This window comes from Oreochromis niloticus, linkage group LG3 (assembly GCF_001858045.2).
Source record: "Oreochromis niloticus isolate F11D_XX linkage group LG3, O_niloticus_UMD_NMBU, whole genome shotgun sequence".
Taxonomy (NCBI): Eukaryota; Metazoa; Chordata; class Actinopteri; order Cichliformes; family Cichlidae; genus Oreochromis; species Oreochromis niloticus.
Window position 1 is genome coordinate 73,469,113 of NC_031967.2, and position 72,089 is coordinate 73,541,201.

The 72,089-nt window shown below is 43.0% G+C and overlaps 2 protein-coding genes and 2 long non-coding RNA genes across 4 annotated transcripts; 3 read left to right on the top strand and 1 right to left on the bottom strand.

Moving 5' to 3' along the window:
- The first annotated feature begins 518 nt into the window (after window positions 1–518).
- On the top strand, window positions 519–21,672 carry LOC109199017 (CD209 antigen-like protein E). Its single transcript, XM_019354350.2, has 6 exons — window positions 519–638; window positions 737–838; window positions 1,142–1,339; window positions 8,862–9,004; window positions 15,745–15,848; window positions 21,424–21,672. The coding sequence occupies exons 1-6, from the start codon at window positions 566–568 to the stop codon at window positions 21,464–21,466; spliced, it is 663 nt and encodes a 220-aa protein (XP_019209895.2). The 5' UTR covers window positions 519–565; the 3' UTR covers window positions 21,467–21,672.
- Window positions 21,673–30,513: 8,841 nt separating this feature from the next.
- Window positions 30,514–33,513, top strand: LOC109199030 (uncharacterized). The gene is made up of 6 exons (XR_002059537.2): window positions 30,514–30,613; window positions 30,712–31,185; window positions 31,882–32,030; window positions 32,283–32,407; window positions 32,513–32,634; window positions 32,777–33,513. It is a non-coding gene; the product is annotated as an uncharacterized LOC109199030 (long non-coding RNA).
- Window positions 33,514–37,292: 3,779 nt separating this feature from the next.
- On the bottom strand, window positions 37,293–39,219 carry LOC112846548 (uncharacterized). The gene is made up of 3 exons (XR_003219555.1): window positions 38,853–39,219; window positions 37,956–38,113; window positions 37,293–37,461 (listed from the first exon to the last, which is right to left on the bottom strand). It is a non-coding gene; the product is annotated as an uncharacterized LOC112846548 (long non-coding RNA).
- A 5,122-nt stretch (window positions 39,220–44,341) lies between these two features.
- Window positions 44,342–52,091, top strand: LOC106097406 (CD209 antigen-like protein E). Its single transcript, XM_019354363.2, has 6 exons — window positions 44,342–44,463; window positions 44,562–44,663; window positions 44,967–45,164; window positions 47,422–47,564; window positions 49,955–50,061; window positions 51,642–52,091. The coding sequence occupies exons 1-6, from the start codon at window positions 44,391–44,393 to the stop codon at window positions 51,790–51,792; spliced, it is 774 nt and encodes a 257-aa protein (XP_019209908.1). The 5' UTR covers window positions 44,342–44,390; the 3' UTR covers window positions 51,793–52,091.
- Window positions 52,092–72,089: the final 19,998 nt, after the last annotated feature.

The window sequence follows — 72,089 nt, forward strand, 5'->3', positions numbered from 1 at the left end:
GTTGATTCTATTCATCTGGACTTTTTCAGTGGGAGAAATGTTTCGTCACTCATCCAAGTGACTTCCTCAGTCTCAGCTTTCTCCAATCTTATAAACACTACATTTCAGTAATGACTGAAACTAGCACCACCAAAAATATATGTTGCCATTTTAAATTAAGTATTTTGTTTAAATTATTAGTTAATCATTGATTTTATTTTATTTTTTTAGATCCAGGTCACAACACAGCAACACTTCAGTATTTTGAAGCCAAAACACTGGATTTGGGTCTTTTTGGTAAATTTTTGTCACATATCCAACAAATGTTCCCCAGTATTCCAAATAATTCTAGTTTTAGCATACCTTATAGATGGGATTTATAAAAGGTCACTTAGTCAGTGAGATTCTTTTTTTTTTTCTTTTAGTAGAGAGCTTTAGACACGTGATCTTTTTTTGTTTTATCTCCCATATCTATTATTGCGCAAAGTGACTTCCTCTTTAGTTTTAAAGAACAGCTTTGAAACAGTGACACTCTGACACTTCACAGGTCCTGTGCTGCAGAGCTGACTGTCACTGAAAACAAGCAATGGAGGAAATTTATGTCAATGGGGAATTTTCCAAATCTCACAACCCAGTAGCTTCAACTAATAATTACATCGGTGAGAATGAAGTGACAAAAAAATGACCAGATATATTTGTAACATCTGTCAGGACTGTTGTATACACTGTTATTTTCACTGTTTATTTTTCATTTCAGGTCCAAGGAGCTCTAAGAGGAGTTTCTCTTCAGCTGTTATTCTTACTCTGGGCCTTCTGAACATTTTCCTGCTGGTTGGACTCATCACCCTCAGTGTCTACTGTGAGTCTGGTTCTCATAAATATATCTAACATTCTTCAGCCCACATATGAACAGACTGAAAATTCTTCCACTGTAGATTTTGGTTATGATCTGCCCATGTCAAATCGAATAAAACTAAGCAACATTTAAATGTACAAAGACCAACAAATGAAAAAATGTAAAATCAATTCAAAGCTGATAAGAATTCAGCAAAAATAGCTCCATCTTTCATTACCTATGTTACCTATGGGCAAAATGTTGAAATGGATTTTATAAATGCATAAAGTTTAGTGTTTCAGACGAATGGATCTTAATATATTTCAGTGCACGGTGCAGCTACAAGTGTCTCTGCTATTAGCAGCAACATTTCCTCCATGACTGAAGACGAAAACCATCTGAAGGCAAATCTTTCCACTGTCATAAACAAACTTTCCTCCATGACTGAGGAGAGAGACCTTCTGCATACCCGTCTCACTGAAAAGACCAGAGAGCTGGAAAGACTTCAGAGTTTGTCCAAACAAAGTGAGTCCTTGTATTTCCTGTTGAGATTGATTTGTTTTGTGTCTTTGTAAATGGATTTACTCTGAAATGCAGTTATTCAGTTTTCCAATATTGTGATAAGATCTTTGACTCCTTATACCTCAGTGATAAATCAATTAAAGATAAAAACTTTTGTTTATAATCAGGAACCCCAAAATGTGTATTTTTGCATACAGAGCTGCATTGCAGCAGTATCTTATGTTCTTCACAAATTCAGTTTGGCTCTAAATAACTCCTTATTATCTTTCTGCTTTTGGTTGCTCACAGCAGCCAGTGGTGCTTACATTGCTTTTTTTATTATTGTTTTTCAAATCTACAACAGCTAAGTGATTCACCCACTATTCTAATATGATCACTTACTAACTGAAAGAAACAAAATTTCATTCTACAAATGTTTGATAATGTCTGATACAAATATGCCAAAATGTATTACTTTATAGCAGGGGTAGGCAACCTTTTTGATGGCGAGTGCCATTTAAAATTTCCTCAGAAGTCAGTGTGTCATATGATTGCATTAGCAATAAATTTAATAACGCTCTATATGAACAGTTAAACATTATATAGAACCACTTTATAGAATTATATGTTTGCAAATGTTGGCAGCTATCAGCGAATAGTTATCAGCTATTTTGAAACAAAAAAAAGACACTTTTTATTCATAACAGAACTCCATAACAGCAAATGAACTGTACAACAGAAAATACAAATGCTATTTATGGTCTCCTCACAACAATGATAAGAAAAATAAACTGGGCCAATATGGCATGTTTGTTAATACAGAGACACACATGTTAATGTGATCTCTGGTCTCCCACTCAGAGACACAGGTCTCCGAGTGTCCAGCATTCAGACGGCTACCTGAGGACACTCATGTGAGAGAAAATCTGCTCACACAGATATGTAGAGCCAAATACTGTCAATAAGCCCTGTGCAATGTTCTGAAGACAGTTAAACTTGTCAGGTAGTGATGTCCAGCAGGTGAAAATGCAAGCTCCATGAACACGCACAGCTGTGGATTCCAGCTGCTTCGATGTCGCATTAATTGGCATTAACTCAGCCAGTTAATGTGAGACCAATTTAGCTGCTCATTAAAGATTTCTGGTTTGATCAGAAAATAAAACATTGGTCCATACACCTGAAAGTCCCAAAAATGCATTGTGTCTCGAGTCTATGGATGCATTTTGACTAAAGACCGGCCCCCCAGATATTAAAGCCATAAAGCCTTTGAATGAAAATAAACGCTGTTGTGACAGTGATGTACACTGTCTTGTTGGTAAATGTATGATTTCTATTCATTTTACGTCAGATAAAAACTTTGGTTGTAAGCTTTAGATAATTATTTAATAACAGCCAGACATTTTAAATGAGAATAAGAAAGTATTTCTTTGTGCCCCCCTTTCCCTGTTAATGCCCCACCTGCCCCCCTGGCATCACTTTCCTAGACCCGCCCCTGCACAGTTACCAGCTGTCAGCTACATAGAAAAGGATCCTGGTGTTATTTGTCTCTCAGAAACAGTTTATAACTTCCCTTCAACTCATTCATGTCACCTAAAAGGTAAACCTGTTTCTCCATCACCTGTTCAGGTCTGATGATTCAGTAAGGACATCTCCTGGTTTCATCTGCATGTTTCCCTCTCACCAGATATACAAACCGATATCATGACCAGCAGTTTTTACAGCTGTGGCTCCAGCAAACATCAGCTGATACTAGAAATTAATATTAAATAAATTCTAACAAGAGCTGTTTTCTGCTGTTTTCAGAAAAAAACTCTTTTCAGCAGAAATTCTGCTCATTCACCTCTTTTCAGCGCAATGTTCTGCTTCTTTCCGTCTTTTCTGCAGAAATTCTGCTGATTGACCTCTTTTCAGCAGAATTTTCACCTCTTTTCAGCCAAAATTCTGCTGATTCACCTCTTCTGCAAAATTTTCAGCCTTTTCACCTCTTATCAGCACAAAACTCAGTGGTTTTCAGAAAAAAAACCTCTTTTCAGCAGAAATTCTGCTGATTCATCTCTTTTCAGCACAACTTTCTGCTTCTTTACCTCTTTTCAGCAGAAATTCTGCTGATTCACCTCTTTTCTGCAGAATCTTTAGCCTTTTCACCTCTTATCAGCACAATTCTCAGGAGCTTCTGCTCATTTCAGCAAAATTGTCAGTCTCTCCACCTCTTCATTGGGAGAATCAGTTTGGCTCAGTGAGATGAGTAGCTGCCTTGAGATGAGGAGGGCTGGGTTTGATTCCTGCTCAGGGCAACATTGTTGTTGTTTTTTTCACCACTTTTTTAGCAAAATTTCGCCGTCTTTGCCCCTTTTCAGTAGAATTTTTTGCTTTTCACCATTTTTAAGCAAAAATCTCTCCTTCTTCACTTGTTTTCAGCAGAATTTTCAGTTTCTTCACCACCATACAACTTTTTTCAACTTTTCATCTTTTCAGCAGACAGCTTCAGCGTTAAGGCATCCACACAGCATTTTCGCAGGAAATGCAAATTTTTCTAGTTAATATTAAAATCTGTAACATAATGTATTGTTTGGAGTTTAGTCTGTTACTGTTACTATTTTTACCATTTCTTCTTGGAGCAACTGTAACCCACATTATTTCCTTAGGGATTAATAAAGTATTCTGATTCTGATTCTTTCAGGATACATGACCTGCCATTATCCAATGACACATCTGCTTACCTGTATCTTTTGCTCATTTCTCTTTCTCTTCTTTTCTATTTTTTTCTAAACTAAGCACCTGATGGCTTTGAACTTTTCTTGTCCATCTTCCATTGGTTTTAATGTTACACTCCAGTATGAACACCCATCCCCCAACTCGAGGATCACCACAACATAACCTAACAGACCTACACCTTAGTTCACAGATTCACTTTGTCTAAGGTGTATTTCTGGGATTTCGTACAACCCAGGATTCAAATCATGAATACATAATAGACTTGGATTTACAACATTATGAATGAAATGTGCTCTATTTGGAAGCAGCCCCCCCTCCCCTTTCGACAGATTGTGTGTGAGACTTTAAATCATCAAACTGTAAATTATAAATTTTAAATTGTTATTGATCCCTTTACCGCTAATCCTAAAATGTATATTTATTTTCTTACTCTTCTTATATTTATTGTTTGTTTTCTTGCTCTGCTGTAACTGGAGCCTCGTCGTCTCGTCTCTCTATATACTGGACTGTATATAGCGGAGATGACAATAAACTTTACTTTGACTTCAGCAGCGAGCAGGCGCACCGAGGGCTCTCGCACTCACTTTTCGCGTATAGAATTTCGAAAAAACATCGGTGCAAATTATAAGTCTGTATCATGATGTCTGGTGTTTTCGTGTTTGTTGGTTTGTTTTTATTTTGTTTTACTTTGCGAGTTGGTTATTAGATGCTGCGCCAGCCGGTCAGAGAATCCCCCGCCGCCCCGCCCTCTCCTCCCTGTGCCGCAAGCAGCAGGCGCACCTCGCAAATGAGGGCGCCTTTACTCCCAGCAAATGGGCAATAGAAAACCGATCGGTGCCTACGACTTTCCCAATATGCGCTGGCTGATGTTGGGGCAATATGAATACGAGCAATTTTTTGTTTTGGTTTGGTTTTTTTTTTGCCGATGCCCGTGATGCCGCCCCCACCACGATGCCGCCCCGGGCAACCGCCTGTGTCGCCCGTATCAAAAACCGCTACTGGCACCCGCCCAGCAGTATATAAACTCCGTCATGCTAGCTAGTACGCAGTACGAGTTATTGTAACTGACTGTAAAAAGTCAGCACAATGAAAATAAACTCCACCTAAACTTGGTTTATATCTGACCCAGATAGACTGCAGGGGTCCGTTCTTCGTACCTCGCTAAGTAAGTTAGCTGGATTTGATTGTTGACGATTTCGCGTGATCTTGGATCATTCGGTTCTACGAAGCTCATCCGGGACTTGCTGTCATAGCAACAGATCCGTAAGCGTAAACCTGCTTGGGAGCAGGCTTACTTTATGTAAACAGGATTAGATCGCGGCCACTCAGGTATGTCCGCTTCATTTATACGAAAGCAACAGCGATATTTCTCCACTGTTTTTCCATAAATAAATAGTATCAATGTAACTAAAGATAATGCAGTATTTGATTCTTTTATTGATTTCATACAGATACATACAGGTCATTTCCTAAAAAAAGGGAAATGTACTATTAATCATTCTATTTCATGTATTTGATTATTTCAGATGTAATTCATATTTTAGAGTAGTAATAGTAAATTACTTTGTGTAATCAAGATGAGAGACCACGGCTATAAAAGCGATAAATAATTGAAAAAAAGATTATATATATATATATATATATATATATATATATATCCCAACTTACTGTGCATGCTTCAGTCACCCCTTGCATGGGAACAGGTAAAAGTGATGGAGTGTTATGTGAAACTACACACAAAAAAACCCACAATGTCAATAAATGTCACAGTACAAAAAGCATTTTAATTAAGGCAACAACCAAATATTTTACATTGTACAAATAGAATTATGAGCTCATTTACCAGTTATGAAGGTGCTGCTGTTACTGCACCCCGGCTGCTCGTCTAAGGAAGAGCTGCCCCCAGGGATGCCCTCAACAGTGGGTCTGGTGGCATTCAACCCTAGGGCCAGCTCCTCTGCCGGGGTGTGACGAGGGGGTGCAGGACCACCACCTGTCTTTATTTGCTCTGCCCTTTTCTTGGTTGCTGTTATAAACAAACAAACAGATTATTTCAGGGTCTCTTTTCAAGAGACTAAAAGCAATATAAATGATAAATATTACCATTCTGTAGAATATTCTTATATTTCACTTTTACTTGTTCCCATGTTCTAGTGGGTCCTGTTGTGGCTCTAATGTGAAAGAGGATATAATGTAATATAATAAATTACTTACGAGTTTAATTTGTCAGCAACTTTCTGCCAGCCCTCTCTCCTTGCTTTTGCAGCCTTTGCAGTGTTCCCTTGCGTTTTAATTAAACTCTGAAACTCCTGAAATCCCTCAATCAAGAGTTCTTGCTCTGCTGCCGAAAAATACTGAGCGCGCTCCTTCGACATTTTCGCCGACCAATCAAAGGGTTGCCGATCAATGTTTCTACTATCGATGCGTAGCCCCTTTTAAGCCACCCAGTGATCTCACATTACTTCATCCAGCTATACTAATCGTCAACAACAGGTGTGTTCGGAGAACCGGAATAGCGAGCTCAAAGTTGGCGCGATGATTTGATCTTGGATGTGTCATTTGATCTTGGATGTAGTAAATGAGGTACGAAGAACGGACCCCAGGTCATAATTCTTACCTGAAGTTTAGTTCACCTGACGCTCCGACCGGCGGCTGCCTCGGGTCTCTCCTCCTCCTGCCTCCCCTTCCCTCATCCACCTGCTGGCCTCCACCACTTGTTAATTTTACTGAATCTGTGGAAGCTCTGCCATAGCCACCACCAAACAACTGAGTTATTTTTACACACCGACCAGCGTCTGGTCAGTCCACCACCAAAAAAAAAAAAATAAAAAAAAATAATCGGGCCACCGAGCAAATGTCCTTATGCCTGATGTCCAGTCCAGCTATGGTCATGCGTGCCATCAGTTAACCCGTTGGCACGCGTGCCTAGGGTTGCCGACCCCTGCTTTATAGATATGTAAAACTTTATTAGGAGTTACTAAAATTCATAAATCCTCAGCATGTAGACCTAAATGTAAAATTTAACTTCAGAATTTTGATACATTCAGCTTTCTGTTTATATTACTGTCATCAGGGAAAGGGACAAGCTACACCCTGGGCATGTTCATATTTACATTTAAACTGTCACGCATGTCTTTGGACTGCACCTTTTTGCTGCAAGGCGACAGTGCTAATGCTGCACCACGTGGAACATTTATGACTTGTTTTTGTTGTTTGTTTTTTTAATACAATCTTATTGTTTAGTTGAAGGTCACAAAGGATTATTATGTGTAGATGTCTTGTAGAAGGGAGGGAAGCAGGACAAAAGACAACCTGTGAAAGAGAGCCAGAGATTATTAATAAATATTGAGTAAACGCATAGTGGTGTATAAGACCGAAAAAAGAAGCTGATTGAAGAAGCAATGGTCCCACGCTGCATCACAGGAAACCCTGAACAGCCTGGGCCTGTTGCAGCACAACTGAGGGAAGATTCAGGGTCACCTAAAATGAAACTTTGAAGCCTAATCTTGAAAGTATAGAGGCTGTTTATCTCCTGAATCCAGAAGCTGGTTCCACAAAAGAAGGCCTAAAGAGCTGAAGGCTCTTGGAATGACAAGTAAGCCTGCAGTCTGAGAGTAAAATGCTCTAATGGTGTGACATAGTATAAGGCTTTTAAGATAAGATCGGGCCTGATTATTCAAGGCCTAATATAAGATGTTGCTTTTTTTAGAGATACTGTGCAAACACAAGAAAACATTCCTACATATTTCTTATTACACACACTGAAGGACATACTGTGGTCATACAGTAAATATCTGGTTAGACACGATGTTTAGAAGATTGTTGTGTTCTTTTCTGAATGGGTATAAAAATTAAAACACGTTCTGATCTGCAAAGTTATATTTATGCAGTCATGAAGAGTACAGGTAGTTCTGGTACTGTCTGCAGTATCACTGCAATGCATGCATTGCAGTATTTGATCAACAGTTTTTAAATTAGAAAATGAATCACAACCCTTTTTAGGAAGCAGACGGGGCGACCGTGACTCAGGGGGTTGGGAAGCGCACCTGTAACCGGAAGGTCGCCGGTTCGATCCCCGGCCTTTCTGTCCTGGTCGTTGTGTCCTTGGGCAAGACACTTTACCCTACCGCCTACTGGTGTTGGCCAGAGGGGCTGATGGCGCGATATGGCAGCCTCGCCTCTGTCAGTCTGCCCCAGGGCAGCTGTGGCTACAACTGTAGCTTGCCTCCACCAGTGTATGAATGTGAGCGTGAATGAATAATGGCGTTGTAAAGCGCCTTGGGTGCCTTGAAAAGCGCTATATAAATCCAATCATTTATTATAAAGAGTGTGGTTTCTTGAGTGCTACATATAAAAGGGCATGCATCACTTTAGTCTTTGCTCAGTGTACCATTACGTCAGTCATTTTATGTCACTGGTGTCTAATAGGGCAACAGTATCAAAACACAAACACTGTTAGACTGTAAGGGAAACATTACATGTTGACATAGTTGTGAGCAACAGATGCTTCCCCCCCCCCCCAAAATCTTCATAACTTATATTGGTTTGCTTATTTAATATGATCATTCACAAAAACAAAGAAACAGAAAGAAAATGTGTGATTATTTACCCCCTGAACCCTTTTGTAATGTTAGCACTGTTTCCTCTCAGTTCCTACTCACTGAAATAACTGGAAATCCTAAACAATTTCAACATTAGACTGTTACTAGAGCACAATACAAAACGTTTTTACTTTTCTGGCAAAAATCATCTTTACATTGCAAATCAAGTTAACAAAAATGGTTCCACACCCAGGAGTAAAGGATTAATATTTCTTGTCTGTTTCTACCAGAGAAAACTTGTGCTTCAGGATGGAGAATGTTCAGCTGTAGTTGTTATCTCCTGTCTGAGAAGACTGGTTCCTGGGATGAAGGCAGAAGTGACTGCAGAGACAACGGAGCAGATCTGGTGGTCATAGACAGCTCTGAAGAACAGGTACAGTTCATGTGTATGGGTTTTATTGTGTTTATGAATGAATATTTCATATCTGTCATTTCATTTTGGACTTCTTAGAAAAATACAGATGGTGCAGCATACATTAGGTTCCTCTATTATTACAACTTAAGAAAGAGAATTAGGTATGAAGTTGATGAGAGTCTGCAGACAAGAGGCCGGAAGTGATAGAAACCCTGCACAGTTCTATTACTTCTATTACTTACTAGTTGTATTACTTTACTATACTATTGCATATGGTAATCCGATGTTTTGTTTTCTCTGCAACCCTGTGGACTTATCCTTAGAAAAAGGTCAAGTTATTTACTATTCTCTATCTGCGTACCTAAAAATATATAGACATAGTACATTGTTACACGTTTGTAAACAGTCCCACACAACTTTTGCTAGGTGCACTGCATTACAGTGAGTGGCCTGTTTACTCCCACTAGAGCTGCTCATTTTGGGAGATACTCCCTCTTGTGGTGCAATGGAGGAATAACTACTCTTCCAGTACTATGCCTCATTGGAGACTGAAGCACACATTATTTTAAAAACTAAAACTAACAAACTAACAAAAATAACATATTTGAAACACCAGAACATTTAAAAAAAAAAAAATAAAAAATACAATATTGTAAATGAAGATTGTAAATGAAGATTATGGGGGGTGTCTTGTTTTGGCAATAATGCATTTCTTGTCCTTGCACTTTCTTCACATTCAAAATCTTTGATGTCCACCAGCAACTTAACTCTGCAGGAGCTGTGGACTTTGAAGCTGATTCCCTACCCTTTCTGTTTACCAAAGGAGTAAACCAAAGGAGACTACGATGACCTGGATTACTGAGAACCTTCACAGACATATCTTTCTGTTTACCATTCAGTCATTTTCAAGTTTCACTCTCCTCTCAGTATGTTATATATCAATAATGATTCAAAAGTCTAAATCATCCACCTGTGAGCTCAACATTCTTCCCATTGTCATAGTTAAAGCCTGTCTTTCCTTATGGGCCCCTCTTATCATGTTCACACTGCAGGCGAACGCGCATCAAATCCGATTTTTTTGACCCTATGCGACCCATATCCGATCATGGTATGACAGTGTGGACGGCACAAATCCAATATTTTCAAATCCGATCTGGGTCACTTTCGTATGTGGTACTGAATCCGATACATATCCGATGTTTTAGAAAGCGACTGCTGTTTGAACGGTCATGTTGCATTAAATCCGTCTTTTACGTCACTGACACAAGACAGACGGCAATTATCAGCTCCAGAGACGCGCCCACAGAAGACATCGCGAACGCTTCCTGGCCATCCAGTGTAGATGTCAGTGAAACTGTTGGGAAGACAACGTTGGAGAAATGTGAACATTTTATTTGTACTGTATAATCTGCAGATTCTGACAGAAATCTGCAACTATCCTTTGAAGCACCGCTCCTCTCTAAAACAGCAACAAGGATAATTATTAGGTTATTTACATTATTATGTAAATAACAAAATAACTTAAAACAAAAACTGGGAAAGGGCCATCAGTCAAACAAAACTGTTTGCACTGTCATTCACAAACACTGTCAGTCCCCCTCCTTTCCTCTTACCGCTCTCTCTCGTCCTGTCCGCTCGCAGCAGCTGGAATCCCGGTAGTGTCACGCTCGTGTCCGGAGTTAGCGGTGTTAGCCACGACTCCGTTAGCATCATGATGCTACATTGCCGGTACTCCCTCTGTGACCAGGTTAGCGACGTGAGCTCATCCATCTTATTGGGCAAAGATCGTACCTTTCCAATAATTACAGAAGGAAGAGATGGTCGATAACGTCTCCTTCTCGGGCGACGGCGCTCCTTCCCAGCACGACACCCCCGTCTTTTCCTCCTCAGCTCGCTGGGAATGTCGGGTCTGTCCACCGGCAGTACAGCTGCGGGACGCAGCGCTAACAGCTGATCCTTACTGTAAACAAAGGATCCCTGCTCTGGGTCCCCAGACACGGGTGAAAAAAGTAGAAAAAAAACTAAGAAAAACGACCAGAACTAGCACAAAACGGTAGAACATGGTTGCAGAGACTAATTACTAATATGTTAGTTATAAAAAATTACGAGAAGAAAGAGATAAGAAAGAAAGAAACTCAGAATGAGCAGAGCTGCTGTAACAGGCTGCCGCACACGGGGGGGGGGGGGGGGGGGGGGGGCCGCCGGAAGTAAAAAAATATAGTGTATATATACACTATCGGTCAAACATATTAGAACACTCACATTTTTTCTAGTTGTTTATTAAAAATTATGCTATTTAATGTCTCATTGTAGTCTGAAATGAAAGCATAGTACAAATAAGCAATTGAGTGAAAAAAGAAATCACGGAATCAATTTATAGACCAAAATGTATTCTAAACTCCAGACTAGGGATGGGTACCGGTGTCCGGTGCCATCTGACATAAACGGTAGTAACCAGACCGAAAAGCAGCGCACATTTCGGTGCTTTATTTCGGTGCTTTTTTTTTTTTCCTGAGCCAATTCTAGCCAATCATTTTACGTTTCCGAGGATAGTAGGCGGGGCCAGGTACGTACGTTCTTTTACGGTGTGTTCACACCGAACGCGATAAAGGCGGCCAGAGCGTCAGGTTTACATGTAAAGTCAATGGAAAGAGCGCGATGACACGCGATAGCGCGTCCGGCGAAAATTCGGAGGCAGATTTTCGTCGCCAAAACGCCTGAAACGCGCGTCAGTGCAGCGCGTGGGGCGCGTTTGACGCGCGAAAAAAACCACGCGCGTGAGTTTTTGTGTTGCATTTTGTGCATACGCGTTTTTCGCCTCTACCGCTCGAGTTGGAAAATCTGAACTCTAGCGTCAAATCGCGCCGCGACAACCAATCAGGAGCCTGGTGACGTGGCTGTGACCTAGGTCAAAGGGGCAGATCACACTGTATATAGGAACATAGTGAAGACAAGTTATTTGAGAGTAAAAAGAGGTTAGTTTATTTTGGAGTAGAGCTCCATTTATTAAGAAAAATTTAAAAAGACAGGAACACTCTTTAGAGGTTTGTGGGTGGCTCTTAAAAGAGCCGTTGTGGGGAAGTCACTCGGATTTCAAACAGGCTACTCCTTTGGTTGCCAAGACACAGCTCCCTCCGCCGAGAAGTGGGCCATGAACTTCTCCCTCACCAGGACAGCCTCTCTGGAGGAGTTGTTTGCTGCTACACGACCCAGGCCTTGCAACCCATGCTATCATTGCAAACACTGATAACAGCATAAATCGAATTAAATCGAGACTTGATGAGACCTTTCGAGTATCACTAGAAATATTATAAACAGTCGTCTCCGTAACACAGTTTGCTTTCAGTAAACACCGACGGCATTCACTGTTAGCATAGCACATCCATGTTAGCAGTGTATAAATGGATAGTTTAGCATATATTAGCACAGGTATCAATAAAGGACTACCGTATTAAACACTTTTACTAACCTCAGGCAGATGGACAACCGCTCTGCAGGTGGGATTGAGCGCCTGTAGTTGGTGTCTAGGCGGGCGATTCTGGGACCGACGCGGGAAAGCAGGTCCTCAAACTGGCCGAATGAAACACGGTGGTACCGCTGGAATCGGCCGTCATCCAAGCGCAGCTCTTGGAGCAAATGGTGAAACTCACCAAACTGCTCACGCCTCTGGAGGAGCTGATGGACCCAGGTACGGCGAGGACGTCCTTTATGCCGCTGCTCTGCTCTCCACAGTAAATAGAGAAGGGAGACTCTCTCTTCACGCTCTAGCTCGACAGCTGCCATCTTGCAAAGATACCGTCTGGCACAACTTCCTCCCACATCCCTCCCACATTTCCGGTTCACGCGCGTGAGACGATGCAATTTTGACACGCGATGGATTTCTGTTGGACACGCGTTGAGGTGCGAATGTGCACGCGTCAAATTAGGGGCGTTTGGGGCGTTTTCACTCGCGCCTATCGCGTTCGGTGTGAACACACCGTTAGAGCAGAGGTACAGATTAAAAACGCCCAAGGCGAAGCGATCAAAAGTCTGGCTGTACTTCACAGCAAAAGATGCAAACTCAGCAGCCTGCAACAAGTGCTTTAAGCTGATACTGTGATACTGTCAAAGGAGGTAACACCTCTCCGATGAAACACCTGGCGACGCATAGCGGTTTTTTAAAAGCCGAGAAATGCGCCGTGTTTGATAGCTTGCTGCTAGACCTCACACCGAGCACATCTACTGCGGGTGTGGTGCCTGTTATCGGACCTGGAGTTAACATCTCCCAAAAACCCGAAGAGTAGAGTGCTGGCCCCTAGCCCTGTTAGCATAGCAGAAATGATGACTGATGATGATGGCAGCAGCAGCCGTTCTCCTCTGCATGAGTAGCTTCATGTTGTTCGTGTGTAATTTATGTTGAGTAGGCTAACCACATTATTACATTAATGCATGTAAGGTGAACTAGCAAACACCGTCGTAGTTACATGCGGCTGTCTTCTTGTTTGATGGCAGATACTCCCTTCACCCTGGCCAAAAAGGCTAAAATGACCAAAGAAAAAGTGGAAAACAGTTAAACATGAGAGGTTTTTGGACAAAGTTTGTGTTTTTTCCATTGTTTAAGCACTGCTTCCAGCCAAGAGTGAGACCATATATGCCCTATAGCTGAAGAAAAGGCTAACATTGTTATATTTTTACAAAAAAAACAGCTGAACATGAGAGGTTTTTGGACCAATTTTGTGTTCTCCATTCTTTAAGCACCGGTTTGAGCACCGTTTAAGCACCGGCACCGTTTCAAAAGTACCGGTTTGGCACCGGTATCGGATAAAACCTAAACGATACCCATCCCTACTCCAGACTGATCAAAGTAGCCACATTTGGCAGATACAACAGTTGAACACACCCATGTAGGGCTGTATGATATGACCAAAATCTCATATCCCGATATAAGACATTTATCGTCCCGACAACGATATATGTCACAAAAATTTAACATTTTTTGTAAATTCTGGGAAACTCGGGCAACTCGACTTGGGTGAAGTGTTTTCAGCTGGGCTGAGTGTTGCATAAGTTGAAATGGCCACAATTTTCTTTGTATTTATTACACGGTGTGCTGCGGGGAAGAGCCTGTTCTAAGGTTTTTGGGGTTTTTTTTTACACCTGACGGCTTTTTTTAGCTTCTCGTCTGTAAACACTCTGCATACTATTTCATGTGATTCAGTTTATTTTGAAAAATCTCAATAGGATCTTCAGCTTTACTGTGAAAGGTTTATGTGGAAAATAAACAAGCAGACGGCAGAGGCACGCGACGGTTTTACCCATGTTGTTGCTAACGACAACGCATAAAAACAGTCGGTTCTCCGTCCGTAGTGTGGTTATATTAAATATAAATGAAAGAGAGAACTTTAAGAAACCATCAAAATGATGACAAAATATTGCCATAAACAGTTTATTTTGCAACACCACAAAACAAACGATAGCGTAATATGAAACGATAGACATTTTCATATTGTCATCCGATATATATCGTTATATCAAACAGCCCTACACCCATTGCATTATTTCTACAATAGAAATTTAAAAATTCTTCAGAAAGTTATTCCCGTATTTGTTGCAGAAGTTCTCATAAATGTGTGGCACTTGTAGGTTGCTTTGCTTTCACTCTTCTGTCCAGTTCATCCCCAACCAGCTTGATGGGGTTTAAGTCTGCAGACTGTGCTGGCCGCTCCATGTTTTCAAGTTTACCATCTTGTTCTTTTTTATTGAGGTAGTTCTGGGATAGCTTGGACTTATGTTTTGGGTCATTATCTTGCTTTAGGATGAACCTGTTTGGGATCATTGCCATTCTTGTCATTGTTTATCTGTTGTGTTTTAAGCCTGACATTTCTTCTTTTTCCTTTCAGTTTTCCAGTTTCCTCAAATTTTGTTAAGGACACTCTGCACAGCATGCTGAGATGTGTAAAACTGTGTTTTTAATAGATTCAACTACACACATGGGAACAAATGATTTGTTTTCTGACCAACTAGGCTCATACCAGAGGGTATTGCATGGCACTGCAGAATGGTGCGGTACCCGTTTTGATTCAGGGTGCCTCTCACTCTGTACAAGTCACTGACCATGGATCCAGCAAAACAGCCCCAGACCTTCACACTTCCTCGTCTGACTGACTGAACTGTCAGTCAACTACTTTCAAAACCTTCTGTGTTTTTATTGTAATAGCTGTACAAAAAATGTAATAGCTGTACAATAAAAAAAAATAAAAAAAATACTAACTAAACTAAAACTAAAACAAAAAACTAAAACAAAAAAAAATCCACTTTGGAAACTGAAACTAAACTGAATTAACAAAACAAGTTAACATGAAATAAAAATACAAATTAATTAGAAAAAAACAAAATTAGCTAACACCAGGGCCTTTCTGTGAATGTACATATGACTTATTGAAACCTCAAGTCTGCTTAGATAAATATTTTATGTAGTCAGCCAGCTAACGATGGAACAACCAGAAACGTAATGTGTGGAGGCAGAAAAACACAACAGAATGTAAAAAAACAGAAGGGAGCAGAAGATGAATGTGATGTACACACTGGTTCTCCACCTTGATGTGACGTGTGTTAGTTTTCAGGTTCCTGTTAGCTCATTCTACTGAAGGAAAAAATATTTACTTAATTGTGAGAAATGTGTCAAAGAAATTAAGAATTTTCTTCAAAACTAGTAAAAACAGCACATCCTAAATTCTGTTTAAAACATAAATAAAATGGTTTTTTTGCATGTTAAACAGAACTTTCTCGCTACAATCATCAATGATAACACTTGGATTGGTTTGACTGACCATGGAACGGAAGGACTGTGGAAATGGGTAGATGGAACTCCACTGACTCTGGCGTAAGTCTTTACTGTGGTTCAGTTTATTACTTTTACTGAATTTCTAGCAGATGTTTTCTCATGAACATAGAGCTTACATGTCAGTAGGTCTGTGAAGGTTCTCAGTTATCCAGGTCACCCTAGCTGGTGTTATGGTAAAACATGTGTTTATCCTAACTGGGCGTTTATAAAGTCAGCAAAGATGCACAGAAAAGAAGACCAGACACACGCTAGGGAGGATAAGAAAGACAGACGCAACAACATTGTCATCCCCTATGTAGCCGGTGTATCAGAGAAACTCAGGAGAGTTTTCGCCAAGCACGACATCCCAGTGTACTTCAGACCCAGCAACACACTCAGACAAAAACTGGTTCACCCAAAAAAACCCCTCCAAAACACAAACTTAACAATGTAGTATATGCTGTACAGTGTAGCGAGGAATGCCCAGACCTCTACATTGGCGAGACCAAACAGCCACTTCACAAGCGCATGGCACAACATAGAAGAGCCACCTCCACGGGACAAGACTCAGCAGTCCATCTGCATCTAAAGGACAAAGGTCACTCTTTGGAGGATGCCAATGTTCACATTTTGGACAGAGAGGACAGATGGTTTGAAAGAGGAGTGAAAGAGGCCATCTATGTCCACTGTGAGCGACCATCTTTGAACAGAGGCGGTGGTTTACGACACCAACTGTCTGCCATCTATAATCCAGTTTTGAGATCCCTTCCCAGACGCCTTAACGCCCACTCACACCCTGGGCCATCTGACCTCAGGAAATCACATGATAGGGTGGGGCCAGGTTTCACAATGAGCTCACCCGAAACCCTGGCTGATTGTGACCCACACCCGTTTTCACACCTTGGCTCATGTGATTAGGTAGAGGATCATCAGGGAGTACTTTTGTCCCTCTCTGGGGGGGAAACTCCCACGGGGTTTAAATTTGGGACTCTCCGCCATTTGACCCTAGAACTGAAGAAGCTTCTCGGATGAGAGGTGAAACGTCTTCAAGCAACTTAAAGAAGTCCAGACGCTTTTCTTTCCAAGCTCCTTAGACTACATGTCAGTAGGATGAGCCAAAATAAGAGCAGAACTTTAAAGATGGATTCTACTGACTTCTTTTGGGCACATGCTTACAGAAGAACTCAGTTATAATGTTTTAAATATTTCATGACAAATACATCGATCTATCCTTTTTCTCCTCTATTAAGATAGCACACGTCTTTGGACTGTGGGAGGAAGTGACAGAGAACTCACATAGGCAGAGAAAATGCAAACTGCACACAGAGAGGACTCTGGTAGCCAATAGATTTAAACCTAGGCAACAGTGCTAACCACCACATTAATGCACTGCATTATTTTTATCTGGAATGGTGTGTTTGAATTCGCTGTACTCTGTGTAGGCTTATTTCAACCATGACTATCTCCTAAGAAAAGCATTTATTTACCTAAATTTTTCCTACAGCTAAAGAGCTCTACAGTCAGGAGTGTCATATATAATTTTTCATCCTCATTAAACACCTTTATTGTTAATTGTCCTATCAGGAACTGGGCAAAAAATGAACCCAACAATGGAGGCTCACGGCATGGTGAAGAAGACTGTGTGCATATAAGAGATGCAGACCAGAGGACTTGGAATGATATTTCATGTACAGTTGCTATGAAATGGATCTGTAAAAAAATACCATAACACCATTTTACATCGAGACCATATATTTTTACATGCTTTGAAATTTTAGCTATGATTGTTATTCTATTCTGCATTTCATTTTAATGATGAATTCTGTTCTCACTGTGTATAAATAAGTGCAAATTTTTAAATCTGCAATATTACATTAATGGAAAAAAGAGCCAATGTTTGTATTTCTTGTTACAACATTTAATCAGCAGCCAGTTTTTAATTCAGAGAATCAAACACGTTTATAAGAAAACAAACAAAGATTGTAGTTTCTTAAGTGCTGGGGAAAAAAGCCTGCAGACTACTTCAGTTACTTCAGTTTACTTCACTGGTGTCTGTCAAAAAGGCAACAGTTTCAACAGAGAACATAAAAGAGTATGAGAGAATATATTTTAAAATAATGTTGATGAACTGCTGTTTTGCTTTTAAACTGAAAATCTTTAAATCTGATGTTGTTTATTTTTGTTGTTGTTTATTTTTGGTATAACATTGTCCACAATCTAGCGCCTCTTGAACAGTTTGAAATGACAAGAGCTTCCACTAGAGGGTGCTGTTGTGTTAAATGTTAGTGAACACCATTTGGAAGAATGTTTTTTTTTTACTTTTCATATGGGGAACATCATTCTCAAGTCTCTACTATCAAAAAAGTTAAGGCTTTTCACATGACATAACACAGACTCACTTGTGCAAGAGATGATAAAATAATCAAACTCATCTCAATCACATGTCAGGATATAAAGTGAGTCAGCAGTCAATTTGACTCTGTGTTTAAAGAATTAAAACCCTTCCACCATTGTTTTAAGACTTAGACACAAATGCTTTTATAGTTTAACCAAAACACTACTGACTGGTAAGCATACTGCAAAAAATGTAGGTTTAATGTAGAGCAAAAAAAAAAAAAAAAAAAAAATCAGACACAAAAATGTAATGTGCATTTATTTTTCATTTAATTTCTGAAACAAAAAGTAAAATGATATATGGTTTGCCTCATACGTTTTTACGCACAATAAAAACCCAATAGCATGTGCAAGGACTCACTCTGAAGTAGGCAGCTCACATAATGAGTAATAGAATTAAAAGAAACATTTCTGAAAACATATGAAACATAGAAGATGTTAAAAAATCAAATTAGCTTCAAGCCTGTCATTCTAGACTAGGATCCTGGGCCTTTTCTGGAGTCTTGGATGTGGGGAAGGGGAACATTTCTTATGTTTAGAAAAACATGTTGATAATGACACTTTTTTCCTTTTTCTTTGTGGGGGCCTCAGAAAAGAATTAAAGGGTGACTTGTGCTACTAGGCTCATATGTCATGGCTCATGTCTCACTATCATCTACAGGTTGAGGCATCTGACAATTAATATTATTCTAAACCATCATTTTCAGCACCCTTGTTTGTGTATGTGTGCACATTTGTGAAGTTGTGACAGCAATCTTCATAATAACCACACCCCTGAACGTGCACCCTGATGAGACAAGGAAACCAAACATTCAAGCAAAGGAGTACGCTAGTGTACATAACACCAGGTAGAGTGATCACTTGTGCTGTGAGAACATCTCCACCTCTATCGAGATCGCCAAAATCACTGGAACACAAACATCATAACAAAGAGTTCAGAAGCCCCAGTTTGGTTGCAACCAGTAGCAAAGACCAAGAAGCCGAGAACAATCTGCGGTGTGAAAAACATGCATGAAAGTCTGCACCAGTGTCCAAAGCTCCTACGGAGGTCTAGTATAAGTCAACCAGCATATCCCGACCCCACCGATGTATTAAGGGCACCCTGAGAGAAAGGCCCAGAATGCTGCAGAAACTAAGAGACAGCAAACACACCCAAAACCCATGCGGGGCACCAGCCAGCCCAACCTGGGCACCAAGGCCCACCCCCACAGGCGCAAGACAACCAGTCCAACACCCCTGGACCCCCACCAATCCCACAAGCAAGAGCCATGCAACCCAGTGATTGGGAACACAGATTTTCCAACTGCCTGATTGGAATTTATTTTATCCCCCGAATCACTGGAACTTTTCACTTCAGCCAGGACGTCAGACAGGCAGTCAGCTAGGATGCTAGATTTTTTTTTCTACTTACTGTGGTCATGCTATCTTACAATGGGTTTTACTGTTTAAATATCAGGGTTTTTTTGTGTCAGTTCAAATTGTTAGTTTGTCACAGTTGAATCGTAATGGGCTGATTCAAGTAAAATAGAAAAAGACATGATACGATTTCAACACAGGTCATAAAACTAGATAAAAGAAAAGAAAAAACATGGATATGTAATGTATATGTTTATTTCAGAAAATGATCCAGTGATTCATATCAGAGAATGACAGAAACTTGTGAACCTGCTTTATTTACAGTTAACTGGAAGGTGAAATAAGAAGGGCTTTGTTTTTATTCAAAGAACATTAGTTCATGGAAGGCACGAACTAAATTTCTAAAGACAAGAAAAGACTTGTGATGCTTATCAGGCTAGAAAACGTTATATGTATTCAATCCAGTTCAATTTAATTGATTTATAGTTATATGACTAAATCAAAAACAACAGTTGCATCAAGGAACTTCATATTGTAAGGTACCCTTTTAATCCCCAACAATAAAACAAACTGCTATGAGCAAGGATGAGCAAGCATTTGGTGACAGTGAGAAGGAAGAACTCCCTTTTAGCAAGAAGAAACCTCCGGCAGAACCAGGCTCAGGGAGGGGCGGCCATCTGCTGACTGGTTGAAGATGAGGAGAGGAAGACAAGAAAAAGGACACACTGTGAAAGAGAGCGAGATATGAATAATAACTATTGATTAAATGCAAAAAGGAGTGAAGAAGATACACTTCAGCAGCCTAGGCCAATTGTAGGGTAACTAAAGGAGGATTAAGGGTCACCTGATCCAGCTAAAATCCTTTATCAAAAAGAAAAGTTTTAAGTCTAATCTTGAAAGTAGAAAGGGTCTCCCAAATCTAATCTGGGAGCTGGTTCCAAAGAAGGCTTGGAAGCTGTAGGCTCTGCCTCCCATTCTACTTTTAAATACCCTGGGCAAGTCTGCAGTCTGAGAGTGAAGTGCTGTATTGGAGTGAACCAATATGTTCTCTTTTTCTAGTCCCCTCTCTCTCTCTTGCACATACCTGAGGTAAGCTTGGCTAGTATGAGGGGTCTAGTCTAGGGACTCTTACTGGACACAGACATCCTGGTCAGGAGTCAAAGCCCCTGACCTGAAGTTCCAGGGACTGTAGTGATTCTAATGGAGTCATTCGCCCAATAGTCAAAAATTTGGACACACTCTCTCTATTTAATGGTTTTTCTTTATTTTTACTATTTTATAGATTATAGGTACATACTGAAGACATCAAATATATGAAGCAAGATATATGGAATTATATAGCAAAGAACAAAAATGATAAAAAACCTAAATGTGTCTTACATTTTAGATTCCTCAAAGTAGCCACCCTTTACTTTGTTGACAGTGCTGCAAACTCTGAATGTTCTCTCAGTGAGCTTCATATTGTATTCGCCTGAAATGGTTTTCACTTCACAGGTGTGCCTTGTCGGGGTTCATTTGTGGAATTTCTTGCCTTCTTAATGGGGTTGGGACCATCAGTTGTTATGCAGATGTCAGGTTGGTACACAGTGTCATGGTCCCCAGGCTCATGACGGCCACAGGTTTTGTTTTGTTTGTATCCCTCTCCCTCTCTCCTGCTTGCCTGGGTGGAGCTCATTGCAGGCTCTCACTCTTGGCCCACGCACCTGCGGTGATTGCCACCACCTGTTGCTGATCTGCTGGTGTTCTCTGTGACTATTTAATGCTGCGGCACGGAGCAGTCATCGCTGGAACATTGAAACTCCCGTGTTCGTGCTCTCTTCTCTCCCTCAAAAAGACTCTCTGTGTATTTTTGCCTGTTGTTTCTAATCAAGCTCTCTGTGTATAGATTTTCCCGGAACTGGTGGTGGACCCTTTCCTGTGATCCTTGAGCATGTGAGTGGAAATTGGAGTGAGAGTGGATGAAGAAGAGTGAGTGTGTGTGGAAGAGGAGTGGCGGAGATTGTACTGTGGAGAAGAGTGAGTATGGATTCCCTTCCCGCCATCCCCTGGAGCCCTGGACCCCTGCCCCACTCACTGTATATACATATCGCACTGTGGTTTCACTTTTCGTAAATAAACTGTCACCCTTTTGCTTGCCAGAATGCTGTCTGCGTTTGAGTCCATCCGTTAGCTGATTGGTTCTTGCCATAATATGAATTGTAACAGTTGTAAAATAGGGTTGTCAGCTATGTGTCATGGCTAAGTAAAGAGAAATGACAGTCCATCATTCCTTTAAGAACCAAAGGTCAGTCAGTCTCGAAAATTGCTAAAACTTTGATTGTGTCCCCAATAGGGATGGGTATCGTTTAGGTTTTATCCGATACCAGTACCAAACCGGTACTTTTGAAACGGTGCCGGTGCTTAAACGGCGCTCGAACCGGTGCTTAAAGAATGGAGAACACAAAATTGGTCCAAAAACCTCTCATGTTCAGCTGTTTTTTTGTAAAAAGATAACAATGTTAGCCTTTTCTGCAGCTATAGGGGATTTATGGCATCACTCTTGGCTGGAAGCAGTGCTTAATCAATGGAAAAAACACAAACTTTGTCCAAAAACCTCTCATGTTTAACTGTTTTCCACTTTTTCTTTGGTCATTTTAGCCTTTTTGGCCAGGGTGAAGGGAGTATCTGCCATCAAACAAGAAGACAGCCGCATGTAACTACGACGGTGTTTGCTAGTTCACCTTACATGCATTAATGTAATAATGTGGTTAGCGTACTGAACGTAAATTACACACGAACAACATGAAGCTACTCACGCAGAGAAGAACGGCTGCTGCTGCCATCATCATCCTTCATCATTTCTGCTACGCTGACAGGGCTAGGGGCCAGGACTCTACTCTTCGGGTTTTTGGGGGATGTTGCTAACTCCAGGTCCGATAACAGGCAACCCACCCGCAGTAGATGTGCACGGTGTGAGGTCTCGCAGCAAGCTATTAAATACGGCGCATTTCTCGGCTTTTAACAAAATGCTATACGTCGCCAGGTGTTTCATCAGATTCGAGGTGTTACCTCCTTTGCACAGTATCAACTTAAAGCACTTGTTGCAGGCTGCTGACTTTGCATCTTTTGCTGTGAAGTACAGCCAGACTTTGACCGCTTCGCCTTGGGCGTTTTTAATCTGTAGCTCTGCTCTAAAAGAACGTACGTACCTGGGCCTGCCTACTACGCTTGCAAAGGTAAAATGATTGGCTAGAATCTAAAGTGTATCACACCTCAGGGGAAAAAAAGCACCGAAATAAAGCACCGAAATGTGCGCTGCTTTTCGGTCTGGTTACAACCGTTTATGTCAGAACCGATACCGGTACCCATTCCTAGTCCCCAAGTGCAGTAGCAAAAACAATCAAGCACTATGATGAAACTGGCTCACATGTGGACCGCCCCAGGAAAGGAAGACCAGGAGTCCCCTCTGCTGCTGAGGATAAATTCAACCGAGTCACCAGCCTCAGAAAATGCAAGCTAACAGCACCTCAGATTAGAGCCCAGATAAATGTCACACAGCAACACGTTCTCACTCCCAACTCGTCAAATGTGTGACGCATGGTCAGGCTCCCTCTGCTTCACTTATCGACGCGCAGGGTACCCCCGTCGCGTTGAGAATTGACGTGCAGGGTCCTCCTATTGAATACTATAGCGCTCCCTAAACGTTGTTTATTGACGACAAGAGATTGCCGCGGAAGAGCTTGTTGTCCGTATATTTATATATTTCCGAAATCACATTGTAGTGACGTGTACTGAACACAATATATTATATAATGTAAACAACTACCTGAGAAACATCAGATACAGCAGATAAATTAATTATAGGCCATTACTTTTGTATCGTTAATTGCATTTATGGAGGGAGAGGTGTATGCTGGGTAATGGCACAGCTAGCGACCGGGTGACCCGGTTCAGATGTTCAGTCCATCAGGCGTTATTAGCAGAAATCAGTCCCATAGATATGGGCCATCTCCACCTGCTAGATTGTTCAGAAGGTTGGTATCATCCATCCAGATGGAGGATCACTAACTGGAGCGTGGGAAGACTCCAGAATCCACTCTGGCTGGAATCCGGTGGATACAGCAGTGTTTAACCGGAGGGCATTTATAAAATGACTATTAAAAGTCAGCGAGTGTCAATAATGTTAATGTGGTTATGTTAGTAATACAGCGAGTGCTAATATAACAGCTTTAAGATGCATTTGTAGATATTATTACATGTTTTACCGTCTTTATGGTGCTAGCTTAAAGTTACGGTGTAAATGTTAGCTTATATTGTAGTAAAGCTGTTCTCTTTCAAACATTCGTTTCGGTGTCTCACTAAGGGGAACGCTCTCTCAGCGTTGTCCTCAGAAGCCTCTATATCATTACTCCAGCCAGCATTGGCTGGCAGTCGTGACGCTTGCGTCAGGGAGGGGCCACCCTCCTCCCTATAAAAGGGTGTGACGCAGCGTCACCCGTCATTCAATTTCCTCTTCTCGCTTCTTAGAAACCTCATCTCTCCTGACTGTGAACGTGAGTGCTAGCTTAACTGTCCACGCGAGCAAGCTAACACCTTGGTCACCGGGCACTAGCACGGTTCGCGTTTCGAGTCGCCTGCTCTTCACCACAGAGCCAGGTCGGAGAGTGTGTTAGCTGCCACCACGCACCTAGCACAACAGCTAGCTGACCAAGCTAACTGTCTTTGCTACACACGGTCACCAAGCCAAGTAGCACAAGCGCTAGCCACCACACTAGCTAGGTCATACTAGCTCACCATAGCTACCTGACCGAGAGAAGAAAAAAAAAAAAGATCAGCGTTAGCCGTCCAGCCATTCCAAGCTAGCTACACCAAGCTTCCTTAATATGGCACACTGCAAACCGCTGCCCAGAATTTGCCCCTGTGGTTGCAAAATCTCAGGTTCAGATACACATGACGCGTGTGTGATGTGCCTCGGGCTGCAACACGCCCAAGCGGCTATTTCCACACTGGGTTCATGCGAACACTGCACTCGCTTCACCCTAAAACACCTTCGCCGAAGGCTAGCCCGTCAGGCTAGCCTGTCGAAGAAGGACCCAATGCTGTCTCCAATCGTCCCACCGATGGAGCACATTGAGTCAGCCACACCAGGCACCAGCTGGGGCGACGAGATGGATATCGTCCTCCCGCTGGTGGATGATGCCGAGGTCAGCTGCAAAGCTATGTTGTCTGATTCCCTCGAGGCTAATGACGAGCTACTCAGCGAATCCTCCGAGGGAGCGTCGGAACATCTCGTCTCGGACGAGGATGACAACGTTTTCTTTACCCCCTCTGGTCGGAATTCTGCGACACAAGGGGCCGATTGTGATAACCCATGGAGCTATTTGACGTTGCAAAACGGGCAGCTGAAAAGCTAGCAATCCCATGGCCCGCGGTGACAACGGAGACCTCCACCTCACGATACGAGGGTAAAAGGCTCCCCAAAGCAAAGCGCACTACTAAGCAGGTACTGCCGCTTTTCCCCGAATGCGTGGACGAGGTCACACGCTGCTGGGGAAAGCCATTTTCGTCACCCAACCCCGTGCAGGGAGCGGCAGCGTTTGACTGCGCTGGAATGAAGGAGAAGAGCATCTACCAAATTCCCACAGTGGAGAATCATCTCCACCCAAACCAGAAACTTTCCATGTCATCTGGTCCGTCCCTGCTCTCCAAGGCCGAACGCCTGCAGTCCTCCCTGGCTGAAAAGGCGTATAAATCAGTTGCCACCACCGTGAGGGCATTGAACGCCTCATCGCTCCTACTAGCCTACTCAGCGGAGCTCCAGGACCAGACTGCTGCGAACCCGGATGCTAGCGAGCTGTGGGAAGAGCTGGGCGTTGTTACGGACCAGTGTCTCCACCTCACTAGAGCAGCAGTACAAGCGGCGGGCAGAGCTCTCAGCATCATCGTCCTACAGGAGAGGGCAAGATGGCTGAACTTGTCGGGGCTTTCGGACAGAGAAAAACGTGACATTCTGGACGAAAGCATCGACCCCGCTGGCCTTTTCGGGACCGCCGTTGCCACCATGCAAAGACGGTGCGAGGAGAAAAAGAAAGAGGGAGAGGCCCTGCAGCTGTGTCTCCCTAGGAAGACCCAGGCTGCGCCCCCGCCTCCACCCAGTCGCCGCACGTTCACTCAGGTCACCAGCCGTCCAGCCGGCGTGCCGACGTTTAAAATCCCTCGCCGCCCAGCCCCGCAGGTTGCGGCCCAGGGTCCCCTAGGATCGCAGAACCCTAAGACCCATTGGCCCAGGAAACATGTCCCACCTGCTGCCGCTCAGGGTGCCCCACCACCAGCCAAGCAGTCGGACCACAAGAAGAAGCGGACTGCCTAAAATCCCCCACGGGGAGATCGGAGCCGGATCAGCCCGGGCTCCAAGTTCACTCCAGGGCTCAGTTCCGGAGCCCGTTAGGAGAAGTGTGTTCTGCCTCCACCTTTCAGCGCCTGGGACTCGAGTTGGATCCCACAGAGCGCATTTCAACAAAGAGACGACGAGACACTGTTCAGCTGAATCAAGCATGTCACAGTCTCACAAAAACACACTGTTTATTAAAAACTCACCCGCTGCATCCAGGCATGTTGCCAGGGAAAAATGTGGGAAAAACACAGAAAGTATGTTGAAAAACATAATACCCCCACACACCCAGACACCACCGGGGTTGATTCCCTCAGTGGTGTCCGGCCCCGTGAGCGCTGGTCAAGCGCGGGCTGCCCGCACATGCGCAGTCGGGTCTGGCCCGCAGGACCAGTTTCCGCCACAAGAGGGAGCCAAAGCTCCGTCTACTGTGGAGTGCCTGTCTTTGGGGCCGCTGTCAGCAAGAATAGAGAGATGGCGAGCTCTCGCTGCGCCAGAATGGGTTGTGAGGACATTAGAGCGAGGCTATCATTTGCAATTCGCAACCACCCCTCCCAGATTTCACAGAGTGATTTTCTCTCTTGCAAAAGGCGAATCAGCCAGGATCCTGCAAGAAGAAATAACTACCTTGCTATCAAAGGGAGCAGTACGAGAAATACCCCAGGAACAGAGCCAATGCGGCTTTTACTCAAAGTATTTTCTCGTGCCCAAGAAGGGAGGGGGACTGCGTCCGATACTGGACCTACGGGCTTTGAATCAGCATCTGAGGTCATACAATTCAATTCAATTCAATTCAATTTTATTTATATAGCGCCAAATTCAGAATGTTGACGACCTCCACTCTGCTGCATGTAGTGCGCCCAGGCGATTGGTTTACATCAATAGACCTGAAGGACGCATATTTTCACATCCCTATTTATCCGCCTCACAGAAAATTCCTGCGCTTTGCGTTTCAGGGCAGAATGTACGAGTACCAGGTCCTGCCGTTTGGTCTCTCACTGGGCTTGCGGGTATTTGTGAAGTGCACAGAGGCACCCATAGCCCCACTGAAGAGGCGGGGCATCCGCATAGCAACATACATAGACGATTGGCTGCTGCTATCAGAGTCAGAAATAATGGGAAGAGAGCACACCAGGTTGACAGTGGATCATCTGGTGGCTCTGGGTTTCACCATAAACTACGGAAAGAGTGTCCTGCAGCCAGCTCAGGCCATCTCTTTCATAGGAATAGCTCTAAACTCCGCCTCATACAGAGCGTGTCTCTCTGTGGACAGAGTAAAAAAAATGCTATCACATGCCCGCATTTTTCAGGTGGGAAGATATCTCCCATTCAGAAAATGCCTGCAGATGCTGGGATTAATGGCGTCTTCACTGGCGGTCATTCCACTAGGCAGACTGCATATGAGGGAATTTCAGCGATGGGTCGCATCACTGAGACTGAATCGAAAGCGCCATACCCACCACCATATCAGAGTGACAGCAGACTGCGCTGCAGCACTCCACTGTTGGAGAAATCCCACATTTCTCACTCAGGGGATGTCACTGGGGGCTGTCACAGCCAGAAAGGTGGTGACCACAGATGCGAGTCTCACAGGCTTGGGTGCCACTCACGAGGGCAGAGCAGTGAGCGGCAGCTGGGACTCACGACAGAGGGGTGCTCACATAAACTGGCTAGAATTGCTAGCAGCATTTCTAGCACTGAGACACTTCCTTCCCCTGTTGAGAAACCACCATGTTCTGATCAGAACAGACAACACCACTGTTGTGGCGTACATCAACAGACAGGGCGGGTTACGGTCCCGTCCTTTGCACATGCTGGCTCGCAGACTGATCATGTGGAGCAGCATCAATCTGTTGTCACTGAGAGCTACTCACTTTCCAGGAGCGCTGAACTTGGGAGCAGACTTAATGTCCAGGGGAAACCCGCAGTACGGGGACTGGACCCTGCACCCACATGTGGTGACCCAAATCTGGACCCGCTTTGGCCACCCGCAGGTCGATCTGTTTGCCTCGAGGGAGAACGCTCAGTGTCCACTGTATTTCTCCCTGAGGGACCAGGAGGCATGTAGGCGCTCAGGAGCGCCTACATGCTCTCTGTCCAGTTAGGGCTTTATGTACCTATATAGAGAGAACGAGGGCTTTCAGGAGGTCAGATCAGCTGTTTGTTTCCTGGGCTAAACCACATCTTGGCAAGCCCGTTAGCAAACAATGCATTTCCCACTGGATTGTTGAGGCGATCCAATTGGCTTATTCAAGCACGGGTCTGTCCCCCCCGGGGGACTTCGTGCTCATTCTGCTAGAGGGATGGCAACCTCTTGGGCTCTTTTTAGGGGTGTCTCTATAGGAGAGATATGTGCAGCGGCGAGCTGGGCTTCACCTTTGACCTTTGCAAGGTTTTACAGGTTGGATGTCACTGCACCATCTCTAGCCCACACTGTGTTAAGTGTGGGTCCCCACGAGACCTCCTAAGTTGGCAGTCAGTCGTTCAGATGGGCTTATCTGGCAATACAGGAGTCTGCATATCCCCATAGTGAGACACCGAAACGAATGTTTGAAAGAGAACTTGAGGTTACTCTATTCCGTAACCCCCGTTCTCTGATAACATGAGTGAGGTGTCTCACCAGATCACCCTCCTTGCACGAAGCGAGGAAGAGGTGAGCTTATCTTGAATGACGGGTGACGCTGCGTCACACCCTTTTATAGGGAGGAGGGTGGCCCCTCCCTGACGCAAGCGTCACGACTGCCAGCCAATGCTGGCTGGAGTAATGATATAGAGGCTTCTGAGGACAACACTGAGAGAGCGTTCCCCATAGTGAGACACCTCACTCATGTTATCAGAGAACGGGGTTACGGAATAGAGTAACCTCAAGTTACTGTTTAAACGATGTTAGGACAGAAATATTAGCTTCTGTCATGACTGATGAAGTTACTAGTTAATAAAGTTTCCAGTAAAGTGATTAATCGCAGCCACAGATTGACAGTAAATATCTCGATTAGCTTCAATGCATCTGTAATAAATATGTGCAAGTTTCAGTGCTTCGTTTAAACTGTATGATACTTATACTGACCCAGGGTCAGTGTAAAATACAATCCTAGCTGTGTGAACAAAGCCTGGCTCCTTTAATCCTGCATGACAAACCTCAGGATGCAGGTTATTATTACTCTTTCCTGCTGGCACACCTGTCACACCTGAGAGTCAGCTAGAAACTTACAGTGACGTGGACATCATGCAAAGACTGCCAGACTCTGTAATACTGTAAATGATCAGTGACTCAGGTTAACACTAAACTTTAAACAGTCCCTCTGTGTCTCTGTGTGTGCTGAACATCTAGAATCAGATTGAGTCAGGCTGCATCAGCTGAATGTGTTATATGTAAATATCAGTATTTTTTTAATTCAGGTGTGGGGAAAATACGTAAGATTACAGTGAAGAGATGTACCAGATTAATCCCTGGCCAAAGGTATCGTACTTAAATCAGACTACTGATCCAGCCACATCAGCCTTTTGTGAGGTCTGTTTAAAGTAGACTTAAAATGAACTGCAGGTTCCTGAGAGGTGGACTGTGAGCACAGAAACACATGTTCATACATACAGCTGCAGCAAGCTTACATTAATTTTAAATCGATTTGTTACTCTGATGTCTGTCTCTCTGTTAGTCCTCTGACAGACTGGTACCTGTCCAGGTGTGCTCTACCTATGACTACTGGGACAGGCTCTAATAGAAAGTTTCTATTATTCTCATTTAAGGTATTTAAGTGCTTATGCATATGCTTAGTTGTGACACTGTTATAGACTGTTCAGTGAAAGTTTCTAAAACTAGATGAACTTACTTCAGCATCAGCAGTTTGAGAAAACAACTCCCTTTACAGGTGCTGATAAGGCCAAGGGCACAAAACAGCATAACCATTGATTCGTTAGGTTTCATAACGAGACGCGTGAAGTGTGGTATGATCAGTTTGTAACTTCCTCCCTCTTTCTTGGAATGCAAAGAGGAGAGGGAGCACCACTTCTGTGGCAGAGCTGACATGACTGTGAACTTAGATGTTTGATGTGTGTTGGCTCTCCTGCGCGCAGTAATAAATAGCTTGATCACAGCAGATTTTATTTACAAAATTCCACAACACCCCCCCACCCTCCCACTGTGAACCTGAATTGAATATTCAGAAGAAAAAGAATGGATAGACTGACATTTGTTTAAATACTTCTAGAAATCTGAGCTGTTGGTGTGTCCTTGGATTGTGTGGTAATAATATTAGAGCTGGCAATCTTTCCTACTGAATCTCTACTATGAGTCATGTTACCTGAGATTAATTCTATGTTTACCTGACAGCCTGGACAAATGTGCTGTGTGAAGGATGTAAATGAAATCAGATCTTAACTGCTTACATTTAAGGAACCTGTTCATATTTAATTGTAATATGAACCAATGATTTTCTGATTGCTGATTCCAAGAGAGTCTTTGTGGAAATCCTGTTTGGCTTTTTGTCATTTTAATTCTCTTTTCCGTTTGCCAGAACAGTTCTCCACAGTCACTGTGCACATGGGTCGGTGGGACCAAGAAGCACTCTGCTAATGTGTGGACTCTGACCAGCAACATCTAGCAAGACCCAAGCAGCGTTTTCTGTCTCCCAGCTGGAGTTTTTTGTTTGTGACGGGAGAGTCAGATTTTTGTTGAGGCTGGAGGAACAGCCTCACACTTGCAGAGGTAAGTCAGTTTGTAGAGATCCCTCCCACCCTGGCTTTTATGTGGCAGATTTCATATCTGAAACAGTAATATTTCAGTGACTGCTGCTTATATCACAGGTTAATACATGCTACTGATCCCTGATGGGAGAATCTTCACCTCTGCCAACAAAGAAGCCTGGTGGATATTTGTTTACAGACTGATGATGGGACATCATGCTCTGCATGTTCAAAGTTTTTCTCTTGCTTATTATTGATACACAGTAATGTGAAGTATGCTTATATCTAGTATAACTGGACCAACCTGGTGCTCTTCATTTATGGAGGCTGTTGAGTCTGAATGTTGGATGTTGTGTATCTCATGTTCTCTGGGCTTTGTTGTCCTCAGTCTTTTTGCAGGATCAGAAAACAAAACCAGGAGGCCTGTAAATGTTTCTTCTCCAACTGGATGATGATAAGACTGTGACACGGGATGCCACCTTTAGTCTTGTGATGAAGCAAAGCTCAGGAAGAAGTGTGATTAAATGGTACCCACATGTGTGCTGCTGAGAAGGATGTACAGGGGCACCTGCAGCCAAATCCAAGCCTCTTCAGGTTAGTTGTAGTTGCAGAATGCTTTAGGACTGAGACAGCTGAGGCATCAAATGTTTGATTAAACGGATGAAAAAGAGAAGTTTCTTCCCTATAATTATCACTTTTTAAAATCTGTAGCAACTTCAGGTCTGTCAGCGTGCTGAGGTCACAGAAACAAGAAAAGCAGCTTCAGACTTCAGAGTGTTGTTTACAGTTTTCTGTCATCATGATCTCCCCTGAAGTTTATCAAGCATTAAGTCCACAATACTGTAATGATGATTCTGACTTTGGTCATGGTTGCATAATATTTTAATAATATACAATTATTTTTTGTAATTCATATTTTTTATGTTAATCAAAACTTTACTTTGTGAAATTTGTATTTGAGAATGAAGAATGTGACAATATATTTTGGTTCAATATTTAATTCATTCAGATGCAATTGTTAAATGAAAGAAAAAGAAAAATATATTCTAATTTAGCAAACTAATTTATCAAATATATATATATATTACTTTTAATACATTAATTTCACACCTGTATTGAAAATACCATATTGTATTCATACAGAATCAGTATGGTATCATTGTCTGTCTGTTCACTGATTGCTGAAACTAAGAGTTACTTTGATCTGTTTAGATCTAAAGTATCCAAAGTTGAGCTCTAATGTTTCTTCACCCTTGTGTGTGTGATATCTGATTTCCTACATGCTGGCAGAGCAGAGCGGCAGTTTGTGCTCACAGATGGAGACGGTGGTGTTTCCTCAGAAGAACTAGCAGAGTCACAAAGGACACGAGTCCATCTCACCACCTTGACTTGCTGACTGATGCTCGTCTGCACTGCACAGAGGAAATCAACTAACCGAGGTTTGTCCAGTGCAGTGTTATGAAATGTATATTTGTTTTATGCTTACAGATATGTTTTTCTTGACAGAGGCTCTGCAGAGGTTAGACAAAGCAGAGAAAATATGTGCTTTACATTTTACTGTGATTTACTGGGATATTTGTTGCCTGATGTTTAGCAGGAATGGAGAAATGGAATCAAAGGGAGATGTTTTTGATGTTTTTGTAATGATGTAAGTAAACCTTCAATATTATTTATTTGCTTGGTTATATTAGGAGTGTTTCTGAGTGAGGGAGAGAGGAGTCATCATCCAGGTGAAGTGACGTGGATCAGTGGATACACTTGTCTCCCCTTTAAAGGAGATACTCTTAGAGAGAGACGATCCGAGTCATCCTTAAATGTTAGTGCTTTCAAATACACAAACATTTTTAAAGGACAAAAACGAACATCCAACTTTGACTGTAACACAAAATAAATCTTTGCATGTGTGTTTTCAAACTCTCAGATGGGCAGGATATCAGTCTTGGACTGTCTAACCTGCCGGAGCAGCACTGAATAACCACCACACATGAGCATGTTCCTGCAACATTCAGCATCTGATCTGCCATCTGTGTGCTTCTGCTTTTGGTAAGTAGAGTTACCTAACTACAGTAACTCTAAACACATGCCATCCATTTCTAACGGCCTGGTTACTTCCTGTCAGTTATTTTAGAAACCATGTGGTCACCTGACCTAACACTGTTTCTTCTTCTTCCCCTTAATGTTGAAGTGTCAAATGTCAACCAGCTGGAGAGGAAACTACACCAGTGTACTGGGATGTTTCATCAATACGTGCCAGACGCTGTTCCTTCATGGTGACATCACCAGAGACAGCCCTGCCCACCTCAGGACCTCGCCATTGATCATGATGATTATAATGATGACAGCGAGCGGAACTAAGACTGTAAAAATCCATGACCAGAATGTTTAGATGCTTTCTAATTGTTAATGAATACTGAGAGCCTCTTTCTGTGTTTTGTCTGTTTTGGTTTTTTTACCTCATTTGTTACTAGCAAAGTTCAACAAACTCACACAGTTTACATTCTGTATGTTTCCATCTTTACCAGCCACACTCTTAACTGCAATTAAGAAAACAAACCGTAGAAATCGTTTCTTTTCTCTTTTGTAATTGATGATAATTCAGTGAATATACTGCGCTGCTTCCTTTTGTTTCGTCTCACATTGCTTTAAGTTTTTCAGTGTTCAGTTATTTTTTACTGTTGTTTGAATTCTCTGTATGTTTGACCCTGTAGACTGTTTAATGGACTGCTTGTCTTCCTGTTTGTAACCACCGCCTGTTTTTGACTAAAGATTTGGATTTCTGACTTTAACACAGCCTCTGCGTGTCCTCCCTTTGTGTCCTCTTCCTCTGTGAATGTGTTGCATGTGTCACAGATTCATTTATTAACAGCTTTCCCACAGTCAGTTGCATCAGCATTCATTCACAGCACATTGCAGAAGGATTCAGATCAATACAGTGATCTTATAGTCAGAATTATCCTGACAGACTCCCACTGTAAATTATCTTTCATCAGGTCAATTTTAAAGTTCAGTATTTCAAAGCAGGCGTTATGAAGACTCATACTGGCATTAGGACTGTAACAATATGTACTTACAAAGTCAAAGTTTTTTAATTATGCTAGAATATTGGAAGACAATCAACTTTTAGTGTTTTCTGCATATTAATTATACTGAAATAGAGATGGTGACCATAACTGTACAGAAGCACTAAACAACTGACAATGTAATAAACATTATTGGCCTGAGCCGTCATGCACAGTGAGGCTGATCCTGTGCTGTGAGAGTCTGACAAGCATGTTTCTGGTCAGTTTGGAAGAAATAACATCACAATGTTGATCTTTTTTTAATATTCCTTCTCTTTTACAACATAAACTGTGATCAAAGCTACTTATGTTCACAGCATGTAATAATACTGACAGTCCAGGGCATTGTGGTCTGTTGATCTAGGGTTAGGGTTAGCAATTCAGACATATGTAATCAATATTACTCTTGCTGGAACAAACGCTTAGGAATTTGTATTATAATTCATGAAATATTCATATTCAGTATCAGTCATTTTATATTATAACCATGTATCCACCCAGGCTCATGGTGGGGCAGGGCTCTGTCCTGGGATGCTTGAGTGAAAGGTAATGTACACCCTGACCAGGTATCCAGTCTGTCACAGTTGTTTTCAATATTTGGTTCAAAAATATGAGTGAAAACAAAAATCCAACTAGGATTCTTGCATATGATGAATGAAGTCTGTCTTTGACTGTATTGTCCAGCTGATCCATCAAACCCCTAGCAGGTGAACCTTATTCATGACATAACACAGTAACAATGTAAAAAATTAAACAGCAACAGTCTAAATTTAAAGTGCATTCTAAACTCCTCTTCAATAAATTATATGGATGTGCAGAGAGTCATTCAGGACTGTAAAACGTGAACTACAGAACCCAGAGTCTTCACCATTAAATCTCTGGTTGCTTCATTTTTCTATCCTATATCAGATACTTTAAAGGTTTTAGTAAAGTTGCATTCTCATGGTGAGGCAAAGTGTTTTATGTGTGTGCATGTGTGTCATGAACGGCTATAAAAGCCCTTTAATTACAGAACAAAACGGGGTTTGAGTTCGAGTTACTGCAGACTGTCGCTACTTCTAAACGGAACGCAGCCTTCCTACGGCGGACAGCTAATAACAGGAATCGGACGCGCGGTCCACCCTAGTCCACAGCAACCACCATAGCAACAGCCTAGCATGTCTTTAAAAACATATTCTGTCTTCATAACTATCAAAAACGTGAAATGATTTGCAAAGCGTGAAAGTGTTGCAGAGAGCTATGGCGGTATCTTTGGAAGCTGTTTACATAGCTAATAATATACGATGTAACCATGGAAACAGTCAGTCACGTGAGCTAGCGGTGCATGTTTACTACAGTGAATAAGGTGATTGTGTGCATAGCGTCCACACGCTGCAGAGGGTAAAGACATTACTTCAATATTGTTTTATATTTATATATATTTGCCTTCTGTTGACCATCACCTCAGGTTCACCATTACAGTTTCAGCATACAAATGCACACTGTCTAAATATGAACACGTTCAAAAAACTCATGTCTCAGAAATAAGCACAGCTGTTCATGTTTGTCATTATAGTTTTATTTGTAAGAAAATTGTGAACTTCATATTGTGTATCAAATCAAAGAACATTTGACAAGTCTGAGTCATTCCTTTGCACTATGAGAGCTGGAATAAATATATATCCTGACAATTACAGTTGAAACAGTAGAGACAGGTAGAAATGGGCTCAGATTAATCTTTGCTTAGTCAGATACGTCCTGTGTTCAGTCCATCATATTAAAAAACAAACAATAGCACGATCCGTGTGATTTTGCATCCATTTCCAAATCGTAGTCAAGCAGCCCAGTCTACGTTCACACTGCAGGCGAAAGCGCATCAAATCCGATTTTTTTGACCCTATGCGACCCATATCCGATCATGGTATGACAGTGTGAACGGCACAAATCCGATATTTTCAAATCCGATCTTGGTCACTTTCGTATGTGGTACTGAATCCGATACGTATCCGATGTTTTAGAAAGCGACTGCTGTTTGAACGGTCATGTTGCATTAAATCCGTCTTTTACGTCACTGACACGAGACAGACGCCAATTATCAGCGCCGGAGAAGCGCCCGAGAAGACATCGCGAACGCTTCCTGGCCATCCAGTGTAGATGTTAGTGACAACGTGAACATTTTATTTGTACTGTATAATCTGCAGATTCTGACAGAAATCTGCAACTATCCTTTGAAGCACCGCTCCTCTAAAACAGCAAAAAGGATCATTATTAGGTCATCTACATTATTATGTAAATAACAAAATAACTTAAAGCAAAAATCTGGAAACATAAAGTCCGAAATCTTTATATTAAGGGCAATCAGTCAAACAATACTGTTTGGTCTGGGTCTAAACAGAGCGAGTTGTGTGTGACATCTTCTTTTGCGCATGCGGCCGCTTTGAGCGTTCACACTGGAGAGCGTTTGATGTCGCATTTTATTTGTAGTGTGAACAAGCAGACAAAAAAATCGGATTTGATCAAAAAATCGGAATTGAGCATTAAGACCTGCAGTGTGAACGTAGCCTAATGTAGACGTGTACAGTGTAGTGTAAGCATTAAAAGACCATAAAGGAAACACTAACATTTATGTGAAACTAATTGTAATAAAAAATGAACAGGTGCTTTATAGATTTAAAAAGAAAGAATCTGAAAACAACACTTTTTTGGTCTAAGTGGTCAAAGTAGAAAACAGAACTGATGTTCAAGAACAAACCGTAGCTGCACTAATATTACACATCTCCATTGTTGTGGTGAACAATGTTGCTTTTAAAACCACATGCAGTGTGTGACAATGACTGTCCACTGAGATCATGAACGCCACTTCGCTGAAGCATTCTTCTCCTTCTTCTTCTTTTTGCCATCAGAATGGAAGCAGACAGAGCACGAGCTGCTTTGATCTACTGAAAGGAAAAAGCAGAACATCTGAGCTGAAACCATTAAGATAGAAACAATCGTTCAATGCAGTGTCTCACGTAGCTTAGCCTGTTACAACTGTTGATACAAGCTCAGTACAGTTAACACAGTGTCAGGGAACTCCAGTGTGGGAACTAGCGGCTTTAGGTTTGTAGTCATTTAACTTTCATCCATCCATTTAATTCAGGAGGAAGAAATGTCAGGTTGGTGCAGGCTGGCATTTGCTCCCATGCTGTCTTTAACTAAATGACTTGGTTCACTTTATGGCTGGGCTGTATGTGGGGTTATATCATGTTATTTGGGCAGGAGTACCCGTCCCCTGTTAGGCTTAGAAAGTTTCTCCAAGGGTTTCTCCATAAGCAGAGCTTCTAACTGTTATAGCTTTTAGCACATCTGTAGCTGTGCAGGCTGACAGGTTTTTGATGGCTCTTTTTACCCCACACTGGTTGTGAGTGTGTAAATAGCCCCACTAGTTCTTTTGGGTTGCAGTTTACTTGGGAGGAAGGGGGGGGGGTCTGCCAGGACTAGATGAATAACAATTATCTGGGATACATAAATTTCATAATGCATGCAGACATCTCTATCAATTAAACCTGGTCTGAGTGCTGCCATTGTTTACATTCAGTTATTTCTCTTAGAAATGTTGGATCTAAATAATGAATGTGTTACAGTTAAACTGAACTGGTCAGTGTAAATGGCTCAAAGAGCTTTTCTCTTTGTGCTGAATATCAACACTGTGACTTCTTAGGCTGTAAGCTTTACTTCAGCACAGTTGTAGAAGCCGTCACTCCAAATGTCTTTTGATAACAAGAAAAAAATACCTTTTCAGTCCACGGCCAGAAGTTCTTCTCCAAACATCTTCTGCCATCAGCTTTGTCTGCTGGTTTGAAGACAATAAACCACAAAAAGATGATTTAGTCACTTTGTCTGCATCATGCAGCTCGAATGTGTCGTGCAACGATGTTGAATAGCCGCTGTTATCCCTCTGCTGTGTCTGTAGGATTGTACTGTACAGCATCTCATTGATATGTGAGGAATGCTCACATATCAAGCGCTTTGGGTGCCTTGAACAGCCCTATATAAATCCAATCCATTAATGCTAATGTAACACGATAACAGACGTCTGGTCTTACATCATTAAAATATAAAGGGCAGGAGATATTTAGATATTTTTATATTTATATTTATATTTTATAGCTGACAGATATTACTAAATAGATAGAATTTACTAAATAGCTGGATGAACATGAAAAATATGTCCATAATCACAAATGACCATGAGAGCCAGTAGAATTAATTCAACTGGACACTCAAAAGACGTCCTTAAATGCTCTTTAAGTGGCAGAACAAACAAACAAACAGTTAATCGCTTACTTGAGATGAAATCTGCTCAGCTACTTTGAAAACAGCTTCTAACTGGTTCCTCCTTTAACAGGATGACTTCTCAGGGGCAAGGCCATCATGCAGTCCAGCAACCTTTATGGTTCTGCTTTGATTCACCAGGAACTATTAGGGAAACCTTTCAGCGCCTCCTGTGAAAGACACAGGCATAAACACAAACATTTATTAACATGTTCCACAGTGTTCCAGTTTGATTTTCTCATCCTGTGGACAACAACGTACAGAGATGCAGGTATATTGTTAACTTTTGTAAGGTTTCTTTACTGAACACATCCAGCTGCAGCTCCACTGTGATCCTGAACTGGATAAGCACTTAAGAAAATGTGTCAATAAATGGACAAACATCAACTTACTATATTTATCCAAACAGACTGGACCAATAATGCTTCACTGAGTTAGAGACTTTAACAGACTCTTCTATGTAAGAATGTCTCGTGATAGACCTGCAAACTTGACAACAAAGGTTTTTCAGACTACATGTGGCTGTCCTCTATGTCAGCTAACACATTTACATTCATGTCACACTTATTTCTGCTTTCCCATTTTTATCATTATTACTTACATTTTGATTAGATACCTTGAGTTTGTAAATGATCAGATTACATAATTGGAATACAATGTATCCAATTCAAGGTCGCGGGAGGATGAAGCCTATCCCAGCTGATACAGGACAAACACAGGCTGCCAGTTATCGCAGGGCTAAGACAATACGTGTAAAAGAAAATCCACTTAAATGTTTGATATTTCTAATAATAATCATAATTATGACTATTAATTAAAATATTATTTAAAGGTTTCTTTATAAATACATTTCGTTTTTTTTTTTTTATAACCCCTAGAATATAAACCTGAGCTGTTTCAGATTCTGACCTCTGACCTCAGTGACCAGGCTGTGTCCTCACTACAGCTCCCTCTTCACACTGACAAATGAAACTTCTGTGGAAGAAAAATCTGGAATTTTTTTATTTCCAATCCACTTAAACTATTAAGGATTAAGCAACAGTGCTCATCTTTGCTCTTCTGAAATCTGTGTTAAACAACAACAAACATAAATTAGTAACAAAAATACAGCTGAGTAGAAGCTTTACACACCACCAGCAGCCATAATGCTAAATTTTAATCTTCAAATGTTTCAGAGCCGTCTTCAACTTGCTTTTAACACAGAAAAGTACCACAGTCAATGCAGCCTGACTTAATCCTAGATGTTCAGCACACACAGAGACACAGAGGGACTGTTTAAAGTTTAGTGTTAACCTGGGTCACTGATCATTTACAGTATTACAGAGTCTGGCAGTCTTTGCATGATGTCCACGTCACTGTAAGTTTCTAGCTGACTCTCAGGTGTGACAGGTGTGCCAGCAGGAAAGAGTAATAATAACCTGCATCCTGAGGTTTGTCATGCAGGATTAAAGGAGCCAGGCTTTGTTCACACAGCTAGGATTGTATTTTACACTGACCCTGGGTCAGTATAAGTATCATACAGTTTAAACGAAGCACTGAAACTTGCACATATTTATTACAGATGCATTGAAGCTAATCGAGATATTTACTGTCAATCTGTGGCTGCGATTAATCACTTTACTGGAAACTTTATTAACTAGTAACTTCATCAGTCATGACAGAAGCTAATATTTCTGTCCTAACATCCTTTAAACAGTAACAGCTTTACTACAATAACGTTTACACCGTAACTTTAAGCTAGCACCATAAAGACGGTAAAACACGTAATAATATCTACAAATGCATCTTAAAGCTGTTATATTAGCACTCGCTGTATTACTAACATAACCACATTAACATTATTGACACTCGCTGATTTTTAATAGTCATTTTATAAATGCCGTCCGGTTAAATGGCCTTACCTGTAAACACTGCTGTATCCACCGGATTCCAGCCAGAGTGGATTCTGGAGTCTTCCCACGCTCCAGTTAGTGATCCTCCATCTGGATGGATGAGAACAACCTTCTGAACAATCTAGCAGGTGGAGATGGCCCATATCTATGGGACTGATTTCTGCTAATAACGCCTGATGGACTGAACATCCGAAGCGGGTAATGGCCTATAATTAATTTATCTGCTGTATCTGATGTTTCTCAGGTAGTTGTTTACATTATATAATATATTGTGTTCAGTACACGTCACTACAATGTGATTTCGGAAATATATAAATATACGGACAACAAGCTCTTCCGCGGCAATCTCTTGTCGTCAATAAACAACGTTTAGGGAGCGCTATAGTATTCAATAGGAGGACCCTGCACGTCAATTCTCGACGCGAGGGGGGTACCCTGCGCGTCTATAAGTGAAGCAGAGGGAGCCTGACCATGCGTCACACATTTGACGAGTTGGGAGTGAGAACGTGTTGCACACAGAGTTCCAGTAGCAGACACATCTCTACATCAACTGTTCAGAGGAGAAATCAGGCCTTAAAAGCTGCTAAGAAACCACTACTAAGGAAAAGCAACAAGAGGAAGAGATTTTTAGGGGCCAAGAAACAAAAGGAATGAATAGACCAGTGGAAATCTGTACTTTGGTCTGATGAGTCCAAATTTCAAATCTTTGGTCCAACCCGCCGTGTCTTTGTTCGACGCAGAAAAGGTAAACGGATCTCTATATGCATGATTCCCACCGTGAAGCATGGAGGACGAGGTGTGATGGTGTGAGGGAGCTTTGCTAGTGACACTTTGGGGATTTATTCAAAATGTATTTATTCAAAAAGGCACACTGAACCAGTGTGCCTTTTTGGTTTGCTACATAATTCTATATGTGTTCATTCATAGTTTTGATGCCTTCAGTGAGAATCTACAATGTAAATGAAAATGAAGAAAAACCATTCAAATACAAGTTGTGTCCAAACTTGGACTGGTAGTGTATACACACAATATCACAAAGTAAAAAGCTACCCAAACTTCTATTTAAAATATCATTGCCATAGTTATTTGTTCGTTTTAAAAATAAACAGGTAGCTCAAAAAGAGACATGCCTGTGAAAAGATGCATCCTACTGAATCACTTAACACTTAACACCACTTACTGGGATAAAATGGAGAACAAACAGGAGTAAGAAGACTGTCAGCTAATACCAAAGCTTTAGGGTCTGTTTGTGCTCATTGTATTTATTTAATATTAAAGTTTGCATGTAAAGATTTGTTATAATGAACCAAGTTAAATAACATTTTAGCCTTAATTTATTGTGGTTTCATTTATTTTAGAAATTATTAAATAAGGTTAATGTACATATTTTTGTTTATATTTTCATTTTTATGTACCACAAATTGACATTTCTTGGAAATGTCAATGTCTGAAGTGTATAAAGTGTACTTCTGCAATGCAGCTTTATAGTGACAAACAAAGATGCAAGAATAGTGACAATTATTTGAAGTGTGAACGTGTCAGTAGTTTCAGTTTATTCTTTTTATAAATTCAGAAGTAGCAGCACATTTCATAAATATTTTGTGCAGCCATGAGACTATTCTGATACTGAAAATGGACAAGCTGTAGATAAAAATTCCCCTCTCACCATATGGGCGATCTTTAACCTTAAAGCAAGTCCTTTATCAGAGCCCTGGGAGCTCGATTATCCTGCCGAGTTTCTTAGCTATTCCTAGGACTGCTCATGCAGCCCTCCAGTTCAACCACATTTAACCACTGTGGGCTCCACCATGTCTCCATGCCAAAATGAATGCATGGATACGGCATGAAAATGTAGGGCAGATAAGCTCCAGTGGCTACACAATGGGCTGTGCCACTGGAGCCCATCTGTGCCCACTGGGCTCAAATGGGCTCGACATGCCTAAATGAACTGTGTTGCTCCCATTTGATTATCCATCCATCCACCCATATATCCACTTCAGGAACAGGTCTCGGGTGAAGCAGCATAAGCTAAGCTTAGATCTCCCCTTCCTCAACCATCTCATTCAATTTATCGGGGAAATGTTGAGCTGTTCCCAGACCAGCTGAGAGATGTGTTCTCCCCTGTGTGTCCTCAACCACCGGGCTTCCTCTCAGTAGGACATGCAACACCTCAACCAGGAGGCACCCAGGAGCCATGTGACTCTCTGATTAGACATGTGCATTAGAATTAGTTGAAGTGTACCCTATGAGTGTATACTATGCTTGTAATTTGAATATTGCTCAAAACAATTAAAGAAAAACTCTTTAATTAAATACCTTCAAGCCAGTGAAACTTGTGGGATACTCTTCTGGTAAAGGAGGTCTTGTTAACCAGTTTCAGATGCTTTGCTCTTACTGAAATTAACAACAGGTAGGTGCAACAATAACACAAACCCCAAAACAGGAATGATTTTACAGGTGGACCACACTGACATTTTTTCCTTCCTCACCTTTTCTGACTATTTTGTACTTGTTTCACATTTGGCTAGGGTCAGTGTCTGGCAGCATGACTAGATACCTGAACCCTACAGAGGTTGCACTGATAGTCCAACTCCTTCAGGATGGCACATTAATTTGTGCCATTGTCAGAAGGTTTGCTGTGTCTGCTGGACAGGGCCTTAAAAGGTCCTGAACCCATCAACATGTTCCTTCCTCTTGATGGAAGAAGGAACATGGTGAACACTGCCAGAGCTACAAAATGATCTCCAGCAGGCCAAACAATCACAAGCAGATTTTATGAATGTATCCCAGCGGCCCAATGTCATCTAATGGGGCCTGTGCTCACTGGCCAGCACCGTGGAACCTGATTCACGTTTACTGTTTGCCCCATCTTCCTCTCTTCACCCCCAATTGAGCGAGCCAGAGGTCATCGCTTCCCTGAGCCTGGTTCTGCTTGAGGTTCTTCCTGTTAAAAGGGAGTTTTTTGCTTGCTTGGGGGGGATTATCTGATGGGGTTTTCTCTGTACTGTCGGGTCTTTACTTTACAATATAAAGCATGTTGAAACAACTGTTTTTGCCATTTTGCATTACATTAAGAAATTTAATTGAAATATAATTCAAGTGAATTGAATTGAAATTGCCATTGAATACCAGAACTGTCACTTATAATAACGTTGAATAAAGTAGAATCTAATCTCATCTCATCTCATCTAGCTCAACAATAACTGCCAGGCTTTTAAAACAACTCTCTTAAACCCTTCAGGTCACTGTCACAATGCATTTCTATTATGGTGCCAGCAGCTGGAGCAGCTTAATCTGCCATTATGTTTGTGCAAATTTAAATTGTAATTTTTTTCCCTGAAATTGTACAATGCCCCTTTTCAAAAACCTTATAATGAGGTAAACCAAATTAGAATGGAAAGATGGAATTTAAACCAATTAACTGATTTAATTGTTAGAAAGACAAAATACTAGAAGCCAAACCTGAGAACTGTCAGTATTTTTTAAAAGTCTCTTGTTGTTACTGTACTGCATTACCTTTCTTTCACATGATCTTCAAATTAGACTCAAAGTCATATTTATATTGTGCTGGAGGCTTTTAGATGATCCATCCACTTCCGCTTATCCTTTTTCAGGGTTGCAGGGGGGCTGGAGCCTATCCCAGCTGTCTTAGGGCGAGAGGTACACCCTGGACAGGTCATCAGTCTGTCGCAGGGCTAACACATAGACAAAGACAACCATTCGTGCTCACTTTCACTCCCGCATTTACACCTATGGGCAATTTAGAGTTTCCAGTTAACCTATCCCCACTAACTGCATGTCTTTGGACTGTGGGAGGAAGCCGCAGTTCCCGGAGAGAACCCACGCAAACACGGGGAGAACATGCAAACTCCACACAGAAAGACCTCGGCCTAATTGTGGAATTGAACTCTGGGCCTTCTTGCTGTGAGGCAACAGTGCTAACCACCCTGCCCAACCCTAAAAAATAAAATACAATATATGTTGCCCCCAAAAGTTGATTCTATTCATCTGGACGTTTTCAGTGGGAGAAATGTTTCGTCACTCATCCAAGTGACTTCCTCAGTCTCAGCTTTCTCCAATCTTATAAACACTACATTTCAGTAATGACTGAAACTAGCACCACCAAAAATATATGTTGCCATTTTAAATTAAATATTTTGTTTAAATTATTAGTTAATCATTGATGTTTTTTATTAGATCCAGGTCACAAAACAGCAACACTTCAGTATTTTGAAGCCCAAACAATGGATTTTGGACTTGTTGGTACATTTTTGTCACATATCCAACAAATGTTCCCCAGTATTCCAAATAATTCTAGTTTTAGCATACCTTATAGATGGGATTGATAAAAGGTCACTTAGTCAGTGAGATTCTTTTTTTCTTTTAGTAGAGAGCTTTAGACGCATGACCTTTTTTGTTTCATCTCCCATATCTATTATTGTGCAAAGGAAGAAAGTGACTTCCTCTTTAGTTTTAAAGAACAGCTTTGAAACAGTGACACTCTGACACTTCACAGGTCCTGTGCTGCAGAGCTGACTGTCACTGAAAACAAGCAATGGAGGAAATTTATGTCAATGGGGAATTTTCCAAATCTTACAACCCAGTAGCTTCAACTAATAATTACATCGGTGAGAATTAAGTGACAAAAAAGTGACCAGATATATTTGTAACATCTGTCAGGACTGTTGTATGCACTGTTATTTTCACTGTTTGTTTTTCATTTCAGGTCCAAGGAGCTCTAAGAGGAGTTTCTCTTCAGCCGTTATTCTCTCTCTGGGCCTTCTGAGCATTTTCCTGCTGGTTGGACTCATCACCCTCAGTGTCTACTGTGAGTCTGGTTCTCATAAATATATCTAACATTCTTCATCCCACATATGAACAGACTGAAAATTCTTCCACTGTAGATTTTGGTTATGATCTGCCCATGTCAAATTGAATAAAACTAAGCAACATTTAAATGTACAAAGACCAACAAATGAAAAAATGTAAAATCCATACAAAGCTGATAAGAATTCAGCAAAAATAGCTCCATCTTTCATTACCTATGTTACAAATGGGCAAAGTGTTAAAATGGATTTTATAAATGCATAAAGTTTAATGTTTCCGACGAATGGATCTTAATGTATTTCAGTGCACGGTGCAGCTACAAGTGTCTCTGCTACTAGCAGCAACATTTCCTCCATGACTGAAGACGAAAACCATCTGAAGGCAAATCTTTCCACTGTCATAAACAAACTTTCCTCCATGACTGAGGAGAGAGACCTTCTGCATACCCGTCTCACTGAAAAGACCAGAGAGCTGGAAAGACTTCAGAGTTTGTCCAAACAGAGTGAGTCCTTGTATTTCCTGTTGAGATTGATTTGTTTTGTCTTTGTAAATGGTTTTAGTCTGAAATGCAGTTATTCAGCTTTCCAACATCCAACAAGATCTTTGACTCCTTATACCGCAGTGATAAATCAATTAAAGATAAAAATATCTGTTTATAATCAGGAACCCCAAAATGTGCATCTTTGCATATAACTACAGAGCTGCATTGCAGCAGTATCTTATGTTCTTCACAAATTCAGTTTGGCTCTGAATAACTCCTTATTATCTTTCTGCTTTTGGTTGCTCACAACAGCCAGCGGTGCTTACATTATATCTTTATTACTGTTTTTCAAATCTACAACAGCTAAGTGATTCACCCACTGTTCTAATATGATCACTTACTAAGTGAAAGAAACAAAATTTCATTCTACAAATGTTTGATAATGTCTGATACAAATATGCCAAAATGTATTACTTTATAGATATGTAAAACTTTATTAGGAGTTACTAAAATTCATAAATCCTCAGCATGTAGACCTAAATGTAAAATTTAACTTCAGAATTTTGATACATTCAGCTTTCTGTTTATAATACTGTCATCAGGGAAAGGGACAAGCTACACCCTGGGCATGTTCATATTTACATTTAAACTTTCACGCATGTCTTTGGACTGCACCTTTTTGCTGCGAGGCATCAGTGCTAATGCTGCACCACGTGGAACCTTTATGACTTGTTTTTGTTTGTTTGTTTTTTTAATACAATCTTATTGTTTAGTTAAAGGTCACAAAGGATTATTATGTGTAGATGTCTTGTAGGGGGGGGTAGAGAGAGAAAAGACACCCTGTGAAAGAGAGCCAGAGATTATTAATAAATATTGAGTAAACGCATAGTGGTGTATAAGACCGAAAAAAGAAGCTGACTGAAGGAGCAATAGTCCCACGCTGCATCACAGGAAACCCTGAACAGCCTGGGCCTGTTGCAGCACAACTGAGGGAAGATTCAGGGTCACCTAAAATGAAACTTTGAAGCCTAATCTTGAAAGTATAGAGGCTGTTTATCTCCTGAATCCAGAAGCTGGTTCCACAAAATAAGGCCTAAAGAGCTGAAGGCTCTTGGAATGACAAGTAAGCTTGCAGTCCGAGAGTAAAATGCTCTAATGGTGTGACATAGTATAAGGCTTTTAAGATAAGATGGGGTCTGATTATTCAAGGCCTTGTATGTGAGGAACAGGGAGCCAATGAATAGAAGTTTCTATAAGATGAATCTGCTCTCTTTCTAGTCCCTGTCAGTACTCTTGCTGCAGCATTTTGGAACAACTGAAGGCTTTATTGGGAGTTTTTAGGACATCATGATAATAACAAATGATTATGTAATTATTGCAGAGTAGGCCAGCCTAAAAGTAATAAATGCATCAAGTATTTTTTCAATGTTACTCGAATACAAGATGTTGCTGTTTTTAGAGATACTGTGAAAATAAAACAAAATAGTCGTACATATTTCTCATTACACAGACTGAAGGACATACTGTGGTCAAAATGGCATCTAGAGTAAATATCTGGTTAGACACGATGTTTAGAAGATTGTTGTGTTCTTTTCTGAATGGGTATAAAAATTAAAACCCTTTCTGATCTGCAAAGTTATATTTATGCATTCATGAAGAGTACAGGTAGTTCTGGTACTGTCTGCAATATTACTGCAATGCATGCATTGCAGCAACAGAGTTTTTAAATTAGAAAATGAATCACAAGCCGTATTTAGGAAGCAGATAAAAAGTGTGGTTTCTTGAGTGATAGATAAAAAGGGCATGCATCACTTTAGTCTTTGCTCAGTGTAGCATTACTTCAGTCGTTTTACGTCACTGGTGTCTGTCAATAGGGCAACAGTATCAAAACACAAACACTGTTAGACTCTAAGGGAGACATTACGTGTTGACATAGTTGTGAGCAGCAGATGCTTTCTTTTACCCAAAATCTCCATAACTTATATTAGTTTGCTTATTTAATATGATCATTAACAAAAACAAAGAAACAGAAAGAAAATGTCTGATTATTTACCTCCTGAACCCTTCTGTAATGTTAGCACTGTTTCCTCTCAGTTCCTACTCACTGAAATAACTGGAAATCCTAAACAATTTCAACATTAGACTGTTACTAGAGCACAATACAAAACGTCTTTACTTTTGTGACAAAAATCATCTTTACATTGCAAATCAAGTTAACAAAAATGGTTCCACACCCAGGAGTAAAGGATTAATATTTCTTGTCTGATGTTTCTACCAGAGAAAACTTGTGCTTCAGGATGGAGAATGTTCAGCTGTAGTTGTTATCTCCTGTCTGAGAAGACTGGTTCCTGGGATGAAGGCAGAAGTGACTGCAGAGACAGAGGAGCTGATCTGGTGGTCATAGACAGCTCTGAAGAACAGGTACAGTTCATTTGTATGGGTTTTATTGTGTTTATAAATGAATATTTCATATCTCTCATTTCATTTTGGACATTTTACAGAAAAATACAGATGGTGTAGCATACATTAGGTTCCTCTATTATTACAACTTGAGAAAGAGAATTAGGTATGAAGTTGATGAGAGTCTGCAGACAAGAATCCGGAAGTGATAGAAACCCTGCACAGTTCTATTACTTACTAGTTCTATTACTTTACTATACTATTGCATGTGGTAATCCGATGTTTTGTTTTCTCTGTGGACTTATCCTTAGAAAAAGGTCAAGTTATTTACTATTCTCTATCTGCGTACCTAAAAATATATAGACATAGTACATTGTTACACGTTTGTAAACAGTCCCACACAACTTTTGCTAGTGCACTGCATTACAGTGAGTGGCCTGTTTACTCCCACTAGAGCTGCTCATTTTGGGAGATACTCCCTCTTGTGGTGTAATGGAGGAATAACTACTCTTCCAGTACAATGCCTCATTGGAGACTGAAGCACACATTATTTTAAAAACTAAAACTAACAAACTAACAAAAATAACATATTTGAAACACCAGAACATTTTAAAAAAAATACAATATTGTAAATGAAGATTATGGGGGGTGTCTTGTTTGGCAATAATGCATTTCTTCTCCTTGCACTTTCTTCACATTCAAAATCTCTGATGTCCACCAGCAACTTAACTCTGCAGGAGCTGTGGTCTTTGAAGCTGATTCCCTGCCACCCTTTCTGTTTACCATCCAGTCATTTTCAAGTTTCACTCTCCCCTCACTATGTTATATATCAGTAATAATTCAAAAGTCTAAATCATTCACCTGTGAGCTCAACCTTCTTCCATCCATCCATCCATTCGCTTCCGCTTATCCCAGCTGTCATAGGGTGAGAGGCGGGGTACACCCTGGACAGGTCGCCAGTCTGTCGCAGGGCCAACACACAGGGACAGACAACCATTCACACTCACTCGCACATTCACACCTAGTGACAATTTCGATTATCCAATTAACCTATCCCCACAAGCTGCATGTCTTTGGACGGTGGGAGGAAGCCAGAGTACCCGGAGGAAACCCACGCAAACACGGGGAGAACATGCAAACTCCACACAGAAAGACCCCGGCCTGATGGTGGAATTGAACTCAGGACCTTCTTGCTGTGCGGCAACAGTGCTAACCACCGTGCCACCATGCATGCTTCTTCCCATTGCCCTATTTAAAGCCTGTCTTACCTCATTGGCCCTCCTTATCACCACCATTGTTCACTCTTCCCGCAGTATTGGAACTGTTCCTTCTTATTCTGGGTGTCATCATCGAAAGTACTTTGTCATTTCCATCATAGGAGTCATATTAATCACGTCACCTGGTCCCCTTACTTCCACCTACGCAATATCAATGGTTGAGCTTGTTCTTGTGCTTCAACAGCTGCCCATAGATTGTAGATTCATTTTCAAAATATTGCTTCTCACTTTCAAATGTATCCATCACCTGGCCCCTCCCTACTTCTGTGATTTATTCCACATTGCTAGTCATTCCTGCTCCCTTAGGTCTTTGTTCACCACTCACCTTATTGTTCCCTCTTCTTGTCTCACCACTGTGGGGATCAGAGCTTTCAGCCACTCTGGAATTCACTTATTTTTGAATCAGGAATACTGGCACTCTTCTCTTATTCAAGTCAAAACTCAAAATGCATCTTTTCTATCTGGCTTACTCTCTTTAAAAAAATTTATTATATTTATTTTTTTTATTGTCATTATTATTATTGTTTTTTTATGGCAATTACTTATTAAGTGTTGAATATAATTAATTACAAATTAATTAAATGTTTTGTGACAGTCACAAGTATGAGCTTTTTTGGGAAATACATCTTCAGAGCTGAAAACTGGAGCACTGAGTCAAAGTGAGAGAGAAATCGCAAAACGTAATTTTACAGTGAAGTAAACAAACTTTCCATAAAGACTTTCATGTGCCAGCATTTATTGAAAAAGCATTTGGATAATGCTTCAAAATACCTGCCCTTTCCAAGAGAACATAGTTAAAAGACTTTGATAAAATATGTCAATTAAGGTAAAGTCCAACAGCGTTACACTGTATGAACATAGAGGAGCATCCACAAATAAACAATTTACAATAACAGCAGCCTACATGTGGAAGGACCAAGACGACTAAGAAATATATTTAAAAAAAAATCAAAAACAGGAGTCACTTCAAGCAAAATGTTACAATTATGTTGTTACTTTTTCTTACGTAGTAAGTTAAGTTTTCTGGGATTTTTATGTTAAAAAAAAAACATGCATGTGTTAAAAAAAACACATGCATGTACCATACTGTCATGTAAAAACTAAAATGCAGTGTTTTTTTTTCCTGTTGAGCAGGACTTCCTTGTTAGCTTCACCCAGAAACAAACTTGGATTGGTTTAAATGACAAAGAAGAAGAAGGAAGATGGAAATGGGTAGATGGAACTCCTCTGACTTCTTTGACGTAAGCATTATTAATTATATTTATAATAGATGTTGTTTTTCCAGACAGTGAATGGAAGTCTTTGAGAATGTTTTTTATTTTTATTTTTATGGCAGCTCTCTTGTTTCCCAAGTGGTTACCACAGCAGGTGGCAACGGCAAACATTCTCTTAAGGGGAAAAAAAAAGTAACTATTCTCTCTACCTCAACGAACTGGGGGTGGGGGGAGGAAGGCAGGTACTAATGATTTAATTAAATGGTTGCGTATATGGTTGCGTATAAATGCCACTATTTGCGTCATAGGAAGTCAGGCAGGTTAGTTCAATTGCAGCTTAACTAAAAGAATGTTCAGGGTCACCTGATTCATCTCTAACTATAAGCTTGATCACAAAGGAAATTTTTAAGTTTAGTCTTTAAAATAGAGAGGGTGCTTATGTCCTGAATCCAGACTGGGAGCTGGTTCCACAGGAGGAGGCCTGAAAGCTGAAGGCTCTGCCTGTCATTCTACTTTGAGAAACACACCGAAGATTAAAACACACCAGTAGTTTGAAGCGTATCGATCCGTACAGACTCTAAATTGTTGACTTAAATGGGAATCGAAACAACATGATGCCCTGAGCATTACTCACTTTTTACTTTTCACCCCTCACATGTTTATATCCCACTCTAGCATATCATTACATTTGTGCTGTCTCTACCTCGGTCTGTGTTTTGTCCTTTCTCCCTGTGCTCTCTTTGTCTTTTCTTTCTTCTCTACCTCTGATCTTCATTGGTCAACCTCTCACTGAACATCTTCTGCTGGAGGTTTCTTCTCGTCAAAAGAAGAAAAATTTCTCCAGAACACAGTAGTCTTTAAATGACAGTACAAAGCACTCTGAGATAACTATTGTTGTGATTTGTAGCTATTTAAATAAATGGAAAAATGGTAAATGGCCTGTATTTGTATAGCGCTTTTCCGTCCCTGAGGACCCCAAAGCGCTTTACACAACCAGTCATCCACCCATTCACACACACATTCACACACTGGTGATGGGAAGCTACATTGTAGCCACAGCCACCCTGGGGCGCACTGACAGAGGCGAGGCTGCCGGACACTGGCGCCACCGGGTCCTCTGACCACCATCAGTAGGCAACGGGTGAAGTGTCTTGCCCAAGGACACAATAGTAAACCAGAATAATTTAACCTCCTAGGACCTGGCGTCCACATATGTGGACATCACATTTTGGGTTATTTAGACCAAAATACTCAATTTTGCTCTACATGGGCCTGATATCCACCTATGAGGACATTATACTGCTACTGTTCTATCAAAATTTTAAACGAATATCATCATATATGGCTCTTATTTTTCTTAAAAACAAAAATAAGGTAAAAAAAAAAAATCTGGTAATTCTTTGTTTTTACATTCATCGGGCCCCAATCAGCCCAAATATCAAAGAGAAATTAAAAATGCATGCCGTGGAAGAGTTCGGGTCTTAGGAGGTTAAATGTAACTAATATTAGACCCGACCCCCCCCCCCCCCCCCCCCCCCCCCCCCCCCACTGTGTTTCAAATGTAATTCCTTTGTCAATGATTATAATTTTATTCACTGATCTTTCAGGTTCTGGTCACCTCGCCAACCTGATAATGGTGGTGAAGACCCACAGTGGGGTGAGGAGGACTGTGTTCATATCAGGACAGATGGAAATACTTTGTGGAATGATCGTTCATGTAGAAATTCTTTTCCGTGGGTCTGTGAAAAAATACCATAACACCTCTTCTTGGCTTTTTGGAAGATTAGATATGTGCACATATCGCTTAACTTTAGCTATCATTAATATTTTATCCAGGTTTTCTGATGTATTCCTTTCTGAGTAGATAATAAGGTTTAGTTAAAAGGATGCAATCCTAAAATGTACTTATAGCCATGTACTGTTCTATATACTACGTGCTCTTTTTATAGATAGACAGACCTTCTGGTAGGAAAAAAATGTAACCTGAGGTACCACTGCTTACTGCCTTTTCTGATTTATCTAATGATTATTCACTATTAAAGAATCAGTGGGGAAAAAAGGACTACAGGAGACTCTGTGGATCACCACATTACTCATGTGTTTGTTGATAACAGGAAATTGTCAAAATACTGATATCAGGAAAAACTGCTGTGTGTGATATTGTTATCATATGTATTGCATAAAGAAATACTGAAAAAAACTTGCACAGTGGGTAAATTCATGTGTTTATAGGTGTTAGATTTATTTATATTTTGTTATAAAAATTTTACATTTTCATTAGAATTTAATCACCAGGCACTGCTTACCTTTTCTTTATTGAAAGAATTTAGAAAAAGTTTTCTTAATTAAAACAGGAAGGAAGTTTGATTTGTGTTTCTTTTTCATCATCATCATCATCATCATCATTACTCAGCTTAAGAACAAAATGTACAGATTCAGTGATAGATTATTGCCGCATAACCAACATAACATGTAAGAATATGTGAAATGTATGGCTTCCACTGAAGCCACACATTTCACATGAAAAAAATCGTGAAAAAACAAAAATGCGACACCAATTTAAATTCAGACAGGAAGGATAAGGAGCCAAGGTCTGTGGCCAACACCTCGTTTTAATGTTTGTGTTGATGTCAGCTCTTCAGTGGACTTATTGTCAGTTTTTGTTGTCAGGTGAAATAGATTTACAGTGACTCAACGAACTGACATCCCTGAAGTTTAACTAATTGCTCCACCACTGGAGCACAAGGACTGGTCAAATCACCTGATGATTGCCCCCATGTAGTAATAAATGGACAGTGACAGGCCTCTGCAAGTTTTCTTTGCAGGATTTGTTCAGTTAATTGGTAAATGTCTGTGAAGGTTCTCAGTCATCCAGGTCATCGTAGTCTAAGGAGCTAGGAAAGAAAAGTGTCTGGACTTCTTTAAGTTGCTTGAAGACGTTTCACCTCTCATCCGAGAAGCTTCTTCAGTTCTAAGGTCAAATGGTGGAGAGTCCCAGATTTAAACCCTGTGGGAGTATCCCCCCAAGAGGGACAAAGAACCCCCTGATGATCACATGAGCCAAGGTCTGAAAACGGGTGTAGGTCACAATCAGCCAAGGTTTTGGGTGAGCTCACTGTGAAACCTAGCCCCACCCTATCATGTGATTTCCTGAGGTCAGATGGCCCAGGATGTGAGTGGGCGTGCAATAGTGCTTCTAGAAGGTTTACAGACATTTATGCTAGGTAAGTAAATGCCCTTTGCCTGCAAAAACTAACTTACAAAGAATAATTTAAAGGAAGTGAGTCAAAATATAATGTAGTAGAAAAATGGGGGGAAGGTTACAGCAAACATACATGTGCAAACATACAGTATGTGGAAATACAGTATATAAGGTAAAATAAATTGTACAATTCTTCAAAAACAGTATTTAGTGTCCACACCTTTGTTCAACACTGCCTGAATGCTTAGGCAAGCTTACTTGTAATTTCTTGAAAAGCATTACAACGCTCCAAAATAAACCAGAGCTATCAACATAACTGCTACGACAATATGCAGTTCAGGCCCGTACTTTTGTGTAATACCAATTAGTGTAGTCAGTCAATGCTTTAATGTAAAAACAAAATGAAAAAGAGATTTGAAATGAGAGATAATCTAGTGAACCTGACTATTAACAGCACAAATTGCTGGAGAATAACAACAGAAGGTTGCCGGAAAATTACCTTTATTACCACTCGCAAAAACTCTGATAGAAGCAAATAGCAAGTAAGAGTAACTTCAGCATAGCATTCACTGCTGGACACAAACTTTAAATCCTTGTTACTTAGGTTCAGCAGCGGTCAGCTTACAATAAAAACTAAATTCCAATAGGTGATTAGCACTTTATCGCTATCTAACAAATTGTTACCTGGTGGATCACAGAACTATCTATAAATCATCTTTGCTCTGGGCTGGAAAACAGAAATAACTTCTTTCTCAACAGAAAGGCTCCATCCAACCAGGAAGTTTGAACCTGGAATCTTTCTGCAGTAAGGCAACAGTGCTAACAAAGTATTACACATTCTTGTTTCTTACTACAGGGAAAGCAACACTAGCACAATGTCATAAAACTTTAACGCCTAGTGTAAATTTGTTTTGCAACCAGAAATAGATATCTTGCATCATGGCTGCATTATATGTGACAGATATTTAAAACTTCAGTCAGTCATTCATCTTCTTTTATGACAAGTCTGTTTCCTAATATGCAAAGCAAATTTTCTCTTTTAAGTAACAGTCTTCTATAAGAGTTGACATTATAACATCAGTGAAGCAAAGAAATGAAAATCATTGAATACAACATTTTCTCTTTAGCTGCGCTGATGCTGCTGTTGATTTTTGTATCCTGTGAGCCTCACAAAGGAAAAGATCCTCAAAGTAAGATCGTATTTTTTTCCACACGTGTAAATGTGAGGGGCTGAAACAGTTTCTATGGATACACAGCAAGGTCACTTGTCAGGTTTCTTATTCTATACAAACCAACAAACCAACAAACAAACAAAAAACCCATCGGCCCATAAAAACGAAAAATCACCATCGCGATGGTCGTGCCATCAGTTAACCCTTCGCGTGCCAGCTGTGGCACGCGTGCCCAGGGTTGCCGACCCCTGACTTAGAACATATATTAGAAGGAACAGAATTTATTCCATTTGACAGACTAGTTACACAATATGGGATCAACAAGAAAAGATTTTTACAATATCAACAAATTAAATCCATAATACAAAAGAAATTTAAACCCGGTCAAGTTGAACTACAAGCACCATCAAGTGTGGTACAATTTCTTACTCTTAAAACCCCCAAATTACTTTCCAAAATATACAGAATGCTTTCTAAAACAGATGAATCAATATCACTCCCTATTGCAAAATGGGAAGCGGATTTATCAGTTAACTTAGACCAAAACTTCTGGTCTCAGATATGCATAAAAACCTTTCATTTAATTAGAAATCCCAGTCTTCAATTAATTCAATACAAAATACTACATTGAGTACACTATACAGGTCATCGGATGTTCAAGATTGGCTGTATGTCTACCAACAACTGCTCACACTGTCAAACCAATTCACCAGACAATTATATCCACACTCTTTGGTTCTGTCCACCAGTTCAGAAGTTTTGGCGTGAGATATGTGAAGACTTATCAAAGTGTCTGAAATGTAACATTCCAACTTCCCCTTTAGTGTGTTTGTTGGGCAGCTTAGATAATGTCACTCCGGAAAAGAATATAGCCCATATGGTTTTCACTGCCCTATGCATTGCCAAGAAAACAGTCCTCATGAACTGGAAAAATAAAAATAAGCTTAATTCTAACCAATATAGAAATTATCTAATAGATTACATTCCCTCTCCATGAATCGCTACCTTATCGTGGTGGAGGGGTTTGTGTGTCCCAGGGATCCCAGGGGCTATGTTGTCTGGGGGCTTTTGCCCCCTGGTAGGGTCTCCCATGGCAAATTGGTCTTGGGTGAGGGACCAGACAAAGAGCGATTCAGAAGACCCTTATGAAGAGAATATCGAGGGAACAGTTTACCCTGCCCGGGATAGGGTTACCGGGGCCCCGCCCTGGAGCCAGGCCCGGGGAGGGTGCCCGAGGGCGAGCGTCTGGTGGCCGGGCCTTAGTCCATGGGGCCCGGCCGGGCACAGCCCGAAGAGGAGACATAGGCCCATCCTCCCGCAGGCCCACCACCCGCAGGAGGCGCCATAGGGGTCGGGTGCATTGTGTGCTAGGCGGCGGCCAGGAGCGGAGGCCCTGGCGGACTGATCCCCGGCTGCCAAGACTGGCAATAGGGACATGGAATGTCACCTCTCTGGTGGGGAAGGAGCCTGAGTTAGTGCGTGAGGTTGAGAGGTACCGGCTAGATATAGTCGGGCTCACCTCTACGCATGGCTTCGGCTCTGGAACCAGTCTCCTGGAGAGGGGCTGGACTCTGTCTCAGTCTGGAGTTGCCCCTGGTGAGAGGCGGCGGGCTGGGGTGGGTATTCTAATATCCCCTCGGCTTGCTGCCGGTACGTTGGGGTTTTTCCCGGTGGATGAGAGGGTTTGTTCCCTGCGCCTTAGGGTCGGGGAACGGGTCCTGACTGTCATCTGCGCTTATGCGCCGAGTGGCAGTTCAGAGTACCCAGCCTGCTTAGAGTCCCTGGGGGGGGTGCTGGAAGGTGCCCCATCTGGAGACTCTGTTGTCCTGCTGGGAGACTTCAATGCTCATGTGGGTAACAACAGCGAGACCTGGAGGGGCGTGATTGGGAGGAACGGCCTCCCTGATCTGAATCCGAGCGGTGTTTTGTTATTGGACTTCTGTGCAAATCACAGTTTGGCCATAACGAACACCTTGTTCGAACATAAGAGTGTCCATAAGTGCACGTGGCACCAGGACGCTCTAGGCCGCAGGTCGATGATCGATTTTGTAATCGTATCACCAGACCTGCGACCATATGTTCTGGACACTCGGGTAAAGAGAGGGGCTGAGCTGTCAACTGATCACCACCTGGTGGTGAGTTGGATCAGGTGGCGGGGGAGGACGCTGGACAGACCCGGTGCACCTAAACGCGTAGTGAGGGTGTGCTGGGAACGTCTAGCAGAGGCCCCAGTCCGCGAGATCTTCAACGCACACCTCCGGCAGAGCTTCAACAGCATTCCGAGGGAGACTGGGGACATTGAGTCCGAATGGACCATGTTCAGCGTCTCTATCGCCAAAGCTGCTGCATTGAGCTGCGGCCGCAAGGTGGGTGGTGCCTGCCGTGGTGGTAATCCCCGAACCAAATGGTGGACACCAGAGGTGAAGGGAGCCACCAGGCTGAAGAAGGAGTCCTATCGGGCTTGGTTAGCCTGTGGGACTACGGAGGCAGCCGACAGGTATCGACAGGCCAAGCGGAATGCGGCTCGGGCAGTGGCTGAAGCAAAAACTCGGGTGTGGGAGGAGTTCGGAGAGGCCATGGAAAAAGACTTTCGGACTGCCTCGAGGAGATTCTGGCAAACCGTCAGGCGTCTCAGGAGGGGAAAGCGGTGCTCTACCTGCACTGTGTATAGTGCTGGCGGAGCGCTACTGACGTCGACTGAGAAAATTGTCAGGCGGTGGAAGGAATACTTCGAGGACCTCCTTAATCCCACTGACACGTCTTCCGAGGAGGAAGCAGAGTCTGGGGATGAGGGGAATGACCCGCCAATTTCCGGGGGCGAGGTCACTGAGGCAGTTAAACAACTCCTTGGTGGCAGAGCCCCTGGTGTTGATGAGGTCCGCCCCGAGTTCCTGAAGGCTCTGGACGTTGTAGGGCTGTCCTGGTTGACACGCCTCTACAATGTTGCGTGGAGATCAGGGGCAGTACCCCTGGATTGGCAGACCGGGGTGGTGGTCCCCATCTTTAAGAAGGGAGACCGGAGGGTGTGTTCCAACTACAGGGGGATCACACTCCTCAGCCTCCCTGGGAAAGTCTATGCCAGGGTGCTGGAAAGGAGAGTTCGTCCGCTAGTCAAACCTCGGATACAGGAGGAACAATGCGGTTTTCGTCCTGGTCGCGGAACACTGGACCAGCTCTTTATCCTCTCAAGGATACTTGAGGGTGCATGGGAGTTTGCCCAACCAGTCTACATGTGTTTTGTGGACTTGGAGAAGGCATTCGACCGTGTCCCTCGGGGTGTCCTGTGGGGGGTGTTGCGGGAGTATGGGGTGTCTGGCCCATTGCTACGGGCCATTCGATCCCTATACAACCGTTGTAAGAGTTTGGTTCGCATTGCCGGCAATAAGTCGGACTCGTTCCCGGTGGGTGATGGGCTCCGCCAGGGCTGCCCTTTGTCACCGGTTCTGTTCATAATTTTTATGGACAGGATTTCTAGGCGCAGCCAAGTGGCGGAGGGCTTTCGCTTCGGTGGCCTCAGAATCTCATCTCTGCTTTTTGCGGATGATGTGGTTCTGTTGGCTTCATCAGGTGAAGGCCTTCAGCTCGCACTGGAACAGTTCGCAGCCGAGTGTGAAGCAGCGGGAATGAGGATCAGCACCTCCAAATCTGAGGCCATGGTTCTCAGCCGGAAAAGGGTGGAGTGCCCACTCCGGGTCGGGGATGAGTTCCTGCCCCAAGTGGAGGAGTTCAAGTATCTCGGGGTCTTGTTCGCGAGTGATGGGAGAAGGGAGCCGGAGATCGACAGACGGATTGGTGCTGCGGCTGCAGTGATGCGGACGCTGCACCGGTCCGTCGTGGTGAAGAGGGAGCTGAGTGTAAAAGTGAAGCTCTCAATTTACCGGTCGATCTACGTCCCTACCCTCACCTATGGCCACGAGCTGTGGGTAGTGACCGAAAGAACGAGATCGCGGATACAAGCGGCAGAAATGAGCTTCCTCCGAAGGGTGGCTGGCCTCTCCCTTAGAGATAGGGTGAGAAGTTCGGCCATCCGGGAGGGGCTCAGAGTAGAGCCGCTGCTCCTCCACATCGAAAGGAGCCAGTTGAGGTGGTTCGGGCATCTGACAAGGATGCCTCCTGGGCGCCTCCTGGGTGAGGTGTTCCGGGCATGTCCCACCGGGAGGAGGCCCGGGGCAGACCCAGGACACGCTGGAGAGATTATATCTCTCGGCTGGCCTGGGAACGCCTTGGTGTTCCCCCGGATAAGCTGGAGGAGGTGGCTGGGGAGAGGGAGGTCTGGGCTTCTCTGCTTAGGCTGCTGCCCCCGCGACCCGGCCTCGGATAAAGCGGATGAAGATGGATGGATGGATGGATTACATTAGTCTTGATACAGCCTCTGCCACCACATCAGATCGATTGCTCTGGGCTCCTTTGATCAGCTCCATCACCTAGTGGGGGTGGAGGGTCATAGTTTGGTCCCACCTTCACTGTTGTGATTGGTGTGGGGGTAGGGACAGGCTTGGGGCGTCGGGGGATTCCCCAGGAGCGTCTTCTTTGGAGGGCTCAACACGGGGTTGCGGTCATGGCCTGTTAAGGGCTCTGTTGGCTCTTAGGTGATGGTTTCCTCGTGACTGCGTGCAGCGGGGCTAAGGGAGAGTCTGTGTTGACGGACGTGGGTTACTGACCTGGTAGCCTGGCTGCCCCTGGGTGGATCTGGGGCGGGTGTGGGGTTCTGGGGGTGCTCCGTCTCTGGGCTGGGGCCCTGGCTGGGCCTTAGGGGCTTGGGTCCTGGTTAGTATGTTGCCGGGGTTGTGGGCGGGTGGGTGTATGGGGGCTCAGCCCTGGTGCGGGGTGCCGCCAGTGCATCGAGCCACCTGAGGGACTCTTCAACTGGTGGGGGAGGCTGTTACATCTTGCAGGAGGTCTCCTCTCTCCAGGAACTCACTCTGCAGGTGGGGGAGATATAGGAGAGGTGGAGGAAGAACTCAGCCTGGGTGTCTATTGTCTTGTGTAGTCTGGAAGATGAGTGGATGATGGGGTGGGTGCAGTTTTCTCTGTGGTGGGGTCGGGTGGGCTGTCCCATGCTCTGTGGGGCCGGGCGGCGCTGCTGAACTGGGCCCCGGTCCGGATGGGCCTGGGAGTATGGGTATGAGAGTATGGGGTACCTACTGGGGTCAGCGGGGGAGCTGGCCCCAGGGAGGGACCACTTGCGCCTCCCTTCCTTCCCTCCCCATCTCCAGCTGCCTCCCTCTTCCCGCTCCACCACAATCACCCACACATGCAGGGCCTTGGGGTACAGGTGTGTCACCAGGGTGCAGGGGGGGCACCCCCCCCTCTGTCCCCTTCTGGTCGCCTGTGCCTCAATTTTATCCCACAACTTAGGCATTCACATTACTCACACTCTCATAACACATACATATAGGACCTTGGAGGTGGGCACGCTACACGGCATCCAGAAGACCATCAGGGTGTACAACCTCACCCCTGGTGCCGTTGCCCACCTCTCAATTTTAAATACACGTAGACATTGAGGGCTAGCAGGAGGGGCTATACGCTTACCTGCTGCTCTCTGGCAGGTAGCTCCATGCCCTCCTGGGTTTTACATGCACCTTAGAACACACATGCATCAACACTACATATGAGCGGGCAGAGGGAGGTTTGGAGTCTTCACACCCCCCCGTTCTCTGTTGCCTGTTGGAGCGGGGAGGCTGGGAGGAGGAGTTGGCCATCCGACTGGGGTCTGGAATGTGGGGCCTCCCTGCTGCTGCGAAGTTGGGGCGGTCTGCTTCTCTCCACCCCAGGGAAGAGGGTAACACTACCTGGGTCTGGGTGCAGTTTCCCCCTCCAGGGGCAAGGGTACCTAGACTTGGGGTATAGAGTAAGCTTGGGGAGTGTGATGGTGTGTACAGTGTCTATTTATGTCTGTCTCCACGTTGGGTGAGTGCTGAGTAATTGCATATGAGAGCATGAGGGTGGGAATGGATGTTTGTATCTGTATGTGCCTGTTTGTCTGTGTCTATATGTCAGGTCGGGTATCAGATGCCACCTGTCTAGGGACATCTCAGGCCCTCCAAGGTATGGAGACCTATCTGCCTCTCGGTCTGTCGCTCGGTCACTCTGGCACAGCTGGCTGCCGGCGGAGCTCATGGGCAAACCCCCCTGGCTTCTGATCTGCGGCTGCTGAGTGATGCCTCATCTGGGGCTCTCCTCAGCTCTTTCCGGGAGAGTGGCACGGTTGCCCCTCCATTGGTCTTCCTTGGTCTCATGTGCTCTGAGGGCCTCTGGATGTCTGCAGCCTGGATCTCCTCCATACCTGTTTCACGACCTGGAGGACGGGGCTATGGTTCCCCACACCCTCTAGCAGATCATTACATGAAGGAACCTTTTATATACAAGCGCGCTCATGCTCACAGGTGTACACACGGGTGCTCACAGACACAAACTACACCCTTTTTGGGTCCTGCGTCAAAGCACACTGTGCGCTGTCGATCCTATGTGCTGCACAATAATATTTAGTATTTACTGTTATATTCACATAGATTATCGCGATGATGTTGTTTATTATATTGCTCTCTTTTTTTGCTTGTTTTCTCTTTTTTCTTTCTCAACATGTCACGAAGTACAAGGTGGACTCACGCGCTGGACTCCGGGGATGATGCACACAAGAGAATTTATTAAAGAACAATGTCCAATGAGTGTATATACACAGATGCGGGGCAGTGGTATTTACAAGGGTGCGGGGCAGTGCTATGTACAAAAGGTGAGGGGGGCAGGGCTCCGGGGAAAATCCAGGGGTACACGCTCGTCTCTCTCCACACAATCCAAACACGAATCCACTTGCACACCAGGGAAACAGTCCAGGGGGTCTGTACACAAAGAAAGGCTAATTAGACTCTAAACACACACTGCACGGAAAAATACTTGCTTAGACGCTCGACTTTCACTGACGCGATTCTCACAACGATCCAGCGAAGAACAGCCGTTGCTTCCTGTCTTAAATATCATCCACACTAATGAGGCACAGGTGTTTCTTCCTCCGAGGGCGTGGGCCAAGGGCGTGAACCCATAATGAGTTCAGCCCTGGCGAGAGAGAGAGAGAGAGAGGGAGAGAGAGAGAGGACTAGAGAGAAAGAGGGAGAAACCTCCAGGCCGTGACAGTACCCCCCCCCCCAACGGGAGCCTCCCGGCGACCCCCAGGCTTCTCAGGATGAGCGTCATGGAACGCCCGCACCATGTTCTTGTCCAGGAGGGCCGCACGCGGGATCCAAGACCGCTCTTCCATGCCGTAGCCCTCCCAATCCACCAGGTACTGCGAACCACGCCCCCTGCACCGGACATCCATGATGCGCGAGATGGTGAAGGCCGGATGGCCATCGATGACCCGGGTGGGCGGAGGGGGCCCGGAAGGAGGGCACAGAGGGCTGGAAAGACAGGGCTTCACCTGAGAGACGTGAAAGACGTTGTGGATCCGCATGTTCCGGGGCAGCTTAAGGCGGACCGACACCGGGTTCACCAGAGAGTCAATCACAAAGGGACCAATAAAGGTAGGAGACAGTTTCTTAGACTCTGCTCTAAGCGGAATGAATCGGGTCGACAGCCAAACCTTTTGTCCGGGCGTATAAACAGGTGCCGGGGACCTATGGCGATCCGCCAGGCGCTTGTTCCACTCAGCCGTGCGGAGAAGGGCAGCCCGTGTGGCCCTCCAAGCATGCCGACACCTCCGGATGTGCTGCTGGACAGAAGGTACGAAATGCTCACCCTCAACAGCCGGAAACAGAGGTGGTTGGAAACCCAAAGATGCCTCAAAAGGGGACACTCCGGTGGCCGAGGAGGTGAGGCTATTTTGGGCGTACTCAATCCAAGGGAGCTGCTCGCTCCAGGTGGTCTGATGGGTAGACGCCACGCATCGGAGGGCTGCCTCAAGCTCCTGATTGGCTCGCTCCGTTTGGCCTTTTGTCTGCGGGTGAAAGCCAGAAGATAGACTGACCTGAGCTCCCAGGGAAGAACAGAACTCCTTCCACACGCGAGATGTGAATTGCGGACCCCTGTCCGAGACTATGTCCGCCGGAATTCCATGGAGACGGAAGACGTGATTCGTCAGGAGCTGGGCGGTTTCCAGGGCCGTGGGAAGCTTGGAAAGGGCGACAAAATGAGCTGCTTTAGAAAAACGATTGATGATAGTCAGAATGACAGAGTTACCTGACGAACGTGGCAAGCCCGTGATGAAATCGACAGCTATGTGGGACCAGGGGCGGCTAGGCGTAGGCAGGGGCCGAAGGAGACCAGAGGATGGCTGATTGACACCTTTATTCTGAGCGCAGACTGAACAGGCTGCTATGTACTCTCGGACATCCTTGATGAGGGAGGGCCACCAAGCGAAGCGCTGAAGGAATGAAACAGTGCGGTGGATCCCCGGGTGGCAGGTGAATTTTGCTGTGTGTGCCCAATGTATCACCTGTGACTGGACAGAGGAGGGCACAAAGAGTAGTTCAGGGGGGCCCGTTCCTGGGTCAGGTTCTGTTCGTTGGGCCTCGCTAATGGCTGATTCAATCTCCCACGTCAGGGCCCCAATGACACACGAGGGGGGAATTATGGGAGAGTCTCGAGCAGTCTCCTCGGAGGCAGTGAACTGACGAGAGAGAGCGTCGGGTTTGGTGTTGCGGGAACCTGGCCTGTAGGTTATGGTAAACTGAAACCTTGTGAAAAACAGGGCCCACCTAGCCTGGCGGGCATTAAGCCGCTTTGCTGACCGGATATATTCTAAATTCTTATGGTCTGTCCAAACTATAAACGGCTGGGCAGCGCCCTCCAGCCAGTGACGCCATTCTTCCAGGGCGAGCTTAATAGCTAACAGTTCCCTGTCCCCAACGTCATAATTTTGTTCAGCAGATGAGAGATGGCGAGAGTAGAAGGCACAGGGATGGAGCTTGCCCTTCTGTTTCTGGGATAGAATGGCCTCCACCCCTGTGTCCGAAGCATCCACCTCCACGACAAACTGCATACTGAGGTCAGGTTGAACCAGGATGGGTGCGGAGGAGAATCGATCCTTCAGGAGACTGAAAGCCTTTTGTGCTGACTCCTCCCAGCAGAAGGGAACCTTAGGAGATGTGAGACGAGTTAGTGGGAGAGCAAGCTTACTGTAGTCACGGATGAAACGTCTGTAGAAATTAGCAAAGCCCAGGAAACTTTGGAGTTGCTTACGGTTTGTCGGGACGGGCCAATCAACGACCGCTTGGACCTTAGCTGGGTCGGGCCTGAGGTTACCCTGTTCAATGATGTAGCCCAAAAATGAAACAGTGGTTACATGAAATTCACACTTCTCGCCCTTCACGAAGAGACGGTTCTCGAGACGACATTGCAAAACCAGCCGGACGTGGCGTTCATGTTCAGAAACGGAGCGTGAAAAGATGAGGATGTCGTCGAGGTAGACAAACACAAAGTGGTCAAGGAAGTCTCGGAGCACGTCGTTGACAAAGGCCTGGAACACGGTTGGGGCATTGGTTAGACCAAACGGCATAACGAGGTATTCGAAATGGCCTAAGTGTGTGTTAAAGGCCGTTTTCCATTCGTCCTCCTCCCGTATCCTAACCAGGTGGTACGCGTTACGTAGATCCAGTTTAGTAAAAACTGTGGCCCCTTGGAGCAGTTCATAGGCTGAAGTTAGTAGTGGTAGTGGGTATTTATTTTTGATGGTGATATTGTTGAGACCTCGATAATCAATACACGGCCGTAAGCTCTTGTCCTTCTTAGCAACAAAAAAGAACCCCGCCGCAACAGGGGATGATGACGGGCGAATCAGACCTGCGGCGAGTGACTCGTTAATGTACTTCTCCATGCTGTCCCGTTCAGGCTGAGAGAGACTGTATAAGCGGCTGGTAGGAAGTGGGGTGCCTGGGAGGAGATCAATTCCGCAGTCGTACGGCCGGTGAGGGGGAAGAGAACGTGCTCTATCCTTACAAAAAACCTGCTTAAGATCATGATAGACTGAGGGTACTGACGAGAGATCGGGTGGTTCAGATGGCGGGTGGTTACTCAGAGGGTTCACGGGTGGAGTTGCGGCTCTTAGACAAGACATATGACATTCCTCTCCCCACCCCAGAATGCTTTCCTTCCTCCAATCCAGGACTGGGTTGTGTAGAAGTAACCAGGGGAACCCTAAGAGTAGTGGTGTAAGAGGAGCCTTAAACACAAACAACTGCAACGTCTCAGAATGATTACCAGAGAGGGTTAATGATATTGGCTCCGTAATATGGGTGATATCCGGGAGACGCTGCCCACTGAAGGCAGTAACTTGGAGTGAGTGAGGCAGCGGTTTAGTGTTTAGTTTTAATTCTCGAGCAAGGGACTTGTCAATAAAATTCTGCTCGGCGCCTGAATCGATTAGTGCATGGAGTGGATGAGAAAGCGAACGAACCGTTAGCTTAGCCGCAAGCATCAAGCGAGGAGGAGACTGTGAACAGGAAACCTCGCCCACCCGTACTCTCTCCTCTACTGGCGGGCGCGGTCTTTTGGCTGGTAAGGGCAGGAAACGGCCATATGGCCCTTACGGCTGCAGTAGAAGCACTCACCAGCTCTCCAACGCCGTTGTCGCTCTTCCGGCGTTAGTCTGGAGCGCCCTATCTGCATGGGTTGCTCACCCTCGTCTTCATAGTTCCTGTCTCGTCCTCCCATTCCACTTGCCGTACCTCCGCCGGAGGCCATCTCCTCTCGTCCTAGAGGCTTCTGGGAGCTGTAGTCTCTAGCGCCGCGCTCGCATGTTTTCATCCACCTTCACACATAGGGTCATAACATCAGAAAGAGTAACAGGTAATTCCCTCATAACTAGCTCCCTCTTTAGTTCGTCACACAGGTTATTCAACAGAGTACTTACTAGTGCCGACTGCCCCCACCTGGTCTCCTCTGCCAGAGTCCAAAACTCAATCGAGTAGTCGGCCATGCTCCGTCTTCCCTGCTTCAAATTAAGCAGTCGGTGAGCCGCCACTTCGGCCCCGGTGCCTCTCTCAAAGACATTCTGAAATTTAGTGAGAAAATCAGCATAGGTTATTTCAGGGTCCGTTCTTAGTACAGCCTGCGCCCAATTTAATGCCTGACCCCGTAGCAACTGAACGAAAAAAGCGATCTTAGCTTCATCGGTCTCATAAGTCCTCCGTAGCTGTTTGAACTGCAATGTCACTTGTGTTAAAAAACCCGCAGTCTTGCGGAACTCACCCGAGAATGGCTCCGGTACGGGCAGCGACCGCTCCGGAGGCTCCGCATGGGCCGGCGGTGGAGGAGCGGAGGACCCGGGCGCAGAGAGCTCATGTGCCGGCAAATGTGGAGCGACAGGTGGAGATGTAGTGGGCGGGCTTACCAGCGGTATCCGTTGAGCAATGGCTTGAGTTAGTGCTGTCAGCTGCTGATTAATGTGCAGTAACATTTGTTCGTGGCGGTCCAAGATAGCTTCCGTGGAGATGACCGGCTGCTGGGTGGGGGCTGAGTCCGCTGAGTTCATGAGGTGGCTGGATCGTTATTGTCACGAAGTACAAGGTGGACTCACGCGCTGGACTCCGGGGATGATGCACACAAGAGAATTTATTAAAGAACAATGTCCAATGAGTGTATATACACAGATGCGGGGCAGTGGTATTTACAAGGGTGTGGGGCAGTGCTATGTACAAAAGGTGAGGGGGGCAGGGCTCCGGGGAAAATCCAGGGGTACACGCTCGTCTCTCTCCACACAATCCAAACACGAATCCACTCGCACACCAGGGAAACAGTCCAGGGGGTCTGTACACAAAGAAAGGCTAATTAGACTCTAAACACACACTGCACGGGAAAATACTTGCTTAGACGCTCGACTTTCACTGACGCGATTCTCACAATGATCCAGCAAAGAACAGCCGTTGCTTCCTGTCTTAAATACTTACAGGAAACAGCGTAATGTTAATGATGAAACCTAAACCACCAGCATGTATAAGATATATGCAGATATTTAACACATAGGACATAGGTTCCTGGCAAAAGCCAGCCATAATTTGATAACAAGCCTACACACAGAATAAACTTATTATGCAACAACAGCTCTGCACTGGCTGATTTACAAGATACAAAATACAAGCAGTGCTGTGAAAAACTAAGCAGACGCCATGATTCAATAACTTCTAAAACAACCTTCTGAGGCAACTAATTGAAATAATGGTTTCCTGTGGGACTTTAACAGTCTCACATAAGTTACATTAGAGGAATTTTGCCCTGCTCCTCATTACAATGTTGCTTCAGTTCATTCAGATTTGTGGGCATTTGTTCATGCACAGCTGTCTTAGGGTTCTACCACAGCATTTTAGTTTGGCTGAGGTCTGGACTTTGACTGGACCATTTTATTACCTTATTTTATTCTTTTTTTTCTTTTTCACACATTCTGTTGTAGATTTGCTGCTGTGCTCAGAGTCCTTGTCAGGGGCGGATCTAGAAAAATTTTCTTAGGGTGGCAAAGAAATCAAATGGGGTGGCAAAATCCAAGCCTTATTTTTTTTCAAACACATATGCAGGTGGTTACATATGCTTAAAATGATTCAAATGCAGTAAGTACACACTATTTTCATATAAATATAGTCTATAACTTAATTACTGTCTGTAGCCCACATAATAAAACACTTTAGTTACACAAAACAAGTGAGTTTTGATTTTATGTACTGTATAGCCTGTATAATAAATAAATATGTAACCCAATAAGTATAAAATCCAGAAAGCTACACAACATGGGGCGGTTGCTTTACAAACACAAGTCTAACTTAAGTTTCACACTGTTATTTGTTAGAAAACAATCACATTGTTATATGCTTAAATTACTGTCATGAACAAAAATTTAAATCTAATTTTTCATGATTTGTTGAATTAACCCACTGAGGTCTCAAATACAACCAGCCATTTTTGACTCCTTTTGAGTTTACGTTTGTATTTCACCCTCAAATTGTTTCATTTTATTTTTTCCCCTTGCCTTGTTTGGTATCATTCTTTTCAGCTCAACTGAATTTAGTTGTTTTTTTCACTGACATACTGCATTAGTATTACTGATCTGAAATCACACAAAGAACTTAAAATCCTAGTAGTATTTTTTTACTGTAAAAAAAACACAGACATGCTGAGTAAAGTTTTATAACTTGAAATGCAAATATAAATTGTACATTTTGTAAACATATACAACTATTTATCTAAAAATGCAGCCAATACACCTGCCGTTTTCTTCATTTTGTACAACCATTTAAAAATATTACTAAAACTAAAATGAGAGAACAAAACAAAACGACTACACAACAGAACAACTACACAAGACAACACAACACAACATACTGGTCATGTCCAAATTCATGGGCTGCATCCTCCTGAGGCCGCATTTGTAAACCGATTACGTCACAGCGACGTGCCGAAGGCTGTCCAAATTCGTAGACTCCTCCGAATGCAGCCGACAAATGCGTCCTCCTTTTCCCCGAATTTGAAGGATGGTTCGGGTGTGTCCTTCGTGGCCCACCATATCCCAGAATTCATAGCGCGGCCCAGCCAAACTCCAGTTTCCGGCAATGGCGGCCGCTACTATGTTTTAAAATTACTTTTATTAATCTTTCTGGGTCAGAAAATAAACTTTTAACATATTTTCAGGCGAGAATGTAGCTGTGTAAACTTCAAATATCTGCTCGGTTTATCAAGGTATTGCATATTTGCAAAAGTGCTTTGACGTTTTCAGAGACGTCTGTTACCCACCAGCTTGATAGCTAACCAAGAGCTCGAGGGTCACTGAAGCCACCGAGAACGGCACAACTCCCGGCACATCATTTTCAGATCACCGTGGACTTTCGCTACTCAGGTTAAACGTAATATATAAGTCACTTAGACAACCTAAAAAGGATATTGTTTGGCTTTTTTCAGTGTTTTATTTGTTCGTGAGTAAATCGGTTTGGCTGAGATTAAAGATATTAGATTAGATTAGATAAAATAAAACTTTATTAATCCCCCGGGTGGTTTTCACACAGCTGAATAAACGTCAAACAGAAAACTGATTAAACAGAAGTGTGAGATGGTCGAGAATTTATGCCAGTGTCCTGTTATATTTTACATAGCAAGGAGCAGACAGCTGAGTTTATTAAACTCCACCGAGACAGCGGTGACGTTAATCAGAAGGCTAGACCGTCCAATTTCACAGCCGTTTACTTCCGGCGTACCCGACCTTCTGAGGACCCGGCCCACGTAGACCGCGAAGGCCGGGTCCTCAGGAGGATGCAGCCCATGAATTTGGACATGACCACTAACTATACACTCCACACTAAACGTCACAAATCTCCCACATCTAAAAACTCTCTCTCGCTCGCTCACTCGCTCGCGCTGTCTCACTGCCGTTACCATCACTCCCAAAACTTTCCCCTCTTCCTAAACAACCAAAGCCCATGTGTTGACTTTTTTTTTTAATTGGTCGACATGGAACATTTTTCCACCGATAGGAAAGAGGTGGCTTTTTTTCTTTCTTTACTGTTTTCCCGCTGTCCTTAGAAAACGCTTAAAAAACATACACACAAAAATGTGATAACAGTATTTAGAAAAAAAGCATGGCTTATATATATCATCATAACTCTGGATTTACTGGCCTGTAATTAAAATTTGAAAACTTTGAAGTCCGAACTTTCAATATGGGCTGAAACAGAGACTCAGCATGGCTGCAGCTTGTTGCTATGTCCGCTTAAATCAGTCATGTGATTTGGAGGTGCAGTGTGTCCGTGGACCACAGAGGGTTAATAACACTCACCTTCCTTCCATTTCCAGAGTGTAACATCCAACTACCTGTGTGAAATCTGAAATTCCCATGATGTTGTTCAAAATGTGCTCTGGCACAATCATAAGCATCGTTTGCTACTGAAAACAAGAAAAAAGCCGGTCCGTGCTATGGGTTGAACCATTTGTTAATGGTGGAGGGGGGGACACTATGCAATATATTCAGTTTTAGCATGTATATTCACTGCGACTGTAACTACGCTCAAAGTGTTAATGCTATCTTATTTTAATAAACAACACTGTCATATGCAAAACTGGGGAGGCACTTGGTGTGGCAAGGGATCATTTTAGGGTGGCACTTGCCACCCCATACCACCCTTCTAGAACCACCCCTGGTCCTTGTGTTGTTGCTTGTCCTTATTTTTAGCCATGCTTTATCTTTCTGACAGATGGTCTCACATTTGACTCTATACCTCTCTGATGATGTTAATTCATTGACTGCAAGGTGCCCGGGTCCTCAGCTCAAATCATCACCACTTCACCACTGTACTAGACAGTTAGTATAAGATGCTTGTGTCAATAAGCTGTGTTTGGTTTGTATCAAATGTGGCACTGTGCATTATAGATAAAGATCTCTACTTTGAACTCATCTGTTCAGAGCCAGCCCATGGCATAAGGCACTACTGAAACAGAATGAAGATCTCTGTAGCAACATGTTGAAATGGCAGGAATTTGCCTTGTGTCTTTCAAATGGGAAAACTATTGATAAGACAGAAATTGCCCTCCTGAAAGCAGGAAAAAATCGTTGGAGAAGTGTTCTTACACACTTATTCAGCATTATTCAGTCATGGGCAAAAAGGAACCTGGCACTGAGGGAATCTGTTTACACATTACATCATCCCAATAATAAGAACTTTTTAAAAGCAGTGAAACTGATGTCTAAATTTGATCCTGTATTGAGAGATCATATGAGAGGAATTGACAGTGGAGCAGAGCGCACATTAAAATTAGTTGATAAACCTTTTCTTCTCTGGCTCTTGGAGGAGGCGGACGCATCTTTCACCCTTTCCTTCCCTAGTCTTCCATGCTGCTGATTCTATGTCCTTGTCTGGTCTTGTCTGACTCTAACCTTGAGAGAGCCTCTCTAAAACTAAAGAAGAACTATGGATTTGATCAACTGGTCCATCAATGCAATTGACACTCTATTCTTGACAAGAAGCCTGGGTTCGGGAGAGCCTGAGTGTCCTGGAGGGACGTTCCCTGCTGGATACACAATGGACGGGTGGCAGACGTGGCACGTCGTGTGCCTGGCGGGACTGTCTATCGAGGACATTGAAGACATCTACCTTTTCGGAACCATGATAACAGGGTTCTTGCTCTTTGGAGCTGGCTTGGTCCTGGCTTATCAGAAATTGAAGAAAGCGGTGACTGCTGTTCAAAACCCCACAAGGCTAGCCGCTATGATTGAAACTGTGGGAAGAGCGGTGAGTGCTCAGACTGTTCTTACTGAACAAAATATGGGAAAGATCTTGGAGGAGCTCACGTCTCTGAAAGAGAGATACACCTGGAGACCAGTGATGGACATTAGAACGACTACAAAATGGATGCAGTTCGTTCGACCTAAACCAGTTACCTCCATCTCTAATGCGGCTATACCCCCACCCCCGACGGTGCCAGCTGCTTGAAGGTAGATGCCAAGGAGAACAACAACATTCTTCCAGGAGATATGATAACAAGAACGAACTGACTCTCTGCCCTATTCCTCAAGGCCACCTGTGTAGGCTGCGGACTGTTGATCTTTGCCTAACAGGCGAAAGGACACTTTCTCAGGCTGAACTCAGGACACACACCCCGACACGCGCGCACACATATACACTGATACTGACATGCACTCACCACACTCCCTCCCTTGTATGTATTGTCTGTATGGTCGACTAGGTCTGTCATTTCAGCTGCAGGCAATTGAGACTGACAAATAAAGCTTATCCTTATCCTAATCATAAAGCTGTGTAAATGATAAAATACTGAACACACTCGTGTCAGAAATCATAGATCACACACACACACACACACACACAGGTATCATTTAAGGTCTTTATTTCTTTGTTTATTTCTTTTGAAAAACATTTAAAGTTATTAACAAAACCATACAAAAAAGTTTGACTTCTGTATGCTTTCACATGACTATGATATATATACACAGCTTAAGAACAGATCCAGTTTCAGTGGTGGCATAGCTGCACAAACCACATATGAGATGTGTGACTTCCTCAGAACATAAAGAATAAACTGAAACCTGTGATACTTTACCACTTCACACAACCTGTACTGCAGAGATAAGGTCTAAGAAATAATTCACATTCTTCCATGCAATGGACGAAATATATGTCAATGATAAATGTTTCAACCCAGCACCTTCAACATATCACACAGGTAAGAAATGAGTAACAGAAACAGGAAAATATTGTTATACACTGTTATGACCTTTTTAGTTAATTTGGTTTAATATGTGCATATTTTGTCTTGTAGTGCATTTTAACCTGAATTGTCTTAGTCTTCCAGGGCAGTAGATCGGCTTTGACTATCTACTTATAGTTTTGTTTTCATTATTCAACTTGCTGTATTTGCTCAATCCAAAATGAAAGTTGACTGAAATGAGCAATTTCTTGTTGAAAAGTATTATATATGCCAAATTTTGCATTACTTTGAAATATAACTAAATTATACGCAGAAATTGTCACTATTTGGCTTTTGCAGTGTGAAGTATTTTTTTTTAGTGTGCACTCAAATTTGGGAATTTACAAGACGGCTTGGACAGAAAACAAACAAACAAAACAAAACAATATTTTAACTAGGCAGTAGTATCTGTTCCAAATTACAAACCCTGATTCATTTTGATGGTAAGAATAAAGAATAAAAATGTTATCAAGCTTTTATCTTTAAAATTATGTTCAAGCATTATTTCA

Coding starts and splice junctions, on each gene's coding strand:
- LOC109199017 (XM_019354350.2), top strand. CDS start 566: ATGGAGGAAATTTATGTCAATGGGGAATTTTCCAAATCTCACAACCCA. Junction 639..736: donor TTCAACTAATAATTACATCG/GTGAGAATGAAG, acceptor TTTTCATTTCAG/GTCCAAGGAGCTCTAAGAGG. Junction 9,005..15,744: donor TAGACAGCTCTGAAGAACAG/GTACAGTTCATG, acceptor CATGTTAAACAG/AACTTTCTCGCTACAATCAT.
- LOC106097406 (XM_019354363.2), top strand. CDS start 44,391: ATGGAGGAAATTTATGTCAATGGGGAATTTTCCAAATCTTACAACCCA. Junction 44,464..44,561: donor TTCAACTAATAATTACATCG/GTGAGAATTAAG, acceptor TTTTCATTTCAG/GTCCAAGGAGCTCTAAGAGG. Junction 47,565..49,954: donor TAGACAGCTCTGAAGAACAG/GTACAGTTCATT, acceptor CCTGTTGAGCAG/GACTTCCTTGTTAGCTTCAC.